Source organism: Atractosteus spatula, chromosome 12, assembly GCF_055471065.1.
Source record: "Atractosteus spatula isolate fAtrSpa1 chromosome 12, fAtrSpa1.hap1, whole genome shotgun sequence".
Classification (NCBI taxonomy): Eukaryota; Metazoa; Chordata; class Actinopteri; order Semionotiformes; family Lepisosteidae; genus Atractosteus; species Atractosteus spatula.
In genome coordinates this window covers 24607810-24679898 of record NC_142717.1, presented here as the reverse complement: position 1 = coordinate 24679898, position 72089 = coordinate 24607810, and positions in this window count along the sequence as shown.

Below are 72089 nucleotides of genomic sequence, written 5' to 3'. Positions count from 1 at the left end.
ATGCAAGAAACAAAAAGTGCAGAAAACATTAAAATATCACTTTTCCTGAATATCACTTCTGTCCTAAAACACAGCCATGCCATCAAACATTCTCTATGTTTTCTAATAATAAAACCCTAACCCTAGCTAAGGGTTTGGGGAGTTAGGGTTAGGGTTCAGATTTTCGTCAATGCAACCTAACACTCATTTAAGCAGAAAATATAACTCAGGGCATCAAAACATTAGTCTGAAAAGACTTTGCAGCCTTGCCACACCAAGCAAAATGTATCAACTGTGGTACAATTTCATGTTTTGACAAGAATTCTGCTATTGGAAAAATTGCATTGAATGGTACACTACATGAGCATGGCATCAGCGTTAAATAGGTTAAAAGTCAGGAAAACCTAATAATTTTTAGCTACAACTGTTAAAATGTCGGTGCATTCAAAGACAAATGCAACAGATTGAGACATTTAACCACTTTCCTTCCAATCTTTAGCTTCTCGGGGATTTGGACAACATTCCCATTTAGGTCAAAGCAGTACATAGAGCCATATATGCAAGAAACAAAAAGTGCAGAAAACATTAAAATATCACTTTTCCTGAATATCACTTCTGTCCTAAAACACAGCCATGCCATCAAACATCCTCTATGTTTTCTAGTAATAAAACCCTAACCCTAGCTAAGGGTTTGGGGAGTTAGGGTTAGGGTTCAGATTTTCGTCAATGCAACCTAACACTCATTTAAGCAGAAAATATAACTCAGGGCATCAAAATATTAGTCTGAAAGGACTTTGCAGCCTTACCACACCAAGCAAAATGTATCAACTGTGGTACAATTTCATTTTTTGACAAGAATTCTGCTATTGGAAAAATTGCATTGAATGGTACACTACATGATCATGGCATCAGCGTTAAATAGGTTAAAAGTCAGGACAACCTAATAATTTTTAGCTACAACTGTTAAAATGTCAGTGCATTCAAAGAAAAATGCAAAAGATTGAGACATTTAACCACTTTCCTTCCAATCTTTAGCTTCTCGGGCATTTGGACAACATTCCCATTTAGGTCAATGCAGTACATAGAGCCATATATGCAAGAAACAAAAAGTGCAGAAAACATTAAAATATCACTTTTCCTGAATATCACTTCTGTCCTAAAACACAGCCATACCATCAAACATCCTCTATGTATTCTAATAATAAAACCCTAACCCTAGCTAAGGGTTTGGGGAGTTAGGGTTAGGGTTCAGATTTTCGTCAATGCAACCTAACACTCATTTAAGCAGAAAATATAACTCAGGGCATCAAAACATTAGTCTGAAAAGACTTTGCAGCCTTGCCACACCAAGCAAAATGTATCAACTGTGGTACAATTTCATGTTTTGACAAGAATTCTGCTATTGGAAAAATTGCATTGAATGGTACACTACATGAGCATGGCATCAGCGTTAAATAGGTTAAAAGTCAGGAAAACCTAATAATTTTTAGCTACAACTGTTAAAATGTCGGTGCATTCAAAGACAAATGCAACAGATTGAGACATTTAACCACTTTCCTTCCAATCTTTAGCTTCTCGGGCATTTGGACAACATTCCCATTTAGGTCAAAGCAGTACATAGAGCCATATATGCAAGAAACAAAAAGTGCAGAAAACATTAAAATATCACTTTTTCTGAATATCACTTCTGTCCTAAAACACAGCCATGCCATCAAACATCCTCTATGTTTTCTAATAATAAAACCCTAACCCTAGCTAAGGGTTTGGGGAGTTAGGGTTAGGGTTCAGATTTTCGTCAATGCAACCTAACACTCATTTAAGCAGAAAATATAACTCAGGGCATCAAAACATTAGTCTGAAAAGACTTTGCAGCCTTGCCACACCAAGCAAAATGTATCAACTGTGGTACAATTTCATGTTTTGACAAGAATTCTGCTATTGGAAAAATTGCATTGAATGGTACACTACATGAGCATGGCATCAGCGTTAAATAGGTTAAAAGTCAGGAAAACCTAATAATTTTTAGCTACAACTGTTAAAATGTCGGTGCATTCAAAGACAAATGCAACAGATTGAGACATTTAACCACTTTCCTTCCAATCTTTAGCTTCTCGGGGATTTGGACAACATTCCCATTTAGGTCAAAGCAGTACATAGAGCCATATATGCAAGAAACAAAAAGCGCAGAAAACATTAAAATATCACTTTTCCTGAATATCACTTCTGTCCTAAAACACAGCCATGCCATCAAACATCCTCTATGTTTTCTAATAATAAAACCCTAACCCTAGCTAAGGGTTTGGGGAGTTAGGGTTAGGGTTCAGATTTTCGTCAAAAGCAACCTAACACTCATTTAAGCAGAAAATATAACTCAGGGCATCTAAATATTAGTCTGAAAAGACTTTGCAGCCTTGCCACACCAAGCAAAATGTATCAACTGTGGTACAATTTCATTTTTTGACAAGAATTCTGCTATTGGAAAAATTGCATTGAATGGTACACTACATGAGCATGGCATCAGCGTTAAATAGGTTAAAAGTCAGGACAACCTAATAATTTTTAGCTACAACTGTTAAAATGTCGGTGCATTCAAAGACAAATACAAAAGATTGAGACATTTAACCACTTTCCTTCCAATCTTTAGCTTCTCGGGGATTTGGACAACATTCCCATTTAGGTCAATGCAGTACATAGAGCCACATATGCAAGAAACAAAAAGTGCAGAAAACATTAAAATATCACTTTTCCTGAATATCACTTCTGTCCTAAAACACAGCCATGCCATCAAACATCCTCTATGTTTTCTAATAATAAAACCCTAACCCTAGCTAAGGGTTTGGGGAGTTAGGGTTAGGGTTCAGATTTTCGTCAATGCAACCTAACACTCATTTAAGCAGAAAATATAACTCAGGGCATCAAAACATTAGTCTGAAAAGACTTTGCAGCCTTGCCACACCAAGCAAAATGTATCAACTGTGGTACAATTTCATGTTTTGACAAGAATTCTGCTATTGGAAAAATTGCATTGAATGGTACACTACATGAGCATGGCATCAGCGTTAAATAGGTTAAAAGTCAGGAAAACCTAATAATTTTTAGCTACAACTGTTAAAATGTCGGTGCATTCAAAGACAAATGCAACAGATTGAGACATTTAACCACTTTCCTTCCAATCTTTAGCTTCTCGGGGATTTGGACAACATTCCCATTTAGGTCAAAGCAGTACATAGAGCCATATATGCAAGAAACAAAAAGTGCAGAAAACATTAAAATATCACTTTTCCTGAATATCACTTCTGTCCTAAAACACAGCCATGCCATCAAACATCCTCTATGTTTTCTAGTAATAAAACCCTAACCCTAGCTAAGGGTTTGGGGAGTTAGGGTTAGGGTTCAGATTTTCGTCAATGCAACCTAACACTCATTTAAGCAGAAAATATAACTCAGGGCATCAAAATATTAGTCTGAAAGGACTTTCCAGCCTTACCACACCAAGCAAAATGTATCAACTGTGGTACAATTTCATTTTTTGACAAGAATTCTGCTATTGGAAAAATTGCATTGAATGGTACACTACATGATCATGGCATCAGCGTTAAATAGGTTAAAAGTCAGGACAACCTAATAATTTTTAGCTACAACTGTTAAAATGTCAGTGCATTCAAAGAAAAATGCAAAAGATAGAGACATTTAACCACTTTCCTTCCAATCTTTAGCTTCTCGGGCATTTGGACAACATTCCCATTTAGGTCAATGCAGTACATAGAGCCATATATGCAAGAAACAAAAAGTGCAGAAAACATTAAAATATCACTTTTCCTGAATATCACTTCTGTCGTAAAACACAGCCATGCCATCAAACATCCTCTATGTTTTCTAATAATAAAACCCTAACCCTAGCTAAGGGTTTGGGGAGTTAGGGTTAGGGTTCAGATTTTCGTCAATGCAACCTAACACTCATTTAAGCAGAAAATATAACTCAGGGCATCAAAACATTAGTCTGAAAAGACTTTGCAGCCTTGCCACACCAAGCAAAATGTATCAACTGTGGTACAATTTCATGTTTTGACAAGAATTCTGCTATTGGAAAAATTGCATTGAATGGTACACTACATGAGCATGGCATCAGCGTTAAATAGGTTAAAAGTCAGGAAAACCTAATAATTTTTAGCTACAACTGTTAAAATGTCGGTGCATTCAAAGACAAATGCAACAGATTGAGACATTTAACCACTTTCCTTCCAATCTTTAGCTTCTCGGGGATTTGGACAACATTCCCATTTAGGTCAAAGCAGTACATAGAGCCATATATGCAAGAAACAAAAAGTGCAGAAAACATTAAAATATCACTTTTCCTGAATATCACTTCTGTCCTAAAACACAGCCATGCCATCAAACATCCTCTATGTTTTCTAATAATAAAACCCTAACCCTAGCTAAGGGTTTGGGGAGTTAGGGTTAGGGTTCAGATTTTCGTCAATGCAACCTAACACTCATTTAAGCAGAAAATATAACTCAGGGCATCAAAACATTAGTCTGAAAAGACTTTGCAGCCTTGCCACACCAAGCAAAATGTATCAACTGTGGTACAATTTCATGTTTTGACAAGAATTCTGCTATTGGAAAAATTGCATTGAATGGTACACTACATGAGCATGGCATCAGCGTTAAATAGGTTAAAAGTCAGGAAAACCTAATAATTTTTAGCTACAACTGTTAAAATGTCGGTGCATTCAAAGACAAATGCAACAGATTGAGACATTTAACCACTTTCCTTCCAATCTTTAGCTTCTCGGGCATTTGGACAACATTCCCATTTAGGTCAAAGCAGTACATAGAGCCATATATGCAAGAAACAAAAAGTGCAGAAAACATTAAAATATCACTTTTTCTGAATATCACTTCTGTCCTAAAACACAGCCATGCCATCAAACATCCTCTATGTTTTCTAATAATAAAACCCTAACCCTAGCTAAGGGTTTGGGGAGTTAGGGTTAGGGTTCAGATTTTCGTCAATGCAACCTAACACTCATTTAAGCAGAAAATATAACTCAGGGCATCAAAACATTAGTCTGAAAAGACTTTGCAGCCTTGCCACACCAAGCAAAATGTATCAACTGTGGTACAATTTCATGTTTTGACAAGAATTCTGCTATTGGAAAAATTGCATTGAATGGTACACTACATGAGCATGGCATCAGCGTTAAATATGTTAAAAGTCAGGAAAACCTAATAATTTTTAGCTACAACTGTTAAAATGTCGGTGCATTCAAAGACAAATGCAACAGATTGAGACATTTAACCACTTTCCTTCCAATCTTTAGCTTCTCGGGGATTTGGACAACATTCCCATTTAGGTCAAAGCAGTACATAGAGCCATATATGCAAGAAACAAAAAGCGCAGAAAACATTAAAATATCACTTTTCCTGAATATCACTTCTGTCCTAAAACACAGCCATGCCATCAAACATCCTCTATGTTTTCTAATAATAAAACCCTAACCCTAGCTAAGGGTTTGGGGAGTTAGGGTTAGGGTTCAGATTTTCGTCAATGCAACCTAACACTCATTTAAGCAGAAAATATAACTCAGGGCATCAAAACATTAGTCTGAAAAGTCTTTGCAGCCTTGCCACACCAAGCAAAATGTATCAACTGTGGTACAATTTCATTTTTTGACAAGAATTCTGCTATTGGAAAAATTGCATTGAATGGTACACTACATGAGCATGGCATCAGCGTTAAATAGGTTAAAAGTCAGGACAACCTAATAATTTTTAGCTACAACTGTTAAAATGTCGGTGCATTCAAAGACAAATGCAACAGATTGAGACATTTAACCACTTTCCTTCCAATCTTTAGCTTCTCGGGGATTTGGACAACATTCCCATTTAGGTCAATGCAGTACATAGAGCCATATATGCAAGAAACAAAAAGTGCAGAAAACATTAAAATATCACTTTTCCTGAATATCACTTCTGTCGTAAAACACAGCCATGCCATCAAACATCCTCTATGTTTTCTAATAATAAAACCCTAACCCTAGCTAAGGGTTTGGGGAGTTAGGGTTAGGGTTCAGATTTTCGTCAAAAGCAACCTAACACTCATTTAAGCAGAAAATATAACTCAGGGCATCTAAATATTAGTCTGAAAAGACTTTGCAGCCTTGCCACACCAAGCAAAATGTATCAACTGTGGTACAATTTCATTTTTTGACAAGAATTCTGCTATTGGAAAAATTGCATTGAATGGTACACTACATGAGCATGGCATCAGCGTTAAATAGGTTAAAAGTCAGGACAACCTAATAATTTTTAGCTACAACTGTTAAAATGTCGGTGCATTCAAAGACAAATACAAAAGATTGAGACATTTAACCACTTTCCTTCCAATCTTTAGCTTCTCAGGGATTTGGACAACATTCCCATTTAGGTCAATGCAGTACATAGAGCCACATATGCAAGAAACAAAAAGTGCAGAAAACATTAAAATATCACTTTTCCTGAATATCACTTCTGTCCTAAAACACAGCCATGCCATCAAACATCCTCTATGTTTTCTAATAATAAAACCCTAACCCTAGCTAAGGGTTTGGGGAGTTAGGGTTAGGGTTCAGATTTTCGTCAATGCAACCTAACACTCATTTAAGCAGAAAATATAACTCAGGGCATCAAAACATTAGTCTGAAAAGACTTTGCAGCCTTGCCACACCAAGCAAAATGTATCAACTGTGGTACAATTTCATGTTTTGACAAGAATTCTGCTATTGGAAAAATTGCATTGAATGGTACACTACATGAGCATGGCATCAGCGTTAAATAGGTTAAAAGTCAGGAAAACCTAATAATTCTTAGCTACAACTGTTAAAATGTCGGTGCATTCAAAGACAAATGCAACAGATTGAGACATTTAACCACTTTCCTTCCAATCTTTAGCTTCTTGGGGATTTGGACAACATTCCCATTTAGGTCAATGCAGTACATAGAGCCATATATGCAAGAAACAAAAAGTGCAGAAAACATTAAAATATCACTTTTCCTGAATATCACTGCTGTCCTAAAACACAGCCATGCCATCAAACATCCTCTATGTTTTCTAATAATAAAACCCTAACCCTAGCTAAGGGTTTGGGGAGTTAGGGTTAGGGTTCAGATTTTTGTCAATGCAACCTAACACTCATTTAAGCAGAAAATATAACTCAGGGCATCCAAATATTAGTCTGAAAAGACTTTGCAGCCTTGCCACACCAAGCAAAATGTATCAACTGTGGTACAATTTCATTTTTTGACAAGAATTCTGCTATTGGAAAAATTGCATTGAATGGTACTCTACATGAGCATGGCATCAGCGTTAAATAGGTTAAAAGTCAGGAAAACCTAATAATTTTTAGCTACAACTGTTAAAATGTCGGTGCATTCAAAGACAAATGCAACAGATTGAGACATTTAACCACTTTCCTTCCAATCTTTAGGTTCTCGGGGATTTGGACAACATTCCCATTTAGGTCAATGCAGTACATAGAGCCATATATGCAAGAAACAAAAAGTGCAGAAAACATTAAAATATCACTTTTCCTGAATATCACTTCTGTCCTAAAACACAGCCATGCCATCAAACATCCTCTATGTTTTCTAATAATAAAACCCTAACCCAAGCTAAGGGTTTGGGGAGTTAGGGTTAGGGTTCAGATTTTCGTCAATGCAACCTAACACTCATTTAAGCAGAAAATATAACTCAGGGCATCCAAATATTAGTCTGAAAAGACTTTGCAGCCTTGCCACACCAAGCAAAATGTATCAACTGTGGTACAATTTCATTTTTTGACAAGAATTCTGCTATTGGAAAAATTGCATTGAATGGTACTCTACATGAGCATGGCAGCAGCATTAAATAGGTTAAAAGTCAGGAAAACCTAATAATTTTTAGCTACAACTGTTAAAATGTCGGTGCATTCAAAGACAAATGCAACAGATTGAGACATTTAACCACTTTCCTTCCAATCTTTAGCTTCTCGGGGATTTGGACAACATTCCCATTTAGGTCAATGCAGTACATAGAGCCATATATGCAAGAAACAAAAAGTGCAGAAAACATTAAAATATCACTTTTCCTGAATATCACTTCTGTCCTAAAACACAGCCATGCCATCAAACATCCTCTATGTTTTCTAATAATAAAACCCTAACCCTAGCTAAGGGTTTGGGGAGTTAGGGTTAGGGTTCAGATATTCGTCAAATGCAACCTAACACTCATTTAAGCAGAAAATATAACTCAGGGCATCAAAACATTAGTCTGAAAAGACTTTGCAGCCTTGCCACACCAAGCAAAATGTATCAACTGTGGTACAATTTCATTTTTTGACAAGAATTCTGCTATTGGAAAAATTGCATTGAATGGTACACTACATGAGCATGGTATCAGCGTTAAATAGGTTAAAAGTCAGGAAAACCTAATAATTTTTAGCTACAACTGTTAAAATGTTGGTGCATTCAAAGACAAATGCAACAGATTGAGACATTTAACCACTTTCCTTCCAATCTTTAGCTTCTCTGGGATTTGGACAACATTCCCATTTAGGTCAATGCAGTACATAGAGCCATATATGCAAGAAACAAAAAGTGCAGAAAACATTAAAATATCACTTTTCCTGAATATCACTTCTGTCCTAAAACACAGCCATGCCATCAAACATCCTCTATGTTTTCTAATAATAAAACCCTAACCCTAGCTAAGGGTTTGGGGAGTTAGGGTTAGGGTTCAGAATTTCGTCAATGCAACCTAACACTCATTTAAGCAGAAAATATAACTCAGGGCATCCAAATATTAGTCTGAAAAGACTTTGCAGCCTTGCCACACCAAGCAAAATGTATCAACTGTGGTACAATTTCATTTTTTGACAAGAATTCTGCTATTGGAAAAATTGCATTGAATGGTACTCTACATGAGCATGGCATCAGCGTTAAATAGGTTAAAAGTCAGGAAAACCTAATAATTTTTAGCTACAACTGTTAAAATGTCGGTGCATTCAAAGACAAATACAACAGATTGAGACATTTAACCACTTTCCTTCCAATCTTTAGCTTCTCGGGGATTTGGACAACATTCCCATTTAGGTCAATGCAGTACATAGAGCCATATATGCAAGAAACAAAAAGTGCAGAAAACATTAAAATATCACTTTTCCTGAATATCACTTCTGTCCTAAAACACAGCCATGCCATCAAACATCCTCTATGTTTTCTAATAATAAAACCCTAACCCTAGCTAAGGGTTTGGGGAGTTAGGGTTAGGGTTCAGATTTTCGTCAATGCAACCTAACACTCATTTAAGCAGAAAATATAACTCAGGGCATCCAAAAATTAGTCTGAAAAGACTTTGCAGCCTTGCCACACCAAGCAAAATGTATCAACTGTGGTACAATTTCATTTTTTGACAAGAATTCTGCTATTGGAAAAATTGCATTGAATGGTACACTACATGAGCACGGTATCAGCGTTAAATAGGTTAAAAGTCAGGAAAACCTAATAATTTTTAGCTACAACTGTTAAAATGTCGGTGCATTCAAAGACAAATACAACAGATTGAGACATTTAACCACTTTCCTTCCAATCTTTAGCTTCTCGGGGATTTGGACAACATTCCCATTTAGGTCAATGCAGTACATAGAGCCATATATGCAAGAAACAAAAAGTGCAGAAAACATTAAAATATCACTTTTCCTGAATATCACTTCTGTCCTAAAACACAGCCATGCCATCAAACATCCTCTATGTTTTCTAATAATAAAACCCTAACCCTAGCTAAGGGTTTGGGGAGTTAGGGTTAGGGTTCAGATTTTCGTCAATGCAACCTAACACTCATTTAAGCAGAAAATATAACTCAGGGCATCATAATATTAGTCTGAAAAGACTTTGCAGCCTTGCCACAGCAAGCAAAACCTATCAACTCTGGTACAATTTCATTTTTTGACAAGAATTCTGCTATTGGAAATTTTGTGTGGAATTCTACTCTCCATGAGCACGGTATGTACTCGTTCGGAGCACCCTACATTACAAGCTCCAAGCATTTAATTTTGGCTTTGTTTATTTTACAGGCTGTTTTCATTCATTCTCGAACTTCAAGCTAACTTTATTGCGGTAAGCACTTGATCATCTACTCTAAACATTTCCGTGCTTTGTGTATATTCTTATAGCAGTGGGGGCAGGTTACAGTTTTCATAGCCTTCACTGCTGTTCACAACCTCTATCTCACCATAGGAAGCATAACAGCGTAGCCTCCAATTACCCAGACTAGTACAGGTATCATGTTATTCTTTGTCCTTTTTTCATTCAGATAAGGGTCAACTATATACATGATACTGCTGACAGCAGGAAAAAGCAATGGAAAGTCTCATACTACTGTTTGTGCAACAGTACATGGATATAGTTATACCGTTATTAATTTATTTAGATAAACGAATCCATATTATATTTCCTATTAATCAAATTCTAAAAGTATGTTTTTGTTTACTCCGATAACAAGCATAGTCGCAGAAAGGGTTAAAACGATTACTTTTCACAAAGTACATAAACGGAAAAAACATTTCCGAAATAACAATATGTAAGACTTTAATGCTTAAAATATTTAGGGAGAAATGGAATCATGTTGTGTATTTTTTCTTTAAACTACCAGGACCAGACATATATAGTACAGTTTACATACAGTAATGTTTATGTTACAACAGTTAACAGTTCCCCCTATGGTTCTTTCACCCACTTGCCTACCTCTATATTCCTTGTCAGCAAGATCAGATCCATATACAGCATGCATTCTATCAGGCAGGCTTCTGACTTCTGAAAAATCAGTTTTTCAAAATTTTGAAATACCTTATGGGAATTAAGTTGGCAGGAATTACAGCTATCCAAAGTCCAGGAGGGGCTTCTAAACTCAATGATGTAGAGATTATAAATTGGTGAAAGGTATAAATCCATTTTTTTATTTTAATACAGGCTTGAGCTTTCAAGCTTTCAGAAGCTTGGATTCAAGTGATCTCTTTTAATACTTTTTCAAAGATAATATGGTGTTCCATAAGTTCTCCCTTAATTTTGCATAATTCAATATCTTCTTGAATTAATACATTATACTTTTTTAACATTGCACATGTACAGTCTATTACACTGGTTACATATGGTACATGACTATACTATGTACAGAAGTATGCCACCTGGCGTATAGTTGTGCAGCACTAAACATAAAACAACATATTTCTATAAATTTAGTAAGCGAGATGCTGCATATTTAGTTTGTAATGATCATATAGTCATAAATAAATATTTCTTCAGATACCAGTATTGATGTGTAATGTTACCTGTACGCTAAAAATTTAAAATTTCAGGTAGTTTTGCAATTTTAGTTTTGACATTGGGAAAACATGTAGGTCAGCATCAATCTCTTGACCGATCAAAAATTTAAGTCTGCAAAAAAAGTATTAAATATATCCATTGAAATATCTTGATAAACTATAATAAAAAAATACATGGGTGGGAACATGAAAATAAAAATACTATAATACAGATTAAATTATTAACATGCAGTGCATCGTTTTCCAACAGTTAGTTCTGGACGCACGCTAGTACAGTTTTACCTTCGTTGTTCCATTTGAAAGAATTGTTGTCTGCACCTGTAATAAAGTGTGTTTTTACACATGGTGGTGAACAAATAATTCAATACAGGCTTCAGATGAGTTTCTTTTTAATGCACACTTCATGCCATACTCAATCAAGCCACATCAGAGACACCAAATCAAGCTCTCCTTGGGGTAATTGACATCAGTGATGTTCTTCATGGATCTGCAGACAAATCAATATTAGCTAATGTGTAAGTTACTTACAGGAAACCAATGTGCAATATGCTAGTGACTGATCCATTCCACTAATCACTCCAATATGTAAATGGAATCACTACACTCAGGCACCAAAAAGTAAAAGTCTATTGCTAGTTAAAATATCTCAGTGCTTTTATAGCAAATTACATACAGTATTTCAGGGAGCTGGGATATACTGTACTATAACCACTAACATTCTGATATACACAGCTAAAAGTTTAGCAATGGGAGAAGAAAAAAAGTCAAATCTTGTTCACATTTTAAAGAAAAACAAATTACTATTGCACTTTTGAAGCACTTAGAATAGGTTTGTTTTATGTTGTACACCAGCATGTCTTGTCTTCAATATTGCAAATAGGCGCTAAATATTTTGTACTGAAAATACTGTTCAAGTAGTAGTATAGATGTTAAGTCAAATTGTGACACCACCTCCTTTTTGTCAATGATTTTAAAGTTTGTCTCAGGAGGCCCCATACCCATTATTAACAGCTTAATGTTGTGGCACAGAAGTTCCTCCCACTGCATTTTTATTTGGAGATTTTTTACAAGAGGGTGAGGACATGATTATAATTTTGACTTCTCCTACCAGCATGACTGAACTTTGCACTCACAAACAGGGAGATAAGCATGAACCCGTGCATTTTAAAAGTAATTTAAAAACAGATTATAGTCTTAAGGACTCTCGGAGTTATGTTGGCTTGATAAGGCTGCAGTCAAAGACAGGTATTGGAGGGGTCTAAATTTGCTTGGGTTGTACTGTAGTGACATGAAACATTGAGCAAGAGAAACTTTTCTAATAAACTAGAAACAGATGAGGGTGAAAGAATTTCTCAAAAGACCCCTCCTTCATTTTCTGAAGCATACATAAATTGTACATTTTGTGAGTAGCAGTGATATGAAGGCTAGAGTAGAAAAGGTTTAGAACTATTAACAAAAATGTGGTAATCTTTTACAAACACATTCTGGTATGGAAAAATTCACAGAAATGCACAGAACTATCAAGCAAGTCTCATCAAGCTATCAATATCCCATCACCACCTCCAATGTCTCAGAGTTTTGGAAAAGCATCCATAGTGATTATTTCAAAAGAGAGCCTTCAGAGATTATTTAAAAAAAAAAACTGAGGATGTCCAAAATAAGGACACAATCTTCCTTGTTACAGAACAGATCACTGCTTTGAAACACTATTACAAACTGAAAAACTATGGCCGAGATGACTTTGGCAATAAGGATTCCTTTTATAAAGAAGACCTATGTAAAAGTAGGTATTTTGTAAATTTTTTATAAAAATAAGGAAAACCAAGTGTGCAATACATTACCATTTTCACTCAGGATTTTACAGTTCTTCCAGAGATATTCAAAATAATTTGTAGACTTTCTACAAAATTAGCTCAGGTCAGATAACTAAATCCTAATGTCCTGAAACTACATACTGTACTGTCACAGGGATTATGAACACCAACTTGGACATGGTCATGCCCCCTTTAAAGCTCTTTTGGGTCCCTCTTTCTCACACACACACACACACACACACACACACACACACACACACACACACACACACACACACACACACACACACACACACACAATTAAGCCACTGTCTCATTCAAAACCAGTGCCTGGGACACCCAGGTCCACCTCCAGCCCTGACATCACATTGGGCTACACAAACACTACCTACAGTACATCACCGAGTCTCTTCCACACTACACACCATGCCAAGACTCAACCCATGCCAAAAATATTCAATTCTGGCTTAACATTCGACCCACATGTGCAGCATACTGTCAAAACATCTTTTTTTCACCTTAGAAATATCGCAAGACTACGCCCTATGCTATCATTAACTGTGGCTGAAAAGCTGATCAACACTTTGTATTCTCTCGAATTGACTACTGTAATGCTCTACTCGCTGGGGTATCTGAATCTACTCTGAACAGACTGCAGTATGTCCAAAATTCAGCAGCCAGAATCCTGAGTAGGTCTAGTGCAAGTGTTCACATTACTCCTATCCTGGAGTCCTTGCACTGGCTTCCAGTCAAATTCCATTTAGACTTTAAAATCCTTATGCTCACCTGTTAGGTTCCTTCGCTCTTCTAATTCTGGTCTCCTAACTGTCCCCCAAGCCAGTCTACATCGCATGGGTGACAGGGCCTTATCCTGTTATGCCCCCAAGCTCTGGAACTCCCTGCCCAAGGATATCAGAGAGTCACCTTCTCTAAACTCCTTCAAATCCAGACTTAAAACCCTCTTCTTCAGAAAAGCCTTTACTTAACTGGTTCCATTCTTCACCCCTCTGCTCTTCTTAGTACCACCATCCACGTTCTCCTCTATATATTGTAATTGTGTCTTATCTTGTGTATTCCTCTTATTTATTGTTATTGTCATCCTATAAAGCACTTTGAGAAGCCACCTTTAAAGGCGCTATATAAAATACAGTTTTATATTATTAATATTAACACACTGTCCCTCTCCAACACTCACAACATCTGGCACCTCACTCTCATGCCCCAACTCACCGAATTTAGCAACTCACAGCTGCCAGCACACCTCACATTATGCTCAGCCACCACTATTATAGCCACGTAGCTGCCAGCACACCTCACTGTGCCCAGCCACCACTGCACTATCTCCCAGAATGTGTAGCTAGATAGACCGCACTCATTTCCCTAATACCAATGTATTGCCCAGGGGAGGGCCCCTCTGCCACACGACCCACTCTGGTGCATACACTAACTCACTAATCCAATCACCACTCATTCAGCAGACACCAACAGCACTGCTCTCATTTCCTAGCAGGATGCTGTCCCTTTAAATCATAAAGCTCAATTTCTTCTATCAGTCTCCTCCCAGCCTGACTCTCACTCTTTTCCTCGCAGGCTATTCCTCTCACAATCCCCTCCGGGATTATCGTTCTTCTCCTCCCCATCACGCTGTTTACTACAGCGGCAAATCAAATCTTTGTTCACTCATACGCAGCGGCACGCTGTTCTAATATCGTCCTGACTAGTAGCGTCTCACACCCGCTACTGTCATGCTTCAGCCCGGCTTTCTCACAGCAGAGCCTCCGTATCCGTTCTTCCACCACTACAGCCACAGCAAAAATATGTTCCCGCTGGAGTTTCCCCCTCCCCCAGCCCCTATTCAGTCTAGTTTTAAACCACTCCCACACCTGCCGTTCATTAACTTATTCACGCCAGGTGTGGTTTCCACAGCAACGCGTCTCCCTTAATCCGTGGATTTCGCCCCTCAAAACAGACGGTCCCTGCATTATACTACAATACAAACATACAACAACTTTAACATGGAACTTTTAGAAAAACAAATATTCTGGTTAGTAAAGCCAGACAGCTTTTTTTTCCTGACAGCTAGACAGAATTACACAACTCTGTTTGAGGAGGTAAACTGGGTGGAAGGGGATGGTCAGTGTGTTGTTAGAGAGCTCTGTTTTTCTGTCATTGCCACTCAGTTGCCACTCAAAGATTTCATCATCTGACCAAAATTTAAAAGCTGATTCTAAGAACCGCCAGATTTTTTTATTTATGTATAACAGCTTTTAATATATAAAGGGCAAATAAAGATTTCAAAATATTTTATTATGTGTGCTTTATGATTTACCTTCAATTCTGGCTCCAGCATATTCAAGTATGCGCATGTACTGTATGCTTCAGTTTACATGACTAACTGTAGCTTTAACTGTTTTTCCATCACTGTCAAAACAAATTATCAGCCACCACAAAGACGATTCAGAAACTTTCATTACATTTAATAACACATTGCAGCTCTTTCTTAGCAGATCATACAGAGGTACAGTAGGACTTAAACTCACATGGACAAATATCTATTGGCATTAAGGGGCTGAGAAGACTCTGATGACTGACAAAATCTAAAAACATGGCAGTTTGAGAATACAAATGTCAAATCTGGATATATACAAAGAAAATAAAACCAAAGATGATCTTTTGTAAAGACTAGAAGCAGGGATACAGATTGAACAACTTTCATAACATACTACAATGCCATTGGCTAATGGAGGGCAGGGCTTCCTCAGAACTGAGATCTAAATTCCTGTCAGAATGTGATAAAACTTGTAAATGCTAACTATTCATATTTGTTCTTCATTTAAAATATGTTGGAGATTTGAAAATATTGTATTAAGCTGAATTATTTTATGCATATGGAGTTATGAAATCTTTCAGTTTCATTTCTTGCCACAAATTACTGCCTACAGTATATTCCTTCAGAAGCCTGTTATTGTTACCTTTTGTTAAAAAATACTGTAGGAAAAATGAAAACTGCATTAATGTCTTAAGTAATCATTTAAGAATGGTAGGTATCAATAAAACAAGCAGAAAAATTTATATTTTTGAAGATGAATGAATAGATCAATGGGTTTTGTCTCAATCCCAGCTTGCTTATCAGCTGGACTTTCCTCCAGCTTGTAGTGCTAAGCTACAAAAAACGACAAGATTTCCCAAAATATTTCACTTGAGACTATACTTGCTAAAATACTTCACAGCCTGCTGAATTGCACTCAGTTTACAATTGCCTACAGTATTGTAGAAATGACAGTCTTCTATTTTAATTCTCTTAAATGTGTCAAAAAGTGAATAAAAAGTTATAACTTTCTAGGAGAGGAAAACTCTGTTTTGACTGATTGAGTGCTGGTTGGAATGCACTTACAAGCTATGCTCCAGGTTACAACATCAGTGATATTATTCTGGGTTTATATAACAAGATGTTGTCATTAGTGGTGTGATCTTGTTTAACTTAAAGGAGCTCACACTATCAATTTAAAAAACAAAAACTTTTTTTCGCTGTTCAGAATTTGTTTTTGTATGAGACCTAAGGTGTAGCTAAAATATATTCAGTAGGCTTACTTAGGAGGATATGCTGACTTCAGCACAAAGGCGATGAACCTAATCACAGTTCTCATTTTGTAGGTTTTTGTTCTGAGAAGAAATCCCTTGTATAGATTTAGTGGTGTCTATCCAGAGACAGTTTACCTTCCATAAAGTCTATAAGGAGCCCAGCTGAAGAAATAACTTTTTCATTAGCATTTAAATTAGAGGGAGAGGTTATTGACAAAGTTTACATTAGGTAGCACAAAAAATATTTACTAAAATAGAATACATAATCTTACTTAATTTGTAGTATTTTTAAAAAAAATAGCAATTAGAATAGAATACCTTTTGAATTACAAATATCATAAGCAATAAAAACTAGGCAATCATAAAAGAACCTTTACCAAGAACCATTGAACTTGGGAATGTTCATTACATTGAAGTACAGTACGTAGAGAAGCATTAAAACACAAAAACACTATTAGCTCCCATACTGTATATTGCCTCTCAGGAACAACCCTGTAAAACAGAAAAAAATAATGATTTAATAATAAAAAGAGTAACTTTGGTTTTATTGTTTTCTTTTTCTAGGAGCCCTGAAAAATAGCAATGAAAATACAGAAGGTGAATTTTCACATAACTTTAAATGTCATTGTAAATGCAAAGCTGTGTCTTTCAGTGTCCTCAATGACAACTGTTAGTATGGTCACTGGTTAATTACAGTGTAACAGCAACCTGCAGTCTTCCTTCTCATTTGTAATGTAAGTGTTATTGTACTTGGAAATTTTTGCTCCAATAATTTAAGTGCATAGCAGCAGCACAGGAACTAAAACATAGAAAAGGTGAACACTTTTTAGAGAAAGAAAGAAATGGAAAGCACTTGTTTTATTATTTTGTCTTCATACTGTATGACTGTTGTGCAGAAACTGCAAGAGCTACACCATGGAGAAGTACAATCTCTAAATGATACTTACTCTATGCCAGTAAGAACTTATCACAGAGAGAGAAAAATATTTTAAAACATATACAGTGGTGTGAAAAAGTGTTTTCCCCCTTCCTGATTTCTTATTTTTTTGCATGTTTGTCACACTGAAATGTTTCAGATCATCAAACAAATTGAAATATTAGACAAAGATAACACAAGTAAACACAAAATGCAGTTTTTAAATGAAGGTTTTTATTATTAAGGGAAAAAAAAATCCAAACCTACATGGCCCTGTGTGAAAAAGTGATTGCCCCCCCTGTTAAAACATAAATCAACTGTGGTTTATCACATCTTTGGAAAGCTAAGTTCAATTTCTCTAGCCACACCCAGGCCTGATTACTGCCACACCTGTTCTCAATCAAGAAATCACTTAAACAGGACCTGCCTGACAAAGTGAAGTAGACCAAAAGATCCTCAAAAGCTAGACATCATGCTGCGATCCAAAGAAATTCAGGAACAAATGAGAAACAGAGTAATTTAGATTTATCAGTCTGGAAAAGGTTATAAAGCCATTTCTAAAGCTTTGGGACTCCAGCGAACCACAGTGAGAGCCATTATCCACAAATGGCGAAAACATGGAACAGTGGTGAACCTTCCCAGGAGTGGCCGGCCGACTAAAATTACCCCAAGAGCGCAGTGACAACTCATCCAAGAGGTCACAAAAAACCCCACAACAACATCTAAAGAACTGCAGGCTTCACTTGCCTCAGTTAAGGTCAGTGTTCATGACTCCACCATAAGAAAGAGACTGGGCAAAAATGGCCTGCATGGCAGAGTTTCAAGACGAAAACCACTGCTGAGCAAAAAGAACATAAAGGCTCATCTCAGTTTTGCCAGAAAACATCTTGATGATCCCCAAGACTTTTGGGAAAATACTCTGTGGACTGACGAGACAAAAGTTGAACTTTTTGGAAGGTGTGTGTCCCATTTCATCTGGCGTAAAAGTAACACAGCATTTCAGAAAAGGAACACCATACCAACAGTAAAATATGGTGGTGGTAGTGTTATGGTCTGGGGCTGTTTTGCTGCTTCAGGACCTGGAAGACTTGCTGTGGTAAATGGAACCATGAATTCTGCTGTCTACCAAAAAATCCTGAAGGAGAATGTCCGGCCATCTGTTTGTGACCTCAAGCTGAAGCGCACTTGCGTTCTGCAGCAGGACAATGATCCAAAACACACCAGCAAGTCCACCTCTGAATGGCTTAAGAAAAACAAAATGAAGACTTTGGAGTGGCCTAGTCAAAGTCCTGACCTGAATCCGATTGAGATGTTGTGGCATGACCTTAAAAAAGCGGTTAAGGCTCGAAAACCCTCCAATATGGCTGAATTACAACAATTCTGCAAAGATGAGTGGGCCAAAATTCCTCCACAGCGCTGTAAAAGACTCATTGCCAGTTATCGCAAACGCTTGATTGCAGTTGTTGCTGCTAATGGTGGCCCAACCAGTAATTAGGTTTAGGGGGCAATTACTTTTTCACACAGGGCCATGTAGGTTTGGATTTTTTTTCCCTTAATAATAAAAACCTTCATTTAAAAACTGCATTTTGTGTTTACTTGTGTTATCTTTGTCTAATATTTCAATTAGTTTGATGATCTGAAACATTTCAGTGTGACAAACATGCAAAAAATAAGAAATCAGGAAGGGGGCAAACACTTTTTCACACCACTGTACATGCATTTCAAGAATATTAAATGTATATTTAGCAAGAATAAACAATAGGATGAAGAGCATTTGATTCAAACGAATATATGGCATTAAATACATAACACTTGATTAGCAGTGTTATTAGATGTTTTATCAAACAAATGAACCAGAACACTACTGGGGTTTGTGTGATCCTGCATTTGGGTGATATGTTCATTAAGAGATATACTATTTGCATTTAAGAACTGCAGGGGCTAAAAGTTTAATGTCTCCATGGTGCTGAATACACCTGTCTTGTGTGAGTGTAGGGAAGACCTGCAGTTAGGCTGCAACTCAGTCCTAGATATGTTGAGATAGATAACTTACTAAATCTATCGTTAACTACTTTATGACACTTACACTGTAATAGTATCACTTTGTTAAGAAAAGAAAAAAAACGGGCTTAAATGGTCATCAAACATTAAAATTGCAATGCAGGAAAAACACTAACTAAAGCGGAGGAAAGCTACTGTACAAAAACAAATGCATAATTTCTGTATGTAAGGAACTTTTAAGGAAGATGTTTTTTAGAGGTAATACACTACTCATCAAGAAAATGTATACCACATAAATCATTGTAACCATTTGCTTTTGCAAAATATTGTCCCCATATTGCTATTAATTTTAGAAAGCAACCCCTGATTAATATACTGTAACATGTACAGTATCTCTAATGCATTACTTTTATACAAGTAAATTGTCCTGAACCATGAGTGCTATAATTATCAAAAGAATGAGACACCAAATATTGTTTCTGCACTACCTTCTTCCAATTAAGTGAAAGCCAAATTAGGAACAGATATAGACTTGCCAACCACACATTATTGAGCTTTTGAAAAAGGAGAAATTGGTACCTCTGGATCACAGTAGTGGTGCTATGTCTGGTATGGTGAAGTTGTTATTCACCCTGTGTATTTTTGTCTCTTCTCAAGGGAATGTAGCAGCTGTTCCAGACATATCATAGTCAACATTTTCTTCAAGTTCACGTTTATTTGTCATTCCAGCCATATACAAGTATACAGTGAAACGAAATATCTTTCCTCCTCGTCCACTGTGCAAATACAGGCAGGACAGACAAGACACTGACATAAACATTGTAGACAGGGTACGCATAGTGCAAAGTGCAGATAGCGCAAATTACAAGGTAAATGCTGTATATAATACAATATACACAACACACTGGGGGAATTTAAACCCTCTTTCTGGAATTGGTGTGGGTGCAAGTAGATTCCAGGGTGTTGAGGAGCCTGACAGCCTGTGGGAAGAAGCTGTTACAAAGTCTGGTGGAGCTAGCCCATACACTGCGATATCTTTTCCCAGATGGTAGGAGGGCAAAGAGTTTATGGGGAGGGGTGGGAGGGGTCATCTACTATACTGGAGGCCCTGTGTAAGCAGCGTTTGTGACACTGACAGAAATGGAAGGGAGAGAGGCTCCAATGATCTTTTCAGCTGTTTCCACAATTCGTTGCAGGGTCTTGCGGTCTAAAGCTTTGTAATTCCCAAACGAAACAGCGATACAGCTGGTCAAGGTGCTTTCAATGGTGCTTCTGTAGAAAGTGATAACAATGGGTGGGGAAGGTTTGCCCTCCTCAGTCGCCGCAAGAAATAGAGACGCTGCTGTGCTTTCCTGGCTAGGGAGGTGGTATTGAGAGACCAAGTGAGGTCATCTGTAATGTGTACACCAAGAAACTTGGTGCTTCTAACTGTCTCCACAGGGGAGCCATTGATGTACAGGAGGGAGTGATCAGCGTGGGCCCTCCTGAAGTCAATGATGATCTCTTTTGTTTTGTTTACATTAAGAGATAGGTTGTTGTTGTTTGTGCGCTGGTCCACTACTTGCTGTCGTGTCATCAGCAAACTTGATGAGTCATGAGTCATCAATGTGAACAGCAGTGGACTGAGCGCACAGCCCTGGGGGGTTCCAATGCTCATTGTGATGGTGCTGGAGATGTTTTTACCGATCCAGACTATCTGAGGTCTCTCAGTCAGAAAGTCCAAAATCCAGTTACAGAGGGAGGTGTGAAGGTTCAGCAAGCTCAGTATTTCTGTCAGCTTCTGAGGGATGATTGTATTAAATGCTGAACTGAAGTCAATGAGTATTCTTGTGTTTCCAGTTGTGCTTAGAACTATAATAAAATGAACCCATAAATTCCAATTTTCCTAGGTATGACCTATAAACTTCAAGAAAATCTTTAGCTTTTCTGTTTACCTTTAATGCAGCAGAAGCAGTAGGATTGCACACACATGCAAATAAAACCTTAGCTCATTCTGAGGTCGCTATGTAGAAACATACCTATTCTACTGATGTGCAAGCGGTATGAAATTTGACATACAAAGGTCTTAGTGAAGCTTTCCAGGCTAGTTGATAACTTTTAATTGTTAAGAAAAGCTGCACTTTTAATAAGTTGAGGGATGAAAACTATTGAACTTTCAATTCCTTGTATGAAAACGTGCCTTTTCCTTCAATGCTAATACCAAGCTGCTGATTTCTTTGCAATATGATGCAATTCAGCCTCTTCAGAACAGGTTTATTTACACTATTTATTTTGATGTATATTTTGATTATTTTGCAATATGATGCAATTCAACCGCAGATTGACCCTCTATGAAAATGGATGTCAGTGTAGAGCCGCAGACTTCATCCACAACCATACACCCCAGACATACACCTCAGGATATAACATGACATAAAAACAAATTATGTTAAGCAGAAAGTTATGTTTCTTGACATTTTTCTAAATATCTATTGTATATTATCTATGTAAGATAAGAAAGGATCAAAAGATATGAGGTCATTTCCCCCATCTAGCTCATTTAGTTGTCAGAGGTTAGTTGATAAGAGCAATTCACCAGCATTTTTTTTTTGCCTGAGATCAGGACCTTCAATATCATGGCAGTGTAGCTCTTTCAGATTCCTATAAACTAATGTGAAAATGTTTTCTATTTCTAGGTTAAATTGTAATTTCCCATTGAGTCATTTGTTTTGTATTTCACTTGATGCTTAAAAAGAATCAAACCCATATTTATTTCCTTCTCTGTTAGTAAATGTAATTTCTGCTCTGTTTTCTGTCTCCATCAATACCATTCTAACTTTACTGCACTCAAACCCTGATTTCCACTCACCTGGCCCCTTCTGCTCCTAAGGGTGTCTCCTTGATCTGCAGTCTGTCCAGTGTCCTATCAGCTCACCCAGCTGGAATTCTGCAACATTCTCTCTGTAGGAGCCTGTGCTGCTTCTAAATGCTTCTTCATCGTAGCATGTCAGGTTCAAGCTCCTTGTTCACAGCTCTTGCCGCAACAGAGCACACAATGCAGTCAATGATTCTTTAGGCATCAATGCTCAGACCAGCAAGAGAAATGGGTCATCTTCCATTTCCTCCCTTTCTGTTTCACCTGACATAATGTCAGCCCTTGACATCCTTTTCCTCCATTTGGGCAGAGTGGTGGCACTGTGGCTAAGGATCTGCGCCTGTGGCTGGAAGGTTGCCTGCTCAAATCCCGCGGCCGACAGAGGAATCCTACTCTGTTGGGCCCCTGAGCAAGGTCCTTAACCTCAGCTGCTCCAGGGGTGCCGTATAAATGGCTGACCCTAAGCTCTGACCCCAGGCTTCTCTCCATGTCTGTGTGCCTGTGTGTCTCATGGAGAGAAAACTGGGGTATGCGAAAAGACAAATTCCATACGCAAGAAATTGCATATGGCTAATAAATAAAGTGACCTTATCTTATTTCATCTACTCTCTCCATTCTTTCCTCCACATCAGGCATCCCCAGCACAACCCCTGCAAAGTCTATGCGTCCTAGTCTTTTCCACATCCCTGTCCTACCTCACCTTGTGTCAGCCCCAGAGGTCTTCCCCACTCTTTCTTTCTGTCACTTCCTCAGTACCAGGGTTCCAAGCCATCATGCCTTTAACACCAGCAACATCACCTATCTTTTCATTACTTCCTTGTCCCTGCTGGTATCCCACCTAGAATGATGTCAGGCCCTTACTTCATTCACTTCCCTTTCCATTTGCAGCCCACCCCACCTATCCAGGTATACTTTGAATATCACCCCTCTTAAGTAGTCTGTACCTGGTTCAAGCTCTGAACCCTGTAACCCACTGCACAGTATTTATTGCTTTAGCTTTTCTATCCACTCCTCTTCATTCCTTTTCCTATTTTCTCTACAGAACAGCTATTGTCAATAACATACATCTGATCAAAGTGGCAGGGAGAAACACCTGGTTCACAAATGCCAACATTCTTAATACCTTTAAAGAATGCCTTTTGATCCTTGATCTCTGGCACCTCTTTTGGGATTTGCTGGCAAAAAATATTATTTCTCTGTCTGTAGGCTATAGGCCTAAAACAATGAAAAATGGCTTGCCATCCCCTGGCTGCTTGGATTTTCTAAAATTCCTCTACATTTTGCTTTTAGAATCCTCCACATTTTACAAACTGTTGTAAAATCTCCATACATTAGGACCCTTCTAAGACGCATCACAAGGGTCCCATCTGCACAAGGTTCACCATTTGCAATGTGCATATTCCTGGTTCTTCAAAGAAATTGCTGACTTGCTCTCTCATTCCAAAACATAGTTTCAAGTTCCTTGTTCTTCATGGGTGGTCTATGAACCCATTTGTTTTGTTTTTGTTTGTTTTTTTGCTGCTTGTGTAAATTTTTGTTGCCAAGTTGATAACCCAAAGATTATTATGTTAAGCCTGTTACAAAAAACAGCTTTGACGAGCTACAGGAAATGTAAATCAAATGGTGAGGAGCTATTCAGTTTTTGAAGCACCAAAAGCTCCCTTCACATACTGGTGAACTCTCTTGATATGTGTACTTTGTTAGGATTTATGGTAAACAAAGCTTGTGGTAAAATGCAAAAAGCTGAAATAATAGGAAAGAGTAATATCAAAGAAATAATTAAATAAGCCCTGCCCTTTGGCTTTGTCTCCTCAGGATACATTTAATGTTTTATACACATATGATTAATTCATGAAGACATACGTTTTAATTTCCTCTTTACCTGTACCCTGACAATTAGGTACTAGCACCAGAAGAAGAAAGCTAAAATGCAGTAATAGAAAACCTGGGGCTTCGTTAACCATTATATACAGTATATAAACACACCCATGTACATATGTTTATTAATAATATTTAATGTCTTGACAAGGGAAGCAGGTTCATATAAACAGATTTCTAATTCTGCTCTTCCCTATATACAGTAAGATCATAGGACCAGCCACAAATAGCCATTTCACTCTTATTAGAGTTCACCAGTGTGACACAACTAATGTGATATGTGAAAAGAGCCTGTATATTTTATAAAGACACAGCTTAAGAGTAAATTTTTGTTATAATTTCTGGTTAATTATGGGTGACTGTCATTCTTGTTTATTTACATTTATTTTTGTTAGGGATTCAAGGTTGACTCCTTTGTTGAATACATTTAGAATTGTCTTCAATTACAGAGCATTACTGTAGGTATCTTATAAAAGCAGTTTTCTGCATTGATTTATATATTTTTTTCTGATTGTATTAGAGGGGTCTATAATAGAGACGTGGCAGGGAACCTTGCATTAAAGGATGTATCAATTTATTTATTCACTCTTCAAAAAGTGTTTCTGGTCCATGTTGTGTTCATTTATATAACTGAACCTTGTTTTTCTTAAGAGTTTTAGATACTGTTACAGTAGATGTTAGATACTGTTAAATACAATATAAAACAAGGATATTTTATATTGAAATATACAGTGTACATGTTACAGCTGTACATGTTTAAATGATGGGTAGCTGCGTCAGCATGCGTAGGCTGCAAAGGAAAAAGTAATAGGTTTTTTGAAGAAGGCTCCACAGCAGAAACGTTGTGTTTTCTTTCTTCTTTTTTTCAGCATGGAATAAACCTATTACTTGTTCCTTTGCATGTTTAAATGGGACTTTCAGGGTTTATGCAACCAGTTTATGGTGGTTTGATATACAGTACCAGCTGAAGCAAGCACATGATGAACATCGCTCTTAATGTCAATTTTCCATAAATCGATATTTAGTCAGTCAAAACATTACAATTCTGCTAGAACAATTTCACATTTGTGATACTCCACCCATTTCCAAAGGTTCACAGAATGGTAGATATTTATAAAAATTGTACAAGGAGGCATAGATGTGATGTGAGATGTGAGTGCACCTTCTTTAACACTTTTTTTATGAAAACATTATTAGCAGACCTTTATTGTAATAAATTCATACATTTAAATATAAACATCATATAGTGTAACTGAATACAATACTATTCAGTCATCAGTCTGAAATGAGTATTTCTCTAGATTCAAGTTTCAAAAGTCCTTGAAATCAAAGTCTCACAGTCTGCACCAACAGTTTCTGTGACTAGAAAGCTGAATAAAGTTTATGGCACTGATGTTCCAGCAACACCTTAGTTCTCTAACAAAAAAATACTGTTCTCTGACAAAAATAAGTAAATAAGTAAAAATAAGGTGTCAACTCAAGAAGACCAAATGTTATATATATGTCATTTTTACAACTTCTGTATCACTCTGGCCAAAAATTAGTAAGGCCACCCACAAATAAAGAAAAAGTGGAAGGATAACAAAACAGATGTTTACTTTGTTATCTTTCGAAGAACCACTATCGCATAGTTTCTTTTTTAGGAAAACATGATGCTCTGTATATTATGCACATTTAAAACATTGTGAAGTTTTTTATTGCTTCAAGTTAAAAAATCCACAAAGATAAATAATATGAAAGTCATGCCATGCTAGAACATTAAAAGTGCTGGGAAATTATTGATAAGTGTTCAAATGAAAAAAAAAAACATTTTGTGAATTCGGTGGTACACTTTGATCATGATTGCTTAATTATATAGAAGGAGAGATGCATTTTAAATTGCATTTGTATTGTTGTATGTGATCCTGAAGACATGGAAATCATTCACATTTCTCAAAGAAGGCTCCACGGCCGAAAACGTTGTGGTTTCTTTCTTTACTTCGCAGCATGGAATAAACCTATTACCTGTTCCTTTGCAGCCTTGCAGCCTACGCATGCTGACGTACTGTAGCTACCCACCTGAATAATTAATACAGTGTGTATTCTCCTGTCATAATATAAAATAGAACAATGTAGAGTACATAACGTGGTTATGTATCGGGAATGTTTGCAAATGTTGCTATAATTGTACAGTATACGCTTTTGTGAACGCATTCATTTTCGTGCGGGTAATTGCTCACTTCTGCTGCCGTAGAGTGTTTTGGAATCTACATGCTCCCCCTGTATAGTTATCGACAATGAAAATGTTTCTGGAATAGGCATACTGTATAAATGATAAAGCGGAGGCTATGGAGAAAAAAATCGGAAATGCATCTGCAACAGAAAGCAATGGTTTGACATGTACAGTAAATGTGACACCTGTGGCGCGTCGAGTGCATATCCTACAGTGTGAGCGCAATTGCACGGCTATTAAAAAAAGGTTGATCGAAGTAACGATCTGGGTGTGGTGAGTTTCGATTGTTTCCTGCCAGTCTTGGGCGAAAGGAACCTGTCTTTCATTGGAAGATTTGCCTATGATGCTCGTACATGAGAATATAGGGGGGAAGGAAAAGTGCCCGCGGTGATTTTATGTAAGCTCCTTTTACTTCTTAATTAAACATTTGAAACACTTTAATTTTTTAAAAGCAACATGCATTCCGTAGAGGAATAAAATCATGTTTTCTACAGGTGTTAAGCAGATTAGCAGGGTGCTGACAAAACAGCGCACCGTCCACCAGTGCCCAGTGATATAACTTTAATATAAACAAGATCTAGTACTGTATCTAGTGCAGTTTTTTTAACTTATTTTAGTTACATATAATACATATAACTACTGCATGTTTTTATATCCATTTCAGCTAAATGAGGGGAATTGAATCAGTCAGAATCTCAGAGTGCCAATTGTAAAAATAACCCTTCATCCCTCCTTTGTTTAACTTAAAGGATTTCTAAAAGAAATCCTTAATCACAATACCATCACTTAATTTATCCAGGTACACAAATTTACGCCAGAGCCAACAACAAGCTATACTAGTGGACTATTTTATGTATTCACTATATAAGAAACAAACCGAAAGTAATACTATGATCGCCATTGACTCATTGGGTGCAGTGCTTTGTCCATTACCACTATAAGGACAATAAAAGTTATTTAAAAAGAAAGGGATGTCAAAATGTTTCCGAAATGTCCACCTGTGATATTTTTTCTGCTTGGTTACACGATTCCATATTCATATTGCCATCAAGTGATGTTAAATCACTACAACATTTATCTTTTTACAATAACAGCAAGTGGTGTTCTTACTATGTATTCTTAGAAAAGGATATACCATTATAACTTTTTATGAAGTACACAATATAAGCTTAATAATATTAGAACAAGCACATTAAAACCAGAGCCCACTAACTTTGATGCGTAAAATATTTATGAATAATTAAATTATTTATGATGAAGGTGGAAGGTTGTGTACTTTTGTCCAACTGACTAATCTTGCTTTTATAAAATATACCAACTTTTTCACGTTTTATGATTAACATGCTGTAATACACAGTTTAAAATTATTAAAAGTCTAAAGAGTATACAACTTAAATTCTTTAAGTTTTCTGGTGTTTTCTGGCAACAGCTCAAATGCTGTACATGAGACGTTAAGCTTTATTAGCTCCACCTGGTGGTTTTACAACGTGCGTCCAGATACTATTATCTTAATTCAATTAAAATGCAGTATAATGTGCCTCGCCTACCATGTTTTAACGCAGTGTACTCTGCGCATTTTGGCTGGATCTGTAGCTCATTTAAAAGTGGCTTCAAAAAACTGCTTTACGGTTAGAAAAAAAGTACTCAATGAGAGAACACAGCAGAATGACATATTGCAATAAGAATTGTGAATACAGTAGGAAAGCAAAGGGGTAGACACAGGACCAGTTAAACAAAAGCACTTCTAAGGAAGAAGGTTTTGAGTCTGGATTTGACAGTGTTCAGGGCTAGGTGACTCTCTGATACCCTTAGGCATAGAATTACAAAGGTTTGGGCCATAGCAGGAGAAGGCCATGTCTCCCATAGAATGTAGACGGGCTTGGGGGACAGACAGGAGACACAAATTAAAAAAACTAAGCTAGCAATGTGTATTGAGACAGGTAAATACTGAGGTGCCAAGCCATGTACAGCTTAAAAGCCAAGCATTTTTTTAAACCGACATGAAACCCGATAAGAAGCCAGTGGAAGGACTCCGAGATAAGAGCTATGCGATCACTTGCACTAGACCTGGTCAGGATTCTGGCTGCCAAATTCTGGATATACTGAAGTTGGTTCAATGTGGATTCAGATACCGCAGTGAGTAGGGTGTTACATTAATCAATATGAGAGAAGACAAAACAGCTTTTCAGCAACAGTTAGAAACAACATAGGATATAGTCTTGTAATATTTTTTAGGTGGAAGAATTATGTTTTTACAATATGTTGGATATTTGGGTCAAATGTCAATCCTGATCAAATACAGTGTTACTCCCAAGTTCTTCAATTTAGATTGAAATTCAAGTACAGTGCCATCCATAGATACAGTAGGGTTACTGCGTTGGCTTTAAAAGGTTGACAGGGGTGCCAAGAAGCATGACTTGTCTTGTCAAAGTTTAAATGAAGGACATTTTGAGTCATCCATGTTTGAGTGTCAGAGATTCAATTAGGTAGAGCAGAAACAGCATTTCAAAGTTGAGAAGAGGCAGGTAATGAGGTTGCGTAGTTTGGCTTTAGAAATTTATTGATGGTGGAGAGCAGGTGTCTAGGATTGTTATGGTTGTTCTTAATTATATGGAAGAAGTAGCTGGAGCTAGCAGTCTGTTACATCCCTGTATTCAGTCAAGTGCTTCTTCCAAGACTGAAAATGTACGTTTAGGCCAGAAAGACACCAACAAAGTTCTAGTTTGTGGGAGACTGCCTTCATTGAGCACAACTTGTCAGTATACCATGGGGCAGAGCAAGTAAAGGTAATGGTTCAAGTTTTAAGAAGAGCTAAGGTGTCCATAGTAGTCTAGAGAGAGCTATTAAACATTGGTTAAACAGAGTTATAAAAGCAAGATAGAGGAGAAAGCAGAAACCTAGTCACAAACCTAGTCTTATCAACTGACTGCCAATTGAGAAAACATACAGAGCATGAAGGTGAAAACTGTGAAGCGGGAAATTCTAGATCAAAGAGAATAGTTAAGTGATCAGAGTTGAAACACAGTTGAAAATCAGATAAGAGAGAAATAGGAGAGTCATTTGTAACTACTAAATCCAAAGTGTAACCTTTGTTATGAGGTGAGCAGAGAAAAACTGGTTAAGATCACTCCACTCCAACAGAGCTTAAAAATCCTAAACTAAATTGGTTGGCTATGAATCATCATGAATATAAAAATCAACAGTAACAGGACTTAAACCAAAAAAGGAGAATATATAAATGCATTTAACAAAACGGCTAAAATGTTGATGGATAGGGTATTGAATGAAGCTGATCTGTCCGGTCTCGGTGAGCCAAGGTGTTTGTTGGAGAGAGGATTACGTTCCAGGCATGGAAGGGAGAGATGATTGTTCAGGTCAGAGCCAGTGCTGAATGATTGATCTAACATTCACAATCTAAAACTATTGGAGTATAGAAATAGGATAATGATGTCCAGAGTTGCAGTGGAGGTACTGTATCTCTTTGGATACAGGATACCAATATCCCAGCAATACTCATTTACAAATCTCAGGACAAATAAAAAATTCCATTTAAGCTGCATTTGTTGCAACGAAAAGTTCCTCATGAGCATTGTGGTAGATTCTGGTTTGAGGTGACAAAACTGAAGACTGGTGAGAGGAGAGGCAGCTAGTCATGGCCATGTTCCCCCTCAACTGGAAGCCAAGTTCTAATAATAATTTCTAAATTTTCAGTATTTCACATAAGAAAAATAAAAAAGCTTGTAAAGAAGAGGCTGACATTTCTATTAATCTCTCTCATTTGGTTACTGGTTCCTAAATGACCTTAGAATCTCATCCAGCTGCTTCTTGAATGAGCCAGGGTTTCAGCTTCAACAATGTGAATGAATAGTGGAAGAGTAGGTTTCTGCTTTCAGTTTTGTGGAACAGAAGTTGGCACCTTCCCTAGAAACAGAAGACCAATGACCCAATAGTGTATTCAGTGACTATATTGAAAAATCATTGGGAGCATGCCACATTTGAGATTTTCTAGTCAATGGGTATTATCCCTGTCTTGAGTAACTGTTAATAGAATTTTGTTATCAGGTTATGAATAAAACTCTTATTTGTAAGTTGTACTCACAAGTTGGAGGTAAAGATTTATGTGTTCAAAGTGCTTCTAGTACTTTTAATACTTCTTACTTTTGTATGATAATGATATTTAATATAGACTGTTGTCTTTTCAGGGTCTGAGGCATGTTGCCAATTTTTTCCTTAGTGACTACCTGAGTGATATATTAATGTAATAGATCAGTCATTTTCCTTTCATCATCTAATGGGTTCTCATTTTTATCTAAGACATGTCTTTTCATCCTTTTGAAGTTGTCATACTAAATAAACATTTATTTTAGCTTTCATTACAATATCCTTTTATTTTCCTTCTCTCTCTTGAATTCCGTATTATCTAATTCTAATTAATAATCTGTGTCTCTTAATTATTTAGGAACAAGTAATAGGTTTATTCCATCCTGAAAAAAGAAAGAGAACACAACGTTTCGGCCGTGGAGCCTTCTTCAGGTGTCAGGTTCCACACCTGAAGAAGGCTCCACGGCCGAAACGTTGTGTTCTCTTTCTTCTTTTTTTCAGCATGGAATAAACTTATTACTTGTTCCTTTGCAGCCTACGCATGCTGTCGCAGCTACCCACCTGAACTCTTAATTATTTATGCATGTTTTATTTCTCCTGTACTTTTTTATATTGATAATTCACTTTAGGTGTGGTACTCTGGATTGAAAGACTCTTCAAATTAATTGAATGAATATGAAAAAGTATTTTTTTAAGTTATGGGTATAAGTAATGGCACAAAACAGGTTAATAATAGAAAAAATAAAATCTGTAATAGATGCATTGAGTCACATTCCATCACTGAAAGCAGCAAAAACATACAGTAACAGCTTATGCAAACATTGCCACCAGGCCTATCTCAGAATGAAATTCCACATATATTTATAATGATCTGGTAGCAAAGAAATACAGTTTTGAAATGGAAACAGACAGTAATAGAATGTGTTTAAAAATGAAAATAAAATGCCAAACTAACCTAGACAAAAAGTGTCTTAAGAAATAAATAATATGGGAAAATTGTCAATACATTCAATTGTTTTTTTCTGTAGATTAAAAGACTTTAAAGACTGTTTTATTCTTATGAGAACAAGGTGAGAACATCCCAGCTGTACCTTGTCCCATATGGTAAATTTGCTTTTATATTTTATATACTGTATTCATTCATTCAATCAAGTAGGCATTCACAGTATGCATTTGTCCTTTAGAATTGTGCAGTCCCCTTTTTCTTACAGATCATTTCATTCTAGAGTTCATTCCTCACCTACAGATTTTGGGCAATGCCTCTGACTTTATTCTGGATAACTATTTAATTTTTACTGGAATATTATTTACAAAAGATAACTTTTCAGTACTTAATGTTTGACCTACTGTACTTTCTTTTTTAGTCTTCCATTTAGGCTCATTGGTAGTTTTCTCATCATGCAATTTACAATAATGAATTTTCACACTGTCTCCTGTCTCCAAGTCCCTGGTGTCCTACCCTCAGCTTATCCAACAGGCAATCCACACTCCCTAACTCTTTCCCCTGGTGTGCGGCATGACTTGGTATTTACTGCTAGTTTCCTGAAGTGTCAGAATCAATTGTTCAAAATCCTACTAAAAATATAACCCACTGGTAATAAGACACCAGGACAATCTGCTCCATCCAATAAATCATCTGTTACGTTACATATTCAAATCTCTGCTGTCTCCTTGGTCTGCCCATCTACTATTGTCCCATCCCTCCTACTTGGTTCAGATCCAACTTCTCCTGTGTCTTTTTCCCCTTAGTTTCCACTCTTTTGACACCTGCTGATCTTAACACCATCCCCTAGCTCTTGTTCCACTTCCATTGTCCAAGTATCAGATCAGTCAGTGGGCATCCTCCAATCTCTGCTCATCTTCCTGTCCCCTGGGATCCAACACAGAATCCTAGGAGACCCCATTCCACAGTCCCCCACTCCCAGCCCCTCTTATCAAAACAATACACCTTATATTTCTCTGTGCTCAATTTTGCTCCCTCTATTCTTCTTCTAGTCTGCCTTTTCTCCCTCATTCCCTTTTTCCTGTCTACCACGACCTCCAGTCCTTGCAACCCATGCCAAGCCCCCTGCCATAGTCTGTATTTTCTCGGATCCTTTAATCTAATACTTATATTGCTATTGTAGTAATGTAATACACTGTATATTGTATGAAGGTTATCCTGGCAATTTGCTGCATAAAGAAAATAGATGGAAAAAAAAACAGCAGCCATTCCAATTCACAATTATAATTTGTGTGTCCATTATCATTGTTATTCTTATTATTATGTTATTATTATTTGTAAGTTTTTAGCAAAAACACAAAATTCTGACATTTGTATGCCACAAAATAAAATAAAGCTGGCGGTCTTAAAAATGATTAATCTCCTCTGCCCAAACTTGTGACCATTATTACCTTATTTGGGACACAACTGTACAGTATGTATGCAAAAGAGGCTCTCTTTATCGATGTAACTGTTACTGGACCCCCTTGTCCCAACCACCCCCATACACACACAGCCCCTGCTGTGACAATAAAATTCAGAGGGAGCACAGTTATTATTACACGGCGGATAAGATGATCATCCGTCGACAAGCAAACCTGCTGATTCTGACACTTCCCATTATAACCAAGGGCTTATCTTTTAATTTCCACCAGGCAGCAGCTAAACGCCTGTGTTAATGGAAGCAGGCTCCTTTCCATTTATTTATTTTTAAATTGAAACTACCTAGCTTATAGATGTGTAACAGGATGAACATACATACACTACAGATCAAAAGCTTGGATGTGCAGACTGACTGGGACTGGGAAAGGTTTTGCTCACTTAACCCATAGCTCAGGAAGTATCTTTCTAATATTCCTGATATCAAATCAATTTTTATCACCAGTATAAACACACAATTACAGAGAGTTACAGATAGAAAATTAAAATGTGTTATTCTGCTATTCGAAGTATTGTGCCACCTTTCTTGTAATTTTTGATGTACAGTACATAGAATATACAACATATACAATGCTGTTAATTGTATGTGCATTTTTACAAGAAATGTTCCACATAGTTCAGCATACCTCAATTATTGCCTACAAATTATATATTTAAGTATTCATTATTTATTACATTATGCTGTAAAACTTACAAATTTTCTTACTATTGCATTTACTATAGGTGCAGTGATATGAACTGTAAATATAGTTTTAGACAGTTTTTTCTTGCTATTTTTCTCTTTTTTAATATTCCTTTAAGGGCAAAAACTGCAAGAGTTTTCTGTACATATGAAGATAGTCCAAAATGTACTGAAGGTGTGTAGCAAGTAATTAATCACATTTTTTTTGCTTTTTGTAAAAGTATGTAGACAGCAATCATAGCACTTTGAAATTCAAAAAATGTTTTTTATAATACAGGTCACAAACTTCGTAAAAAATATTCTGCTCTGAATTAAAACCTCAAATGATTTAATGCTTTAAGTTTTAACCTTGTCTTACAGCATTTTACTTGAGGCAAAAATGCCTTGTGTTAGGATGTAGCTAATCTATACAGTAAATAAAGATGATCCTAGCAATTTGCTGCATAAGGAGGACAGATGCAATCTACCTACAGTGTATCTAATTTACCTTTTTTCTTTGCTGTTGTCATGTTATTGCTTTGGTTTATGAATTGTTCATAAGACTATTTTTGTGAATACCACAGCAAAAATCCAATTAGGTTTATTTCATGCTGAAAAGAGAAGAAAGGAAACACAATGTTTCAGCTGTGGAGCCTTCTTCGGGTGGAGCCTTCACACTCGAAGGAGGCTCCACAGCCAAAACGTTGTGTTTTCTTTCTCCCCTTTTCGGCATGGAATAAACCTATTGTTCCTTTGCTTGCAGCCTATGCATGCTGACACAGCTACAGTACCTACCTGAACTGTAAAACCCAATTATTTTTGTCTAATTAAATATCTATAACTGAGTCAAGATTGAAGAATAATTTCATAATCTAGACTCTCCATATATTTTTAAATCAAAGAACAGGACAAAATTGCAAAATGCCTTTTCACATTTGAGTATACTGTAAATGCAAGAACAGCTAATTAAAAAAATGAAATTCATAATAAATAAACCTTAAAAATAAAACATATTATTTTTCACAAACAACACACAAATTGTTCAGTCATGAAAACCTCAGTATTTAAAACAATATTTTTAGTTTAGTATTTTAATGTTTGCTTTCAACAACTGTGTTATTCAGTTGAATTGGTGCAGTTACTGATGATTGCATAGACTTTCCTCATGTTTCTCAGGGTTTATTTAACTTTCATTATACATAAAAACAACAAATCATAAAAAAAATAAACATTTTTATACTAAAAGCCACTATCAATAACTAATTTCCTCTGAAGAATGTTATTTAATACTTAAGAAACATAGACTACTGCAGAACTATTAATTGAATAATCATAAATCTTATGATGGTCTTATAATTTGTCTTTATTCGTATCCTATTTTTATAGATCTAGCATTTGTAGCGTGTGTTTTGAATGACAGCTGAATTGGAAATAATTGATAAAAAAAGTAATAGAACATGCATGAGGTGGTGTAATGATGCAAAAGGCTCTATTCATTAGAACCGGAAGGCAGCACATTAAGTAACAGAAATCCTGAATATGGATATATCCAAGCCCAAGATGGAACACTTTTATAAAGCAGGGATACCAAGATGCATATAGAGAGAAACTATAACTTACTGTATTGTTAATTTGTAATAATTGAGATATTTGCATGTATATGCCTTATGTTTCTTACATGCGTATCCTTTAAGAGAGTGGAAAATTGATGATTATGTTGATAATAGCATGCAATTACAATTAGAACTGATACATGTGATAATATTATACTGTAGTTAATATTATGAACACAGTGCATAAAATACATATATAATGATATCCAAACATTTCCTTAATCACTTTTAACACTGGGTACACAGCAAGTGACGCCATTGATACAGTACACTTGCTCATTATATATTGGTATATCTACAGAGATGTGCATAAAATGATTCTTGTTGCTGTTGTTGTATTAGTGCCATACACTATGTAATACCAAATCTTGCAATGATTTGTACAGTATATGAACCCTTGTAAAGAGGTAAGCAACAGCAGGATCATGGTTCTGTCCCTGTATAATTCCCACCAGCTTTGAAGTACACTAATCCCCCAACACTACTCTAGACATGTTGTATGCATTTCAAATGGAGTTTTGGTGTAGCCCTTTGTGGCAAAAAACCTGAAGAAAAAATACCACGAAAAGACAGCCTCCAACAGATGGCAGTCTTATATAAATTTGTAATCTTCTCTATAAAATAATAGTGTTTGAGGCTAATTCTTGGGATTCAGGTTTGTTACTGCAAATACTGTATCTGTTTGTTCATATGTGCCAGCAGTGAATCAAAAAATGCAGTTACTAAATATGATGTATGTACAACCAGTTTACAAAATCAGTCGTAGTAAAATGTTTTCTGTCACCCCTTTAAAGCTGTGGTTTGAATACAATTAGAAACTTCATTTGGAGCATTAACCTAAATTTGCCTGGCTAGGGAATTTAACATCACATAAATTCACTACACATGATTTCTTTGGTTCATTTTATTATACATTATGTACTGTACATAAGCAGGGATAACCATAGTTAATAAATACATCTAGTATTCATAGTATTGAAATATCATTAGGATATTACTCAGTGAATCACAGATGATCATAAAGCACATTTTAAACTCTTGGAATAATCAATCCTTAGGCGGCACACAGAATATGTTTCAATTATCAGATTAATTACATGCAAAAGGGCAAGTATAGAGAAGAATTCAGTTCCCTACTGGGTATTGCTCTACAGTATTTATTTCTTATTCAGGGATATTCAGGGAATAAATTATTGACGTAGTTTAAATGCAGCTCTGTGATATTCAGGGTAGCTTGCCTAACGCTGTGAAGACTCTTTAGTGAACATGCCTTATGGTTTTGCATTTTTTAAATTTGTTTATTTATTTGTTTTAACCATTTTACTATTTGTACTCCAGCACAACTATAGTATAAGTATGTATAAACATTCACAGTGTATCCTAATGTGCTCTAGATCAATAATTTTAAATAAATAACTTTGGGATAAATGTTTTGCAACAAGAGTACAAGTAGTACATCAAAGGCACCTGCCTCAGCAAAGAAGTGAATGCTAGACCAACTTGATTAATATGCTTTCTCTAGTTGTGTCATTCTGAGGATTCTATTAAATATCTGGTTGAAAAGCATGTGGTATAATTAAAAGTCTAACATCCATAAGGACATAAAAGTGATGCTCTAGCTAAACTCTCTTTGTTGGAGACAATATTTAACCAGCATTTTTGCACAGCCAGCCACTCTTGTCAATTACAGTAGCTCCATTTTATTAGAGCAGGGAAAGAATTTCAGCAGAGGCTGAAAGCTTACACAGTTACTCCAGATGTTAATGAAATGGTTGTTTCCAGATGGCTGGCTCTGTTTAGCTATGTTTTGATGTATAAACTCCAGGACGTTCTGTCATACATAGAATAGTGTGGAAAGGCAAAACCACACTGTGCCACTACTCCACTATTATACAGATAGAGTTTCACTAGCAGGTGAATGAGTCATGTGATCTTTTTTGTCATTACTGTGTTCTGAAACTATGGAATGCAGCATATAAACCTTGATAAACATTTTAAATGGCAGTTTGCGAAAAAGGGACCATATGTAAAACGTGTTATTTTCTACTTATTTCCAGGGAAAGATTTAACTTTTGACAAATTCAGAACAAGCACATATAGCCTTTTCCAAAACCTCTAACAAATTAAGACAGTTGGTTAATTGTGCTATGGGAGGTAATAATGGTATTATATTAGATTTATAGCAAGGTTACAAAGGCATCAAACCCTTGCAAAATGAAAAAAACCTGGCTGTCACTACAGTATGTCAAAGATGTGAAGGAAAAAATTGATATACTGTATAAAACCGAAATTGTGAATTACAATGTATTATATTCAGCATTGTAATCCCTACATTTGTCTGCATTAACCCCAAAACAATCTTTCAATGTCACATTAAATATAACTATCTAATATATGTAATCGTATTTATAGCTACACTGTCCCACTACAATGCATTTAATGTATAACAATGCACAATTAAGGCAGATAAATCCATTCACAATAAATCCACACTGATTTGTCAGTGCTGCTGTCAATGACGAATGTTTCCTTAGTTCCTCAAAGCTTTTTTAAAAAATGTATTCTAAGGAGCAACCCTTACTGTCACATCCTTAAATCCAGTGGTGAGAAACACAAATGTTTTCCTCAGTGTGTTTATTTACCTTTATATACTTTAATAACCACTTCTTCGAGTATAAAAAATTAATTTAATTAGCAATGTAAAAAAAAACAACCAGAAGAACACCTAAAGAGGCAAAAAAGAAAACTCAAGATTGAAATAAAGCTGAAATAAAAAACAAAATACTGTAAAAAGACCTTAGTCAAAACATGAATAATTGCACTTATGAGCTCCAATCAAGCTAAAACCATCCTCTAGTTCCTAAATGGTTTTACTGCTTGTTTACCAGAATACCAAGAAAAACAAATTATCAAGTGCGATTTCAGTTTTTATATATATACTGTAATTTCAAATTGATGGATTTCACTAATGTTTCCAAGAAATACAGAAATGTGCTGCTATTTTTGTCCTGTTTTCCACAATGTTCCAGTCCCCATTAAATAATTTAAAACGTGACAATGTCTGCACAGCGCTTTTTTTTCAGTAGGTACTGCATTTGTGTTTCTTTGTGAAGCAAAAGAAAAATTAAACTGAAAAGAATATTAACTTAATTGCTCCCTTTTTAATTTGAGTTACTTTTTGCTAGAAATACAGCTTCAAAAAGACCCATTTAAAAAAATAGCAATAAATCTATCTATACAGCAGTGTAGAATTAAATTGGTTATTTTACAGTCTTGGCAAATCTCCATAGAAAACAACTGCACAAAGGACTTTTAGTCACAGTGTAGCAGGCTCAAGTCCAAGCAGTGTAAGATAATGTAAGACATGAGGTCACTTACTGTATGTCTGCACATTTAGATCTTCTAGGAAAAAATGGATAAAAACTAAACAATGTGGAACCACTCAAATACATAGATTAAAAAATACCTACCAAGTAAGATAAGCTCTAACATTTCTAAAACCATGTTGATTATCCCATTGAAATTCTGATCAAGATTTTTCAAAATTATTCAAGATGATCCTGTAGTTTAATTAGATTCCACAATCTTGTACATAACAAACCTATTTACCTTTTCAGTTTTCAGCATAGAATTAACCTCTGCTTGTGTCTTTGCACCATACACTCTGTTACAGCTCCTCACATTTCAGAATTTATTAATATTCACAGTATCATTACATACTGTATACACTACATGACAAGGTTGATTGACCTGCCCGAAATATTCTTATTATCACTACCTTTGTAGTGTTTATTTGAAAGAAACCATAACTTGTTGATTGTCATTAAAATAAAAACCAATAAATTAAATCCCTGAATAGCTGCTCAATCTTTCATTTAACTCCTTTGAGCACAAAAAATGTAGTTTAAAATACCTTTTGTACAATCTTGGAGAATGACTAGAATTATCAGAAATTGCATTCTTTTTAAACATTTAACCTATTTTTTGTTTCTCTCTTGTCCATTGATTTATTTTATTTTGCTCTTTAAGATAAATTCTCTGACTATTTTCTGTCTGTTTAATTCTCTGCTTGATTCCTAGTGACTTTTTATCATCTCAAATGAGAAACTAGAGTAGGCAGCACAGTGTGCCATTCTTGCCTCACAGTGCTGGGAGCCTAGGTTCAATTCTGGACCTGGGGTGCTACTGTAGCTGCAAGGAGTATGTATTTCCTCCCTGTGTTCAGGTTGGTTTCCATACTGGTATACAGTATTACTTGGCTTTAGTAAAAAACAGCCCTGGTGAGAATGTGTGCGTGTCTTTGTTTGTGGGAGCCCTGTAATGGACTGGCATCCTATCTAGGTTGTATCCTGCCTTGATCCTGTTTCTTGCTGGGATTAGATCCATCTCTGCAACCTGAAAATGGGTGTATGGATGGATGGAGATTGGACTACAGCTATTGCACCAGTGCCAGGTAAATTCAGTTAAATTAACTGTGAACAATAATTTGAGTACACAATACTTTTGCCCCTTCAGTTAACTTCCTGAGGACAATGATTAATTGTCTAATTAGTATTTTTTTTTTATTTACGTTATCCTTGATAATGTTAGGAGTCTCATAAGCCTTTAAAGTTTGAGAATGTGTGTATATACAATATTTGGTATTCCTTGTTTTTGGAAAGGATCCTAACGCTTTTAGGGATATGTTATTTGAATATGTTACTTTAAAGCAATTGTATTATCATAATTTGCCTTAATTAGCACAACTAACAAATTACAAAGCAAATATTTAAAATATTTGTTCTACGAAATATGAGTGAAACACAAATACAAAATAGTATGTTTCTAAACCAATTTAATGTAGGAGTCCTTAGAGATTACAGATTATAGTGATTTGACTTTATAAATGGCTTTGAAGAAGTTGCTTTAAAGCTTGAATTACATGCATAGGTGTTGTTATATAATAAATATGCTAACATTAAGCTTAAGGCAAGAGAATACATTCTGATTTATTTTGATGATTTTTGAAAAAAAAATCAGCAAGAAAGATTGAGAAAAATAAATTATGATAATGATTGTTAATTATAAATAAGTCTCTGAAAAAGCAGTAAACTGTGAACATCAGCCTCATTCAAGGTTGTTTTTTAATTGCTCCAGGAAAGTTATGTTAAAGAAAACTATTTCATCAAATATAAAATGATTTATACTTTAACTCTTTTCAGGGGGCATTTACCCAATTAAAATAAAGAAGACATGTGGAAGTACAAGAATATGCAACCCATTATCTTATAAAACGGTAATTTAATAAAAACACTTTAAGAGGTTGTAAGTACGGGGAAAGAATGTTATGTCTATAATTGCTATGTGCAATTCAATGAAATTCTTGTTCACTAATGATTTTAAAAGGTAGAAATAGTAGTTCTCAAGATACTTCAATTTCAAAAGCAGCACAGTAAACAAAGCTCTTCACTTGGCCCTTGTGCCAAACTATTTCAGTTAGTTATTAATATTATTTTTTTAAACATTAATTTTGAATCTCTCTTTTATCTTTAATGCACCTACTTGGTAAATATAAAGCTCTTCATCTTAAGTTTTGTTGTTACATCCTTTGCAAATTTAGCAAACTACACATAGCAGGTTTGTTAAGGAGCTGGTTTCCCATGGTTTTGACTTTGAGGTGTTTAAGATTGATAAAAGTGTACAGTATATAGTATTTAAAGTTGATTTATTGTTTGGATGAAGGATACTGTTCTTCTTCACTTATTCACTGTCTTCAGTCCAATAACTATTATTATACCTCACTCAAGGCTATGATCTCAAGTGCTGCAGCTCAGCTAGGCCTCTGTTATTGAAAGACCATTTGAAGCAAAATGCCAAAAAATGCCAAACAAGCAAATTTCAGTCTATAGCTCCAAGAGGAATGCACATCTGGAAACCCTAACTAGACATCTCCTGTAATAACTTCCTTGACAACACTTGAGCAACCTACCAATAAGGAAAAAACCATGTTAGTTTTCAACTACATCTTATTCATCACAACCAATCTCTATCCATGACGATGTGACTTAAAAGTTGTTAAATCAAATCTGAGGTTCTTGTAACATCACAACAAATGAATCATGTGCCTATGACCACTGTTGCCCTATCTAAACCACTAAATAAAGAGAACATAGTAGCAAGATCTGATGGACTAATGAGAACATACTGTATATAGAACAGAACTATATAGCCCAAAATGTCCTCTGCCAACTATCTAATATATGTCTGGATACAGAATTGTCAATACTTAAGAATATTAAGTCTCTCAAGTTTCTCTCCAGTGAACTGGAGCTTCAAAGCAGAAGTTGGCCCACCAACAAACAAAAGAAAATTCAGAAACCTACAGTACAGCCATAAATGCTATACATGATGGGCTTCCAGCCACAAGAACACGTTATGGTGTGAGTACCCAATGATCAGTATTTTTGTAACTAAGTCTTCTATTGGTTCGAAGCAAATAGAGACCTGATCAAGGAAGTTAACACCTGTTGACAGGTGCATTTTTAAGACCTTGTTAATATGCTGTGGATGATAGACTATTCAATTCCATTCCACAACACACCCAGTTAGAGACAAGCTTGGAAATCTACCAACAGTTAAGGAGCTGATAAAAGCCCACTTACAAATGAGTAACATCAGAGCAATACAAGTCAAGAGAATTCCCACTGGATAACATTCTCCTTTGGTGGGATCCTTGAATTCTTCAATGTTAACATAGGTCTTTGGGTGTTGCACCTGTAGATTTAAGAGATAATACATTTATGCTTGTGAGTATTAATCAATTCAAGGAATTCTAAGTGGATAAGTTGGTTCTCTCCAAATAAGTTTTCCCATAATTGATGTTTTATTTTAACATCCTATCCGTCATTCCTGTCGAGAGGTTGAACCCACATTAGAGTTCTGGTTGAGGCTTTTAATTAAGAAGAATAAGATGATTCAGAAGAATTATTAAAATGATTCTGTCCTTGATGGACAGCAGAGAGAGACCTCACTGTAATTTACCCAGTGAGATTTCTTCACTTTCTTAAATATTGTCAAAATTGTACCCTTGAAATAATACTTTAAATACTTGGGTATCATAAGATCAAAACTGAAACCAAACTTGTGGTCTACCATGCAGTCATCGTTCTGAATTTCATCTGTTAGGCTAAAACGTGGACAACATAAATGAGATACTTAAAAGAACAGGAATCATATCACCAGTGCTGTTTGTGGTGGATTTTATGTATGAGGAGGGAGGACAGGTGTACCACCACAAGCATGGAAGGTATTATCATCCACCATCAGTGCTGCTGGGTTGTCTGATTCTAAGCTTCCAAAGATAGTTATTTTCTCCATACTAAGCCAAGACAATTGCATTAAAGGAGAACAGTAGAATAATTTCACAGATAGGGTTAACACTATAAACTATAAAGAAATGCAACATTGGCATGCAGCTTTTTTTGTATGCTGAAAAACCTGGGAGATTGTGGCCCTTGACTGTAGCAGAAGGATGAAGAAGGTCTAAGAGGGATTCCAGCACTCTGAGACCCGAAGGTGTCAGAATCAGGAAGCAGAGTGTCAAAGAGAGCTCACTTTTGCCAGATGCTACAAACCACAATCAGATAGCTCTTGAAACAACAACTTCTCAACTCAAAAGAGTGCACTGATCCCATACTGGTGTGATCAGTCAGCTTCACGTTCAACTGTAAAATGATAATAGGATGAATACCAGTTGAATCTGTATTCCTATTAGTTGATAGTGATGTGGCAAACAAAAAATAGCTTGTGGAGAGAAAAGAAATGCAATCTATTGTCTCTATGCAAATTGACAGTTTTGCAATGGCGCTCAACTAACTTGCCTTGTCAAGACGGTTACAGAGATGTACTGTACTGTAAAGAAAAATGCAGAAGGAAACTTTTAGTTAATTGCATATAATATCCTTGTTCAATTTAAAACAAGAGTGTTAAGTAAATGTGTCTTTAGGTTTTTCTTTCAGAATTAAAGTCAAGAATAATAATTGCAAGCTTTAACTGATGGGACAAAAGAAGCTAGTGAAACAGGCTTTAATAATCGACAACATCTTTTTCAAAGTACAATACACCTTAAAAAGGTAAGTAGCATTTGTTTGAGATTTCTTGTTATTAATGTCTGGCCATTCAATATATTTCACATGCTTAGCATTTACCATTAACTGTTATGTTCATAAGTTGCTTTAACCATCATCCTTAAATGTAGGTCTCAACATGATTTTTTATAGAAAATACAAAATGAAATTTACATAATTGCTACTACAGCCCTGATAGAGTTTGTTAATGCATCAGCCAGTCCTATTTAAGTGATGCCAGGTTGCTGAATGACAATGTTCTTGTGGAGAAAGTGGGTCCTGCCAGAAAAGCTTTCATGCTAATAAAATAAAAAAACACAGTTAACAATTACTATATTGTTATATGTGTACTGGAATTAAATAATTAAAAATATAGATGGGAAAAGCCTTGACTTAATGTTTTACCATCAACCTAAAATGAAAGATTTTAAATGCCAGCAAAGTTAAAAAGGTTTTCATAATGTTCTTCTGAACATTTCATTACTGCCACTCTTTGATATACTCTTATGACCACTACTAGGTCTTTGTTTGACTCCTTTTCCTCTTTTTCTTCACTACTCTAACAGAAAGCGTAAGGCGCAAAGTAAATCAAAGAATCAATGTTCAACGATTTTAATGGCTGCTAATGACACACCATGACCACTGAACTGAAGAGCACATTACTGAACTGTAAAAACTGTGTAATTTTTGACCTTGCGGAGGTGGTCTTGGAGCTGTAGTGACTGTCAGATAAAAACTACAGGCTACAACAAAAGTATTCTTGAGTAATTCAAATTTTGAATGCATTTGTGTGTAATGGAAAACAAATTAACTGGAGTGATGAAGTGTTCAGCTTGAAAATGGTAGATAACCAGACGTCTCAAAGGTTGGTTCTTACATGTTCTCTTTCAGCCATTAAATGGGCACATTACTGTAAGTGCTCCTACATGCCACTCACCTTAACTACTAATTTTAATCCATCTTGTACAGTTTTGGCTTTTTTTGTAAAATGTGTAGACTGGTGACTCTAGTGGAGGCCAGTTATAGCCAATGCTACAGTATATATTTGTACTTACAGTATGGTTTGGTGTTTATTTATCCCAAAACTACTTTTGCAGGACTGTGTGGCATTATTAATATCTTGTTAGTCTCTAATATTAAGCTTACTATAACTTTTTATTCACACCTTTTTTGATTTTCCTCTGTTCTGTTGTGTTTGGAATATAATGTAGTAGTAATAATTTTTAAATTGCTGTCACATCCCAGTCCATGTGTTTTGATACATAGCCCCTCCTGTGCCACTGAACTTTATTTGCTCTCTTCTGATTCCTTCTCTTATCATAAACTATTAGAACTACAGTATACACTTGATATCTTAAAGTACAGTTTTACTGAAGTTGTAAACCATTGTTTTAAGGTGGAGATTTTGGTCACTACCTTTACATTCTTCCCATACTTCTGACCTTCTATGATCTAATGCAGAAAGCAAAGGTTTATGTAATATCAACGGATGTTTCTTGTATGATCTTTCCCCAATAAATAATCATAATAATAAATATTGCATCTTCCAGGGCCTTGTTTGCAGCATTTTCAAGACACTCTATTCCATGGAACAGGTCAGGAGCAAAACTAATTTTTCACCTTCTCCTTACATTCACACATTGTTTTTCTTGACTATGTTGGAATAATCCTAAATGTAACTGCATCTTCCAGTTAATGATTGCAGGGCAGCTGATACCTATCCTGGCAAGCAACACAAATAATGCAAAGTTGGGTACTCCCTGGTAGGGATGCCAGTCCATCGCAGGGCAGACAGACAAAAATAGACATGCACACATTCATACTGGGGCCAGTTTTCCCAGAAGCCAGAAGTATCTTTTTTACTGTGGGAGGAAAAGAGAGGACTTGGAGGAAACCCACGTGAACATGGAGAAAACATGCAAACCCTAGGTCTGGAATTGAATCCAGTGCCCCAGCATTGTGAAGCAGCATTCTTGCTTTGTACCCGCTGCATATATATATTTTTATTATTTAGATATTTAACAATGTTACTATGTTTTAGAATGAATTTGAATTGTTACCATGCTTTTCATCATTTAAGAAAGCACTCTTCAATGGGATACAAAAGAAAGCCAGGAAACTGAAAAGCAGCCAACCAATGAACAAATTAAAAGTACAGAACAGTAGCTGTATATTCACACTAACCCACCCTGTCCACATTACCGTTCGCATTACTGATCAAAGAATCCCCAATGCTGTCCCCTTCACTCTACCGCCACCTTCATCTCCTTCCCTACCACAGAAAAGACAGGTAGTATACACGATACTATTGACATAAAATAGTCCATTTTAATGTGAATGATAAATATAAAAAATCAAAAGTTTCACTCTATGCATTCATTTGATCTCATTAGAATAAATGGATTTCAAATAGGAATTTCAAGTAAACCTAAGTATTGGGACACATTATTATTATTGTTGCATATGAAATGCAGACTCGGTTACTGTAGATATAAATCTGGAGATTGGCTACGTCAGTTTAAAACTTTCCATGTTTCCTTTCTGATTTAGAGTGATGCAGTCCACCAAGACCATTGGTTATAGGAGGAAAGAGTACTGTAGGTATTAGGCTCCCTTAGTGATCTCTTCACTCCTGGAAATTTGTATCTCTACTGGTCTGCACTGCAATTGGGATAAAAACACAGACCAGATTATTCCACTAAATAAATAGGGCTTGATTACCTGTTTTTCTTTTTCAAATCTGTCCACTGGAGATTTTTGAAGATATACTGTATATCTGGAGCTTGTCACTGTATCTCCATACAGTATGTCATGTGAACTCTTTCCACGTAGACGTCTTGCTGTATCTAATTTGGAAACCACGCAGGAATGTCTGTTTCCCGTGATCTGACCAATCTAAATTAGAAAACTGCTAATTTGGGGTTTATCCATAAAATGTGTTACAAAATTGAACCAAGTAATTATAAGAAAAAAATTCCTTGGATCTTATGGGATATTCGACATTAATTTAGAACAGATAGGCCCAGTATAAGTAATTTGTCAGAATTCTACGTACAGTATAAAGACACCATTAACAGATCCAGACAGAGTGTTTGTCTAGTCTTTCAGATGGGTTTAATAAAGTTCCTCATAAAAGATTAATTCTCAATATAGGCATTCAAGATAATGTCTGTGTGTTTGGATTGAGAACCAGTTAAAGGATAGAAAACAGAGTACAGGTAATCTGATTGTAGTGATGTAGTTAGTGGAGATTTGTGTTATTGGGACCATTGTTCTTCCTAATTCATATCAATGAATTAGATTCTGGTATACCTACTAAAGGAGTGAAATCTGCAGATGACTCCAAAACAGGAGGATCAGTAAATTATCAAAGCTGCAAAGGAAATTATATATATATAGGAAGAGCAGGAACATTTCTAGAAAACGATGTTTAATGTAAAGAGTTTCAGAGTATTAGATGCAGGCAGTGAAAGAAGCAACATAAAAAAAGACTTACAGGATTTTATATGGACCCATCCATTATATCTACAATGTGTGGAAGAATTAAAAAGGCAAACAAAATGTTGTAATGTATATTTAAAAGCATAGATTTTACACAACGAAATTTTATATTAGAATTACACAATGCATTAGTAACATGTCATTTCTGGATAATTTATTATCCAGATAATTCCATTATTCTGGATAATTTTGGTCACCTCATTCCAAAAACATTATTGCTGCTCTAGAATCAGTCAAGATACTGTAAGAGCACCTGGTTTCATAATGAAGCATGTTCCTGTGCTTTAAAGAAATTCCTGCTCCCACAGGCTAAAAACTTTTTAGTCTTGAACAAATGATTTAATGTGACATACAGTAGATAACCATAACATAGTTCTACTTTTTTCTGCATGAGGGGCACATCTCACAGCCACTGCTTCTCTGTCTCATTGTAAAGAAGCTCCTGCTATTCACAGAATGCTAATCTCCCTCTGTCTAGTCAAGAAAATGCTTTGAATACTCTTTTTATTCATGTTAAATTTGCATTTTGGATGGTTCTTATTATACTTTTTTACGATATTTTTTACACTGCCAATATTTTGAACTCAACAGTTTTCATAAAAGCTGAATTAATAACATTTAATAACAAAAAAAACTTTTGTTATGAAAAACTGTACCTTAACAATGAAAGCCTGAAACTCAAGATTAAATCAGAAGTATACAACCTGAGTCCTGTATTCAGCATGATAGACAATCTCTTCTAAAGGGTACTGCATGCAGATAAGGCAGGCTGGTAGCAGAATCTGATATTCAATTTAGTGGGCAGCTACCAATGAGGAATTTGCATTTCAGTACACAAGCTGTCTCCTTTAGTTATGGAAATGATCAAAATGGTTATATTAATTCATCATCTGTCGCAAAGAGGAATCAAACAGCATCAAAAGTTTTTTTTTTCCACTTCAACCAAAATGTTCTAAAGGATCAGAAACCAAGAAGACTCATATTCATGCAGTCTGTTTTGTCAATGGAGATGAACGATGATATGAAACAAGAATAGGTAGTGCTAAGTGTTCCCTACATTGTGTGACTATAAAAATCCCACCTGGTATGTGTACTCAACACTAACTAGACAAAACTAATGATGCAAAATACAGTACAGTATAATATTGTATATGATATTAGTCTTTCAACGAGGTTTACTATAAATATATTTATAAATAGATCCAGAAGACTGAGACTTTCCATTTATTTACACTGAATGCAGTTTATAAATATTTCCAAAATAACTCTGTATTGTTTTAGTTGCCTCAAGACTTCTGAGTGATGGCTTACTGTTCTGTTCTTTCACTTTTGCTCTAACACAGAATGATATATATATATACAGTACTGTATACTTTGTATATTTGGTCTTTTGTCTCATATGTACGTGTATCAGAGAGTCATGAATGACCTTTAATATTTTTCAGTATGTCATCTAAATGTAAAAACAATAATAATGTTTGTGTGATGTTCAATCTAAATGTAAAAGACAATGTAGTTTAAGAATTTAGAAATACTATGAAATCTGGAATTTAAGATGAAACTCTTTCATACAGTGTAAGAGTAATGTATGTATATGCTACAACATAAATTTACAATTGCTAATTAAAGCAGTTCAAGGATATTTTATAGTGTATATATTTATTAGTTTTTATCAATTACTGTAATATTTACATTTCTTCAAATACACCATTTATATTTAATAAAAAATCATTTATGTAAAAAGGCATTAAACCCTTCTTGGTAGTAAACAAAAGGGAAATAAAATCTTATAAAAATAACCTGATGGAAAACATAAACTGTTCTTGGGACTTGTACATTTTAAAATGTTGAATGCAGTACTACCCTTTTCCCTAGAACTCTTGTTTCTTTCTGTCTTTACTCTTCTCTCCCCCCTTTTCAAAACACTTTCATGAAATATGCTAACACTTAATGCAAACCTAATTAAAAAGTAACCTTACTGGAAAAAAAGAGTTGTATAATCAGTAAAGATGTTCTTGAGATATTCAGACAGGGTGAAATTAGCATGAAAATACACTGTATCTTTCTTGTACAGGATAATGCTGAATTATCCTGCATTGAATATTAACACAGAAACGCACTTAATGCGTTTTATTTTCTTCTTTAGGATATGAAATTTCTATATGGCTGAATTACTTCTCATCAACTTTATGCACCCACTGCTGTCCCCTGGAAGTGGAAAGCTGCTCTGCATCTATTTTGTATTAATTCAAAATTCTCCTTGTTCAGAGGTTTATTTTATGGTTATGAATAGTTTAAAGATGCACATTCTCTTTGCCTTTCCAAGGTACCATTAATGTCACTTTTTATAACCTTTGAAGCTTAAACAATGCTTTCTATTTTCCACAATACACACTCTGAGATGAAGATGTCTGACAGAAAATATTCATACAAAATATTGCCAAATCAAGACACTACACATTCTAGGCTGTTTTAATTAATAAAAAACATTAATTGTCATAAACAAAGCATTGGTTTTATTTTACTTTTGGATCTGTAGTACATACTGTATTTTCACATACACTTCTAATTAAAATATGTTATTGTTATGTTCTTTATAATAGATACTTTAATATTGTGGGTATTCTTAATTATTGGCTAAAAATTATTTAATTATCTAATGTAATTGTTCTTGTTATCATCATCTTCATACTGTAAATTCCTGATACAAAGCAAATGATTTATATAAAGCTCTTTGCTCATTTTATGTTATTGTTTCCCTTCTCTGATAAGAAACTAATTGCTTTTCCAATTAGGAACCAAACTTCAAGCACTTCACAGAGTAGATGTCTATTTGCTTCTTTTTGGTCATGACATTACATCCTACCTGTGTTGCTGGCCACCCACACAAGAGGTGAAATGTCCTGTTTTAATTAATGTACCTTGCATTATAAAATCTCAACAGAAAAGTATCACAGCATATAACTTATGAAAAGCTATTGAATAGGAAGTTAAAAATTAAACTGCTACTTGTCAGTTAAATTTTCTTACTATTGCTATGAGGCATCCAAAGGAACACTTAATGTATTACTGCTTCCTAATTTATTTTTTATTCCATTTCTAATCAGTTCAGAATTATTTAAACCATGCAAATGAGTCTGTCTAAACAGCTACCCCTCAAAGTAGAACAGAAACACAGATGCAGGGTGGGTGTCAGTATGAACTTCCAGTGTCATACTGTACACAATCAAACATAATTTGCTAGAGATTCAGAACAATGTTCACATTGCTGTTTTTCCACAATCAAATTCCCAATGTTTTGGGATATTTTTTTTTCATCCTTATAGTTACGGTTTGTAAATATTGTAAATGTGTTTCAGAAGTGTATATGGTCATATTATGACCTGCCAGGAGGTCATAATATGTCAATGATTTTATTGAGATAACAAAGAGAGACAATAGTAGAATTGAAATTCTTAAAATAGGCTATGAGAACTTGCATCTGTCTTTTAGTATCTGCCTAATGTCTTGAAAGGGAAGATAGAACTCTTGTTAACAAAGGCACTATTATCCAGACCTGTATTGTCCTTATAAGGATATACTTGCAAAATAAGAGGCTAATAAGCTTAGTGATATATTGTAGGCATGCATGCACCTTTGCATATCAATGTTAGAAAATGAAAGAAGAACATACTATCATTTTTACTTTTCTTTTAAAATCAGATGCAATGTAAATATGTAAATATAAGAACTAAGAACTACTGTAGATCTAGGATTGACCACCTAAAAAAATATTTTTTTTCTTGATTTCAAATAGCAGTATACACCTGACCCTTGAAGCTCACATTTACTTTGACTGAATTCAACTATTTACAATACATTTGCTCCAAGGTGGATAATACTTGTTCTTAAAAAAAGAGGATTAAAAACTAAATTCCTACGTATGCATACAAGGACAGACAGAGGAAGAAGTTACAGAAAAAGTTTTGTAGCTATAACCATAAGTGGCTCCAACATCCTAATTAATATGGATTGGTATATTTTCCTTCTCACACGATTTTTTTTCTTTTTTGGAGGAGGAAGTATTACTACTCAATCTATCCAGTATGAATCGTGCAGAAAAGACAGCAGATAATCAGGGTACACTCCTAGTCATAGAACTAGTGAAATAGTATTTATTAAACTGCACATGATCTCACTTGAAAAACCTAATAGTTCATTTCACAGACTCTCCTAGTCGGCAACACCGCCACCTCACGAAAAACAAAGTTTACACTCACACACACAGGAGCAACCAATCTCTTCAGCAGTACAAAAAAGTTTACGCTTCAGTTGAGTCTGCTGCTGCAGAGATTAATTTAATTTTAAGTATGCACAAAAAAAGAAAAGAAAATGAAATACTAATAAAGAAAATGGGAGGCAAATGAGCATAAACTCAAATATTAAAAATTGAAAAATAACATTATATCTACTACACTAGGTTTATGTATTTGTGAGACTGGCCCTGGGCTATCATCAAAGATTGCAAGATCACTAATGGCCTGAGGACAGTTTCAGTAGAATATATCACCCAGGAGCAATTAATACCAATACACTATATCTAACATATCTAAAGCAACCCTTTTTTCTTATAAAACATCAGCAAGAGCTAATATATTATAAGAATATATTGCATGTTTGCTACTGACAACTGACCTATCAAATAATAATCTGTCAATATTCAATTGTTGATGTAGTGATGAAACATGCTGAAAGCAGAGTTCAAATCCCTTCCACAGCTTGCAATCATCACACCCACAAGAATCAAGCTGCCAATTGTGGGATCAATAGTACACAAAGTGTACTAGAATGTGTGTGGGATCTAGTGATTTCACTCTGTACTCATCACAGATTTAGATCACAGTCCATAAAAAGATTTTAATTGGGTTAAAATTAAGAAGAAATTGTATTTTAATCATAGGTTAAAATCTGTTTATTTGAAACCAGAATATCCCTTAATTTTTAGTAGTGTAAAAACTCTTTCAAGAGATGAAGTTCTTTGTACAATGCATATCTAGTTTGAAGTCTCACCTCTCTAAGTTTTCTACAATCAGTAAATATTTTAGAGCTTAAGGAACAGCTAATTGGGGCATTTTCTCCTTGTTAAATGTAAAACTATATCAGTGAAGCACTTATACTTTAAATCTCATAGCTCTTATGCACCTTCATTGTACATAATGTGTATAATAATGCAAAACTGTTGAAGCCAGTTGGTGAGGTGGTAAAATCTGGTGGTGTGTTTAGGAATCCCCTTTGATAAAAGACCAGATTTGTTGCAGATTTTGGGCTACCTTGCTATTCAGCAATGTTGAGGTATCACCACTGCCTTTTCTTCTCTTTTTCCATTGTTAATTTCTTTTTATCAACAGGAGACAAGTGTGAGCAGGCAGACTTCAGTGGCTGCAACAGCACAGGAAGGGTGGCAGTGTCTCCTACAGCCAGGATTCCGTTAATGCTCACAGGGAAATCATTGCCCAATAACAACCATGTAATTGTGCAAAGTATGTCATGTTTCATACTGAGAACTAACCATCAATTTCATTTGGATTTCTGTTCACACTTTCTGGTTCTAACTAACAGACGTTTGAGAGGAATTTTGGATCCTAATCTTGCACACTTCTGCTTGCCTACTGTACATACAGTCTTTCGTATAAATCTTGCACACAGGTCTGCCCTCCACATATCTCTCTTGCATCCCTCCCGCCTTCCCACCTACACCCTTGCAGCAGACTCCTTATTTCAATCCTCGCAGTAATAAGGGGGGATTGCTCTCAGCTAGTTTCACCAAATACTCTATACACCTGTCTATCTCATTCATTAACCAAAGTACTGAAATGTGATTTTCAATTCAATTCAACTTTATTTGTCTTTATACTTACATGGGTGCATAGTATAGTGAAAAGTGTTTCTCATTAGTCTCGCAGGTGCAGTATATAAATAGTACAGAAGACAAGACAATAGACAGTAATACAATTACAATAACAGTATAAACAGTATGGTGCTAGTACAAAATCGTCAAAAACTGTGCAAATACACAGATAAAGTATACAAACAGGACAAAAACAGTGCAAAAGTTATTTGGCGAACAGTGCAAAAATAATATGGTGATTAATAAAGACTACAACTAGTACCAGTTGTAAGTACAATTTTGGCTTACATTCAGTTGTCGTGTATGTAGTGGTGTTGGAGTACAGTCATTGTGGGTACAGGAAGAAGTGAGGAGAGATCATAGTATGGTGAGAGGGAGTGGGGGCGACACCAGCTTGACGGCTCTGGGGAAGAAGCTATTTTGAAGTCTAGTTGTGTGCGCCTGGAGCGTCCAGAACCTTCTACCAGATGGTAGGGGGACAAACAAGTTATGACTGGGGTGAGTGGGGTCAGACATTTTTTTTTGGCTTTTTTCAGACTTCTGGTGTTGTAGATTTCCTGGATGGATGGTAAGGCACTGCCGATGATGTGTTGGGCAGTCTTGACCACCTGCTGCAGTGCCTTACAGTCAGATGCGGTGTAGTTGCCGTACCAGACTGTGATGCAGATGGTCAGTATGCTCTCCACCATACATCTGTAGAAGCTGGGGAGGATCCGTGGATGCAGGCATATTTTCTTCAGACTTCTCAGGAAGTACAGCTGCTGTTGTGCCTTCTTGATGAGACTATAGGTGTTGAGTGCTCATGTGAGGTCCTTAGAGATGTGAACACCTAGGAATTTGAAGTTATTCACCATCTGACAATGAACAGCATTCTTGTATAGGTTTTCCTTTTATCTGGGTGGGATAATGTGGTGTATAAAGCTATAGAGATTGCATCCTCTGTGGAGCGGTTTGTGCGATAGGCAAACTGGAGAGGATCAAGTGTTTTTGGAATGCTGGCTTTAATGTGTGGAATAATTTTGTCATATATCTATCTTTAAAATATTATTATTTATATCCAATTTCCATTTGCTTTATGGATCAATATATTTGGAATGTAAGGTAATACAAACAACAAAGTGGCTATGAGCAAAAAAATGGTGATGCCAACTGCAATATTCAGAATTCTACTGTCTGGATTTTTGGACAGAATTTTATAAGGAGTTGCAACAAACTTTGAAATCAGCTATGGTGTGAAATTTAAAATAATTTATTTTTTTATGCTCAAATGCTTTTCTTACACTAGAAGGACTTTTTAATTAGTGGGTTTGAGGACATATTTGCTTCTAGCCAGGCAGCAGTTGACCAGTTTTAATGCTGAAAGTGAAACAGGAAACTGATTCATAATTAGATAGCCTCTTTGACAAGGAAAGACATCAGCATTTTTCCTTGTAAATGAGAAATAATGATGACAAATGAGCTGCATCTAGTGAAGTGATTTTGTTTGAGATTTATTTGAAACAGTGCAATCCTGGTGATTTAATGATGCACACAAAGAAAGCAGGCGTAGAATTGACAGGCATAAAATTAAATTGATCACAGGCACCACACAACAAGTGAAGGAGAAACGACAATGTAGATAATAAGAGTAGATGGAGGGAAAGTTCGATTACTGGCCAGTAGGCAAAGGTTTGAAAACGAACGTAGAGTAATATTGATTAAGCCATCATTAAAAAGATTAGAAAGTTTCATTGAGTCTGAGATCAATTTTGTTCACTTAACAGCTCCTTGATAATGAGGTTAAGTTACAAAGGGTATTTTTAATATTTGTCTAAAAAGGTGAATGTTTACTTGGAGAAAGTTCCCTGTCAAAGCTGTGATCTCATAACTGGCAGATGAACACATTTCACAAATTAATTATGCTGTCTGTGAAAGAACTATACACTATACTATTTTATCACCAGCAGAACCTATTTATAATTCAGTTTTATGGTTGTAGTAAAAAAATAAGTTTTCATAAATGATTGATGGTAAACAAATTCAGACTTGTTCACATTCTTGCTTTGCAAAATATTTGAATTATTTCATGTAATATCAATTGGTCTTACTGTTAAAGTAAAAATGAAAAGATAAAATGTGTTCCATTGTACATTTCACATATAGTACATACAGTATAGTATATGTAAAGGATCAAGGTACGAGGGTGTCTGTACAAGTCAGTTACAGTTCTCTGTACAAGGCAGTGTACATACTAATACAAAGAATGGAAACCAAGGTACTCTTATATTTTGGCAAATAAAAAAAGTCCTTATTCACAAAATTATTATTTTTATGTTTTGAAATTTTATTGTAATGTGTAACATAAATGTGACATCAAGGTCAAGTTCAAGATAGTGGTTCTTGACATTCATTAACCTTGCTGTCACCATTTATTTTTAAATACTTAAAATGTCTTAAAAATACTTTTGATTACTCATTTAAATGTGTATTTAATTTTTAATCCAGCTGGTGAGATTCACAACCACGAGGGGAGGTGGCATTAGAAAATAAATTAAACAGTTTTCTAAATGTCCCTGTTCAACAGGGACTGAATATGTGTGAATATGTCAGTGTGTACACGTGTTGTAAATGTATACTATGGCAATTGTGGCATGGCTGGGAACAGAGAGCCATAATAGGATCTTTAAAATAGTCTGGTTTACACAAAACCAGCAATCACAAAATCCCTAGGTAAAACTGTGCTCTTAACAGTGCAAGGAAAAAATCCAAACCACAAAAACAAAAGCCTATTCTCTTCTATGAGCTTATAACTAGACTTCTTCATATTTCCCCCTCTATAAGTACAGTATGTGGGCAGTTAAATTGCTTACTAGCTTCCAAACACAGGTGTCTCTTCAAGAATCTTCTCCAAAAAATTCTTCCATAAAGGCTTTTGCAAAACCTCATTTCTGAAAACTGTATATCCAGAAATGCAGTTTCCCCACATGATTCTTTTAAAAAAGCTCATTCTTTAAGAGCTCCAAATATTTCAAGGGGTATTTGTTTTAATGTTTTGTTCAGACATACTAATTGTCCAAACCATTTTTTTATTATTTCAAAAGAAAGATTAAATATGCAGGAAACATACAACAAAGCCTTCCACTTTCACATACCTTGTAATTTCACTTACAAAGTTTATTTAATTACTCTTATATTTGTAAATGTATTTGTCTCACTGTCTCCAAAAACTTGAACTATAATGGCTTCTTTGATGTAGTTGCAGATTTTCCTTTGTCTGTTAATGTAATTGTGCATGGCATGTAATCTTGATTAATTTTTTAAATGGATATGTCTGATATGATTCAGTGGGTGATGTATTTGATATACTCAATGTTTAAGTGCTCATAAGTACCTGCTTTTAAATAGATAATGAATGAGATGCTTAGGGAAAGAGGAGAGAATTAACAAGACCAGGCACTGAACCGAATCCATACAAAACACTGCACAGGACGCTCAGAGAAATGTAATCGGCTGTTATTAGAAAGATTTTTTTTCTTGGTACTGGAAGAAGCCCAATGTGTACAAACCCAAAGACATGACTTCTCAATGCTGCAATGATAGAAGATTAAAAACAGGTCTAGTTAAAGAGGCTGGAAGGCTGGAGAGTACAAATGTACATATATACTGTATACACAGTATTTAATCTATATTTGCAATGTATCTAGATACTGTATAAATGCAGATGTATATAAGTGGGATATACAAATATAGATAATATAAGCATAATTGCTAGTATTCACAGAAAGAAAAGGATGATTTCCAAAGAGTTCAAGCATTTCAATTTAATTGATAAATTAATGATGCATTATATGCTGAAAAGCATTACAAGTACAGCTAACACAAATGGTTCAAAAACACATGATGTTATGTCAAATACTCATGAAGCATATGTAATGCTTCTCAGTATTTCAGTATTTGTTGATGTTGCATACATACTGTAAAAATGCAATGTTACAATATTTCACTGCATTCTTAATCAAATATCTGAATGTGAAGGCTGCAGAAGCACACGAGCACATTCTCCTCCTCCCTCATAGTTTACACAGTATGCATGATTCTTAGGCACATTACCTGCAGATGTCTCCTGCAGCTACATTCATGGGCACGCCACTATTATTTTCCTCTCCTTTACTCTTTCTGTTTCTAATTTCTGCCTTGAGGTGTGTTTAACTACGAAAAAAATATATCGGGCAGATGATGCTAATTGTGAAATAGAAAAGTGTGCAGTCATTTACAACTCTGTGCCTGAAACAGACTTACTGTAAAACAGATACAGTATGTGTTAATATGTAATTCCTTTTGCAAAGACCTTTCAGGTCAGCTTCATCAAATTATTTGTTTCTCCATTTGTTAAACACTCTGTCATATAAAGTGATGATTGGCATTTGTTTTTATGTCACTTCATAAACATACACGATTATGAAAATGTGCATCACAGAAAGCATATATCACAAAACAAAGTCAAGGAAATGCTACAACCTAACTTGATGGATCCAAATAAACATCATAAAATGTACAGTACTTCTAAGCACCAAAGCTAATATATCTAGGTTTTATTGCTGGTTTTGATCCACTTAGGCATAACAGATTTAAACAAATAAATCTCAGACTCACATAACAGATATAGAAATTTGATTTTTTTTTGCTGTGAAACTCTGTGTTAGCTAACACCTCACTGTGGGAACATTTTATTTTTTTGAAGGCTTCAGTTTTAAAGAAAGATTAATTAAAGTACAACACATCTTGCGTTCCTTTGGCATTTATTAACTTTAGATTGTAGGAGAGATTGATGCAGATATTCACAGAGTGCTTAATGATCAGGGACACCATTACTGAGAACAGTAGTCAAACAAATGGTTGTATGAACATGAGGGCTTCATGCTACTTTGCTTTAGATTGTAAACCCATCTATTGTCTCCTTAAGGATTTCCTCACAAAAGTACTTGTATTTAGATCATTATAATATTTGTAGTAAAGTAAAAGATTTGTATTAATTGGAGTTAGAACACAACTTCAATATTTTTATAAATTATTTTTAATTAACTTGAATGCTCAAACTGAAAACTGTTGTGCATACTTTTGGGAAATACTATCAAAAACAGCACATATAAATCTAAAACTAAACTAATGTTGATCACACGAGTATTCACTCCCCTGAGTCAAGCTGTTTATAGCTTTTGAAGCACCCATAATGTCTTCAGTTAGAACACATAAACAAAATATTTAGACATCACAGATGAGAGTGAATAATTTTTCAAGGTACTGTATTTTCATAATAAAAAAATAAGTACAATTATGAAGAATATAGAGAGAGAGTCTTTCTTATCCCTTGGGGGGGGGGCGGGGGTATATTACACGCATTCACCTTCCTCTTAAATATTAAATTTAAATTAAATGAAGCTTCCAAAGTTCAGATAAGATTATGAGGTAAAATTTGAAATTTCAGAAACTGAATATTAATATAATAACACTAGAACAACCAGCCACTAGTTGTGCTTGTTGACCAACATTACAGGGGCAGTAATGGAGTGCTGATGGTGTGTGGTCCCTCAGAATACAAGCAATTGACCAGTAATACCATCTCTCTTTGGCGGCTAAGTACTAATGCTTTTGCTGTGGAAAAGTGAACATTTCTCCATTACAAAAATGTCAAACTTAAGTAGTATCGGTGGGTGGACATTGTGTTATTAGGAAGAAAAAATGTCTATGGTAATAATGGTATGATTTAACAAATGTTCAGGAGGAGGCTGTGTTCCAGCTCTCCTCTCTCCACCCCGACTGCCCCCTTGCAGCTGCCTCCCTGGTTCATTCCTTGTAAGTAAGATGGGTTGTGATGGTGATAACCTTCAGCCAGTACTGATATTTCCTCATCCAGGAGACTTAACGCCAAACTATTAATTATGCATTACCTTTATATTCGTCAGCTTGTTTCATCATTATTAGAAATTGATTGAAAGAACTTTTCACCCTATTTAACTATAGCTAATCAAGTTGCTCTGTGTTATTTATTCAGGTGTTGTATTAACCTGATTGCATGTCTAATACTACAGTACCTTGGGGCACAGCCATCTGGAGGGTGGTCATTAAATGATCCAGCTATTGGTAACATTAGGACAGCACAATCTTTTACTAGCATATCCATAAAATGTCCAAGTAAGAAGATAGACCATATTAATATCAGGCTATTCTTCCATACATTAAACATGATGCAACTGCATACAGTACGTTTTACTGAAAGTTCTAAAGCACCCCATTAAAACAAGCAGCTACTGTAGTTTTGCGTACGACACCTTCTTAAATCAGAATATATAAAAGAATGAATTTGCCAAATTCAAAACCATCATCTGAAATATTAACCACAAAAAAGCCAGGTATTAAGAGGGATACTTTCAAATTTAAGCATAATAAATATAATCACCCAATTAAAACAACAACTTCAACAACAGGAAAAAAAACAACTCATCTTAAGTGTATTGTAAATGTTTCAAGAAACATACAGTACAGTAGCTGACGCTTAAAAAGCACTCTAGAACTTAAGGCAATATCTTTAATTCAGCATAGTAAGACATTTCTCAAAAAGTTTCCAGGTGCTGGATAATAATTCTTTTGAAAGGGAGTAATGTTTCTTTTCAGTCACTTCATTTTCAGAAGGCCTTTTCTCATTCTCCATGCATATTTCAAAATTAAGTATTTCATTGTGTACAACAGAGCTGCAGCAATTAATCTTGAAACCACATTATTATTCTCAATGGATTTTTCAGAACCATGAACTGTGGTTATACAGTATATGAATGCCTATATTCATGTGTAAAAGAGAGAAAGGGGGAAACTGGGAATAAACCACTATCCACTGAGAAAAGAAAAAAAAACTGAACACATACTGTAATTTGATCTTCAATTTGAGATCTCCTTGCACCCTTCAAAAAAATGGCTTTTTAAGGGAAAGATTCAAATGTTTGTAATCAATTTCCATAACCACTATACAGCTAGCAAGAATACAAATAAAAAAGAGCAGGCAGCAACACAGTTGTACTGTTGTCCACAATCTATTAGATTTTGCAGACTTTCAGTAACATCTCTTCTGTTAAATCATTATAGAAGGTATCATCCAGCATCAGACGCAGATTTAAGAATTAATTGACTAACTTTCATGAACAGACATTTTCAATAAAAATAGACATACACATATCCAAAGAATGACAATACTCAAAGCATATATTTTATTTCAATTGAACAATATGTTACTTGCAACACTATTTCAATATTTGGTATACAGATAATCATAAATTCCTTTACAAATACTGTGAACTGCAATGCAACCGCATGATCTTCATCATTTTGTATCCTTTTTATCACTCTCCAGAATACTTTTGGACCAGATTGTTGGGTTATTACACCAAGATGAAAACAGATAAACATAAACTGCCAATCAGTTATAAACAGCACACAAAAATGACAAAGTTCTGCATGCAGTGATATCATACTGCACATTCCATGTATTGATTTAATTTATTTTGGAATGTATTATGAATTAATTGATTTCCATGTAACAGTGAGTATTATCTGCATGATTCCCATTTGTCTTGAAAAAGCCTGGACACTTTGGGAAATTATAAACCTTAATTCAAAGTCTGGGAAAATAAGGCATTGAAAAATAAGACAAAAGAAACATTTGTGTTTTTAGATAGGTATTGTGTAATGATGGCAAAAGATATATTAAAAGAACAAAGACAAAGCTGCAGTATGGGTACAAGCAGATAATAATTTATTTATACTGAAAGCTTATGTGTATGGGGAGCATAATCAAATTACAAATTTAATTAATTCAGGAGAAATACAAAAAAGTGTAATTCAAAGGTGATGATAGTTGTGTGTATATAAACATTACTGTGGTTTACTGTGGTAAAAGCCAGATAAGATGTACTGTACTCATGCACAGGGCAATGATTATAAAAGTCATGTAAAATTATGTCCCCCTGTAGTCTCCTTTGCTAAGAACTAAAAATATTTTAGCGTGTTAGAGTATGACGTATGGGCAGCACCATGGCACAGTGGCCATGATTTCATTTCCCAGGGTACAATCTATGTGTGGTTGTGCTTTTATGTAGCCTTACTACAGGCATACCTTTCTTGAAACAAAGTGACCAAAATTGAGAACAAAATTATAAAAACGTTCTTACTACTGTGTTGTACATTTTTAGCATAACATTATATATGTTATGCTAAATATATAAAACAGAGGGCAGGCAAGGCTGACTGGGTTATTGGAGAACAAGAAGGCAAGGTGATGTATTGAGTGCTGATGTATTCCTGGGGGGAAGCAGCAGCCAGGTTTCTCCAATTGACTGGTTGGTGAGTCTAGGGATTCAGTTTCACATGGCTTTCAAGAAGAGCTGCTTGCCTGGACAGCTTGCAGAAGCAAAATGTCAGAGCACTGGTCTAGCAGTGAGTCAAGCTGTTAATATGATCATTAATTGGCAACTTTATTGGAAGATTGGCTGCCTGATGAACTGACAGTTAGCTGGACAGATAAGCGGCCCCATCTTGTTCTCATGGAGTCAGCTGGAAGGCAAGCACTTGTAAGAACAGTTTGGAATGGCTACAAACCATTCCCAGCCCAGGAATGTCAAAATTACTTCAAGTTCTGTACTATATACGAAGTATGGGGATATATAGTGCTAACTATATGCCCTGTATGCCCATACATTACACACATATTGTCTTTTTATTGCTTTTTGTCTTAAAGATGAAAATGCTGTGTCAATATGAATGTTTTTTGTTCATATCTTCCTGAAGATCAGTGTTTACCATTTCATACGTATAGTTTATACTTTTCTGAACTTTTCTCTAGTTCTTCATCCAAAGTTATGCATTATGTTGAATATCCACTTTAAATTATTCTTTTATGAGGAACTGTTTCATAACACTTCTGAAATCTAAATATACAATATCACTGTTTGTATCAATAACTGCTGTTGCTTGTTCAGAGATCTCCAACAAGTTAAACAATTCCATGCTGACTTTTCCCTGTTTGCAGTGAATGAAATGAAGATCACAGTACTTCTTCCAGAGCTGCAACGCGTTAAACAGCCTCAGGGTTTATATGTGTATTTCATACCCGCAATTACATTCTCAGTGAGTGAACCTCTAGATTTGCTGGGCTAGGCTTATTCAAAAATGTTTCAGAGGAAAAGTCCCTGGATATACCACAAGTGACTAAATATTAATTTAAGAAAAAAGAAAAGAAGACAAAAAACTTTTTCACACTCAAATATCATTTGTGTTCGGAATTAATAACTAATGTTCATGAACTTGGAGGGAGAAACAAAATAGCTTTTGGTATCACAACCCTTTCAAAAGGCATTTAAATACACCTTGAGTAACTTTAATGAAACTGAGATCTGAGAAAGGTAATTTAAAAATAATTAAAATGAGCAATGCAGAGACAGATCATATAGTATACTGTACCTTGATATACATAGTGAGGTATTTTTGTATCACTAATTACAACTAGCTTTAAATTCCTAGGTAACCCAGAAGTATGTTTACCAAAAATACATTTGATTGGAAATTCATACAAAATACTTCATGCCAAACCATCTATAAATATGGTTTCAGTTTCTTTCAGTACATTAAACAGTGAAAATTAGTATATTTCTTGGCTTCTTTTGTAATTGAAATTTTAATTTTCCAGGAAATGCTCAGTTAGGTTATCACACACTCAGAATTAATCCAGAAGGTAATGAATAGGAAAGAAAATTACTCCCCATCTTTCCTTATCAGCTGCAGATATTAAAAAAGGAGCAAGATCCTGACCTATAATAAGCCAGATAAATTTGTTTTGTTTTATTAAATGAAGACTCTTGAATAGGCTTCCTTTTCCTACCTTAGAAATACAGTATAAATTCTGTGAGTATATATAAGTCCTAGGTCTGAGGACTTTTTTAGATGTTCTAGTTTGGCCTTCAATAGTTTTTCAAAACAGCAAAAATTAAGAAAAAAAGCAGTTGGACAAAATTCTTGCAAATTTTTGCAAAAGCATGGAATAGAACAGAAAGGGTTACAATAACCTTGTGGAACCGGGACCCTGCTCTTCCAAAGCTAACTTAAATGTTAACTTTAAAATCTCTGCTGAGCTTTTGAGCTATTGATAACATTCCAAGCTTGTAGAAATGGTAATATTGAACAAAAATGACTGTACTGTAAAGCTAAATGCCATTTGTTAATCTAAATATATTGCATCCGGAAGGTCTAAAGTATTGGTTTTATTTATTTTGAAAAACTGTTTTTTTATTAATCATTTTTGATATATTCAATTAATACATTTTTCCCAAACTTGTACAATTCAGTGAGTTGCCTTTTTGCTTGCATTTCTGTGTGTGACTGCAATAAACAGTATGAAGATATCAGTACATTACTAACCATGTGCCCAGAAAATTACAATTTATGCACGTTAGTCTGAAAATTTGCATGCTGCTAATAAAGGATATTCTAGTGTCATTCATTGGTCTATTCCTTGTTTTTGCACAGTACAAAGAGCACTTCTACCACGCTTTTACTATTCACTTATTTGACTTAATCAGCGCATCCTACAGTTGGAGCTGATAACTGAAGTGAATCCAAGAGGGGTAATTGGTCACAAGTGCTGCCAATTAAGCCTTTAGATTAAAGTACATAAGAGTGGCCAGAAGATTGTTAGGATACCGACGTTTGTTTGCACACCACCTCCCCAACCCCCTTTTAAATGATGCTAGTGATTAAGTTACCCAGTATTTATTATAAGGCTAAGGGGAGCCTTAGCTCCTAACAAAGTAGTTTATTACTACTTCTAATAAAAGGAGTAGTATTCATCTTTTGGTTAAAGGTAGTAGGTTTGTGTGGTAAGTGACTGGGATTATGGAATTTCCCTGGAATGTTGTCAGCACTTATTAAAACTCCATCCAGTCATATCATCCTGGCTGTGGTGACCAGGCTTGCCAGAGAAAGAAGGAAGGGGGTACTGTGACAAACAGCTTTAATTACTGTTACCTCTAAATGTTTAACTTTCCGAGCAAAAACAACTTCATTCCGCATATAGTTTGGAAGACAAAAGGGATTTGTACATACAAAAAATATAAAAGTGTGTTTCAGACAAAAGCATCTCTTCACTTGTACAGAAGAAAAGTTATAGTTAATAAAATCCAACAGCATTTTTATACATTTGTGGATGCAGCAATATTGATATTAAAATGGATGGTAGTTAAAACAAATGCTCAAATATTTTAAATAAAACATTGTAGTCCAGGTGTCTCCAGTATTTTGTTCATTTTAAATGCCTTCAATGCAGAAAAAATAACAAATTCAAGGTAGACATTGCTTATGAAATATAGTTGAGAAAAGGCTGTAAACAAAATAAAACAAAAATAAAAACATTTTACTTTTTAACCTGAATAAGTACTGAGACAAGGATGTCATTTTTTCCTATTATTTTTCTTTTCATATTTTGCAAAAACACTTAAAAATAATTTGTCTGCAGGGCAATGAATTTCAAACACATGCTTTTGTTTTTTTGTGCTCAATTCCCCTCTTATCAGCCTTCTGTCCTTTGAAAGTAATACATGGAGATGCTTTCTCTGTGAAAGCTTAACTCTCAAGTAAAATATTTTTAAAATGCTTCACATTGCTGTAAAAACCTGGCAATTAAACAGTTCCAAACTTTTTGCAAGAACTGAAGAAAACATTATAAAAATTCATATTCAAGTTAGTAAATGATAAAATCTAATTAAAAATGCAAATTATGTATTGCATATCACAAACCTAAAATATGACATTTAACATAATAACATCTGGAGTCTGGAGGTTTTTCTTTAAGATCCAATGGTCTGTTAGTTTGAAGAGCTGCTTTTACAATCTTCATCTATACTGTATATGGATATTTGTATATGTTACTTTAAAAAAATAAATAAGAAAAATGTGTTGAATTAGTGTTAACATGCATCTGAATCCCTCCAAAGCAGCATCTTAAGGAACAACAAATGAAAAAAATCTGAAGCACCACTGCTCTTGCAGAGGGACAGACTGGTTATCTAATAATACCAGCAGCTAATTCAAAAACCCACTGATTTTTTCATTACATCTGTAGGCTTTCCTTAGAAAGAGTTTCCTGTGGCAAGTAAGTTATCACAATGTGCCCAAAGGTAGCAACATTTGGTAAGACAGCAACAATTACTAAAGGCACAATACATACAGTATTTCTTTAAGCCAGTCATTCAACAAACTCAGCTTCCATGAAGATACAGCCAGTGGCATTGCAGATAATATACATTAATGCAGTTACTAACAGGTCAAAACAGCACTAAATGTCTGTTTGTGTCTGAGCAAGATTACAGAGTAAGATTTGTGTTAATTCTACATTGCTGTAAAGCATTAGGCACTAAAGATGGTTTCATTATACTTTGGTTAAAATAATGATTATAATTATTTTGATTCAATTAATAAAAGCAAGATTGAATTTCCAACTACTGTACATTGGTATGGGGTAACACTTAATTTTATTTTCTTCACAAAAACTAGAAGCTAGAAACAGATCATGAAATTGTATCTTTTACATTTTAAGTGCTAGAACCTATGTCTGTTGTTGTTGTTCAAGGTATAAGGTGAATCCAAAAGTGCTCATCAACTATCGAAGTCAAAATTTTTTGGACTTCATTAATATTTGTAATGACATGCAAACTTTCTAAAACAGTAGAACATTTTCAAATAGGTTTGACAATTTCCATGGAAAGCTTTACAGTATATGGAACTGGATCTGAATTCATATGATTTTCAACCTGTGTGTATACCTAAAAGTATTCCAGACTAACCACTGCACTACTGAGAATATAAAGGCACTAAATGAGAAATTTTATTCAGTTTCACCTGATGAATTTTAGAGTGTGCTGAGGAATTTGAACAAAACACTTCTTAAATGTGATTAAACATTTTGAAATAAAGTATGGCTATGTGCCACGATATATGTTATATTGATTACTACCCTCACCTGAGGCTACTGTGTGTCTGGGCTCATTAGATAAAATCGGCATTAGGAGGGATATTAATGTTTACACAGCTGTAGTGGTATCTTCTAAATAGAAACTGAATTTGAGTTGAGTCCAGTTGGCCAGACCATGCTGGAATTTGCTAGAAAACGACCAGCAGCCATGTGGTATACCATTTGGTATACGAAAACAATTAGCAGAGAATAGAAATGTAGTGTGAGGATGAGAAGATTATTTTAGTAGAAGAGACAGGATCAAGAGAGTTACAGTCTATAGCCAGCCTTTGCCTCTGGTTTCTTCCTTAATGAACTGAAGGATATTGAACACTGAAGGGCTTTAATCAAAATTTAGGGAAAAAAATCTGCATTACATATTTGAGGGGCTTTTAAATTCTGCAGCAGTGTGTTGCGTATTTGAAAGCAAGTTTGTTAGGGGTTGCTGGTAGTTTAGCATCAGGTCCTGTGGTAGAGGGGTCCTCACCCTAGAAATATGAGCTACCAAGTGATGAAAAGGGTCTTTTAGTCTATTGGAAAAGGGTCTAGGTGTTACTGATCTCTGGTTGTAGGCATGCAGTGAAGAGAGTGAGGTATGAGGTGCCGATGTGTGTGATATGAGAGTTTGTAAAGTGTGAGATCCAGATGGATGGAGATGGGATTGTGAGAGTTGACATCACTCCTGATGCATAGTGAAGACAGTGAGGTCTGGGCATGAAGGAGTTGCTCGAGAAGCTGTAAGTCATTTGAGTTACTGTCCAGAGAACAGGAGTGAAGTAGAGGGGTCCTCACTCTACACGGAAAGTACAAAAGGTGAAAGGGTCTATCTAGCTGCAGACTTTTTGTATGGTGTGAGTCTGGTTGGCAAGGTTGAGGTGTTAGGGACTGTGTTGAGTTGTACAGTATGTTCAAAGTGTGAGTTACAAGTAAAGGAAACAGTGGCTGAGCACAAGAGAAAGGTGCCTTGCAGTACAGCCTGGGATGCGAGGTTGAGGCATTGGGAGACTCTGTGTTTGTTTGGTGTTGAGAGTATGAAACCCATCCTGGTGGCACAGAGTGGAAACTTCAGTGGTTGTTTGCAGACCTAAAGTTCGAAGACTGACTGGCTAAAAGTGAGAGAGCCAACAGTCGTCATGAGCGAATTGCAGCAGGGAGGCATTTAAGAGTGTGAACTCTCCTGGGCAGGATTAGTTTTTTCTTTAAAATCTTCTATTTATATACAAATCTGGTGCATTAAGGAAGTCACTGTTGAGAATCTTGCATGAAGACTAGATATATGTTGATGAACTATAGCAGGCGTTCCTGTTGTTTAAATAGTACTCAGAAAATAATTGTATACATGTTTTATTTTGGCTATGTTTCATTTTATTCAAAATATCATCTGTTAATTTCTCCATCACCAAATTGTTTACTAAGGATAATATAAGCCATGTGTTTTCATTTGGTATTACCTGACTAGTAGGAGATTTATTACTGTTCCCAAGGTAATACCCATATTTTAATAGCTTAACTACCTCTTCTATCAATAACATATTGTACCATCATATCATTACTGTATTAATTTCTAATGTCTAAAGATAATTCACAAACTAATTTGGTGGATCGTGGATTATTTAAACATTATGAGCATGTATGGAGGTCAGATGACTAAACATTGCTCTTATTATTTGTTAAGGGAGTTGAACTCCTCTGTGCAGTATTAAAATCCCATATACGACTTTGCAAGGGTGCACTAAGAATGCTGGAGGCACTGCCAACCAAAGAATGATGAAGTATTGATATGAGCAGTCTAATTTCCCCATGGACCGTATTAAGAGCAAATACATTCCATATTATACTAACGGAATTTTACTCCATCAGCAAGCCTCCTTATTGATATACTGCTACAAAAGTACATAGACATTGTTTATTGTAATATAATTTGTTTACAAGCTAACTGCAGGATGACATTTCACAACCTAATGTATTAGATTTAAGTACCCACCTTAATAAAGTGAAATTTCTCCCTTTTATTCTTTTAATCATTCTTATTTCTTTTTATTTTAACATACTTCATGGTTTTCCTAATTCTATTACTGCCTTTCTTCTATGTTTTTATGTATTTTCATTTCCACAAAAAAGACACCTGTTAATACAATTAATAGGTGAAATGTTTTCAATCCAGATATCAAACTATTTGTATTTGCAAAGAAATATTTTTTTTCTCATTCTTACTTTTATTTTCTTGAAAAAGATCCACTAGGGGCAGATGGTCTACAGTAAATCAAAATGTTAGTTATGCACAGTATAGAAAAACTGAGTTTTGAAAAGCTTAAGGCGATGTTTCTAGTGTCAGCGTATCAATAATATTTCAGATTATTGTGCATCATAACCAACCAGTATAAACATCAATTTACCTTCATGAGTGTGATAAGAAACAACTTTTCTTTTAATGCTTTGTGTGCCACTTTGTTTCAGTTAGTTGTGGTAACTAATATTAATGGTATATTATAGAATTAATGTTAGTTATTACATTAATTGCAATAAATTATACTGTAAATCGACTCTTTCTCATGTCAGTGTAGTGAATTAACTGGAACATGTCTACTGTACATGCAATTCTTGGGAGGTGAGTCAAAACGAGTAGGCAATCACCTGTACTGTTTTACTATTAACCCTGCTAAGTTTCAGATGTAATAAATGAAAAACAGAAAAACACGTAAAGGTTAATTCCGCACTGAAAAAGGGAGAAATAGAAAGAGGAATCCAAATGTTTTGGCTATAGAGCTTTCTTCAGGCTTCAGAACCAGAGAAGACTGTAGAACTTGAAGAAAGCTCAATAGCTGAAATGCCATCTTTCTTCTTTTTACTTTTCAGCTTGGAAATAACCTGTACTTGTTCCTTTGCAGCCAACACACACTGTTGCAGCTCCCCACTCGAACAAAAAAAACAATAAGAAACAAGTAGTGCATGTGACAAATTTTAGTCGTTGTATTCCACTGTAGTGGAAGCATCAGCCTAATTTTTTTAGCCTCATTTTACAAAGATTCGGTCATACATACATCACTAAGTAACACTCTTTAAAAGAGAACATACAGGTGTAGGGCATATAGATATGATACATTAGAAGGGGTGTGTTTCCACATGTGGGAAATAAGCAGATCTGTTTCACTTTAACCCTAAAGTTCGGAAAATGCAGGGAGATGCATGGGACACAGGCTGGTATGTTCCAAAGACCTACAGAACGGCTGAGAGCAGTGGGGGAGGAGAGGTCTGTAATTGGACAAAGTTAAGCAGGTTACAGTATTGAAAGCATCTGGAATAACTGATCGTTCAGAAGCATTTAAGAAGTGGGTAAGAGCAAGAAGAAAGCAAATGCTGAATGGGAAGTGTCTTATATCACTATCACAACCAGCTTCTGGGCTGAAGATTCCAGCTATACTAGTTACATTACAAGCCTTCGGGCTGAAGACCAGCTGTGCTGCTACTGCACCAGCCACACTAGCACAGCACAGGCTTACCAATTATTCAGCCACAAAGCTAAAGAACTTTTGGCTGAAGACTGGCTGTGTCACTACTACAATAGTAACTTGGCTACCTACTGTACAGTAAACTCTTGGGACTGGACACTCGCTGCTCCTACTATTGTACTTTGGTTGCCTCAGACGGAACGCCAACCACCCCTATTGCTGTTACAATAGTACTGTAGTTCAAGTCAATATAGAATATTTTGACTTCAGACGTGTTTTGGGAAATGTCCTTGATCCACATGGCACTACATACTATAACCATCAACACCCCGAACACCCTCACCAACCCTAACCTTGTTGTCACCATACCTTCTGACCTTTCCCTTTCACAGGATGAGCGATCCCTCCTCAGCAAAGGGCTCAGTTTTGTACCAGTTCCCAGGAAGCTGGACATCCCCCAGACCAATGTCGACCTTAACCGCTTTTACCGCAGGATCCGTCTCAGAGCACATTTTGCCGACAATTCCTCTTCACAGGCAGCTGATAACAACCCGGTTATTGATGTCATTAACAACATTAATCCCAAACAGAGCTGTTGGACTCCCTCCTCTGGCCGTTTTCCACCAGTTGATTATTTCATCAACCAATGCACTAATCAAGCTCCCAAGGCACTCTCTATACCCAGTAAACATAGGTCTAACCTCACCCAAGGAGAAAATCAGGCGCTCCAGTCTCTCCGCAACAGGGATGATATCGTCATCAAACCAGCGGACAAAGGAGGTGCTGTTGTGGTGTGGCGTAAGGATCTATATATCTTTGAAGCCTCCAGACAACTAACTGACACTTCTGCCTACCTCCCTCTCCAACAGGACCCTACCACTGACTACCAAAAGGAAGTGGTATCCACCATTTCTCTTCTTATCAGCAGTAATGAGCTCCCCCAGGAGGCAAACCGGCTCATCATGGAACATCCACAGGTATCTCAATTTTACCTCCTCCCCAAAATCCACAAACCGGACACCCCTGGACGCCCCATCGTATCAGCATGTAACTGTCCAACTACTTACATCTCAGCCTTTCTCGACAGCCTCATAAGACCGCTGGTTGAAGATCTTCCCTCATACATCAAAGACACCAACCACGCGCTCCAACTTTTTAATGATTTCCAATTTCCGGGTACCGAATCCTACATTTTTACCATGGACATCACATCTCTGTACACCGTCATTCCCCATAATGACGGCCTTACAGCACTCAAGCACATGCTGGACAAACGCACTGTGCTTGATCCACCCACCCACACCCTGGTACGCCTTGCAGAATTGGTCCTCACACTGAACGCATTCTCTTTCAATAATCTTTTTTACCACCAGGTCAGTGGAGTTGCCATGGGCACCAGAATGGGACCCAGCTATGCCAACATTTTTGTCAGCTGGGTAGAAGAACGCTTCTTCGCTTCCTACACTGGCTATGTCCCTGACCTCTACAACGATATATTGATGACTGCGTCGGTGCCGCCACATGCTCCAACGATCAGCTTGAGTTCTTCCTGCACCATTTCACCAACTTCCACCCGTCCCTCAAATATACGATTAACATATCTTCCACTACTCTTCCGTTTCTAGACATCCACTTGTCTATCAACTACCCCCGACTGTCCACTTCAGTTTATTACAAACCCACGGATTCACACAGCTACCTCCTGTACAGCTCATTTCACCCCAACCACACTAAAAACTCTCTTCCTTTTTCACAGTTCCTTAGGTTACGACGATTATGCAGCGACGACATCGACTTCGAGAACCAAGCCCTCGAAATGTACTCATTTTTCATCAACAGAGGATACCCCAGCAGTGTGATTGACAGGGCCCTTGTCCGAGCCAAAAACAACCCCCGGACCATCAACCCGATCAGGAACTCCCGCCGTAACAACCGCATTCCTTTGGTGCTTCCTTACCACACTAACACACTTCCTATCCCCAGGACCATTAACCACAACTTTTCCATCCTACAGGATGATCCCTCCATTGGGGCCCTCTTTTCTGATCGCCCTATCATCTCATATCACCGACCACCTAATCTGCGTAACCTCCTTGTTCACAGCTCCCTTGACCGCCCTCAACAACCATCCACACCAGGCACTTTCCCTTGCAACAGAGCTCGCTGTATCACCTGCAAATACACAGCCACCACCACACTCATTCAAGGCCCCTCAGGACAATTCCGGATCACCCAGACAGCATCTTGTACCTCCAGCAACCTTATTTACTGTATCTCTTGCAGTAAATGCCCAGCCATCTACATTGGAGAAACAGGAAGGAGACTCGGAGACCGTTTCAGAGAACACGTCAGGGCTGTAAAGATTAAAGATCTCTCCAAGCCCATTGTTTCTCATTTCACCTCTGACGGCCACGACCACTCTAATCTCTCCGTCTGTGTTCTCAAAGACGGTTTTCCGAACTCATACATCAGAAAGACCACTGAAACTAAAATTATTCTGCAGCTAGGATCACACCTTCTCCCTTCCCTTAACGACAGACTACTGTTCTTTTAAATTTTCTCCATTCATTGGAAGTTTCATTTCACACCTCTCTGCACCCATTCTGACTTCACACCTCTTGATTGGCCTCTCTTTCTGTCCCCTGCTCCCACTTCTCACTCCTCCTCCCTCCCAACCTTTGTTCTCCCGCTACTTTACCTCTGCCTACTGCCCTGTCTCTCTCACACCTGAAGAAGGCTCCACGGCCG